At 43.7% G+C, this 72,089-nt stretch overlaps 3 protein-coding genes, 1 long non-coding RNA gene and 2 pseudogenes across 4 annotated transcripts; 4 read left to right on the forward strand and 2 right to left on the reverse strand.

Annotated features, from left to right (window-relative positions):
• Positions 1–2,419: 2,419 nt before the first annotated feature.
• On the reverse strand, positions 2,420–7,917 carry LOC139411504 (uncharacterized). Its single transcript, XR_011634605.1, has 5 exons — positions 6,503–7,917; positions 6,244–6,337; positions 5,990–6,126; positions 5,227–5,284; positions 2,420–5,129 (listed from the first exon to the last, which is right to left on the reverse strand). It is a non-coding gene; the product is annotated as an uncharacterized lncRNA (long non-coding RNA).
• Positions 7,918–8,685: 768 nt separating this feature from the next.
• Positions 8,686–10,627, forward strand: LOC139411503 (THAP domain-containing protein 11-like). Its single transcript, XM_071157965.1, has one exon. The coding sequence runs from the start codon at positions 8,779–8,781 to the stop codon at positions 9,610–9,612; it is 834 nt and encodes a 277-aa protein (XP_071014066.1). The 5' UTR covers positions 8,686–8,778; the 3' UTR covers positions 9,613–10,627.
• A 4,516-nt stretch (positions 10,628–15,143) lies between these two features.
• On the forward strand, positions 15,144–17,778 carry LOC139412187 (neuritin-like protein). The gene is made up of 3 exons (XM_071159004.1): positions 15,144–15,385; positions 16,307–16,454; positions 16,750–17,778. Exons 1-3 carry the CDS (start codon positions 15,199–15,201, stop codon positions 17,057–17,059), a joined length of 645 nt encoding a protein of 214 aa, XP_071015105.1. The 5' UTR covers positions 15,144–15,198; the 3' UTR covers positions 17,060–17,778.
• Positions 17,779–19,061: 1,283 nt separating this feature from the next.
• LOC139412188 (dynein axonemal assembly factor 1-like) lies at positions 19,062–22,594 on the reverse strand. The gene is given in 11 exon segments (XM_071159005.1): positions 19,062–19,364; positions 19,599–19,664; positions 19,879–20,561; positions 20,698–20,864; positions 21,004–21,125; positions 21,352–21,518; positions 21,702–21,720; positions 21,722–21,924; positions 22,104–22,195; positions 22,292–22,395; positions 22,460–22,594. Coding segments are annotated over 11 exon segments (2,061 nt in total).
• Positions 22,595–28,415: 5,821 nt separating this feature from the next.
• On the forward strand, positions 28,416–37,250 carry LOC139412429 (putative sodium-coupled neutral amino acid transporter 8; annotated as a pseudogene).
• A 10,155-nt stretch (positions 37,251–47,405) lies between these two features.
• On the forward strand, positions 47,406–49,930 carry LOC139412189 (cap-specific mRNA (nucleoside-2'-O-)-methyltransferase 2-like; annotated as a pseudogene).
• Positions 49,931–72,089: the final 22,159 nt, after the last annotated feature.

Consider the following 72,089-nt stretch of genomic DNA (forward strand, 5'->3'; position numbering starts at 1 on the left):
CATTCTCACATAGGTATTCCTCTTGTCCAGATGGGTTAGGGCAGTGTGCAGTGTGGTTGCGATTGCATTGTCTGTGGACCTATTTGGGCGGTAAGCAAATTGGAGTGGGTCTAGGGTGTCAGGTAGGGTGGAGGTGATATGGTCCTTGACTTGTCTCTCAAAGCACTTCATGATGACGGAAGTGAGTGCTGCGGGGCGGTAGTCGTTTAGCTCAGTTACCTTAGCTTTCTTGGAAACAAGAACAATGGTGGCCCTCTTGAAGCATGTGGGAACAGCAGACTGGGATAGGGATTGATTGAATATGTCCGTAAACACACCAGCCAGCTGTTCTGCGCATGCTCTGAGGGCGCAGCTGGGGATGCCGTCTGGGCCTGCAGCCTTGCGAGGGTTAACACGTTTAAATGTTTTACTCGCGTCGGCTGCAGTGAAGGAGAGTCCGCAGGTTTTGGTAGTGGGCCGTGTCAGTGGCACTGTATTGTCCTCAAAGCGGGCAAAAAAGTTATTTAGTCTGCCTGGGAGCAAGACATCCTGGTCCGTGACTGGGCTGGATTTCTTCCTGTAGTCCGTGATTGACTGTAGACCCTGCCACATGCCTCTTGTGTCTGAGCCGTTGAATTGCGATTCTACTTTGTCTCTATATTGACGCTTAGCTTGTTGGATTGCCTTGCGGAAGGAATAGCTACACTGTTTGTATTCGGTCATGTTTCCGGTCACCTTGCCCTGATTAAAAGCAGTGGTTTGCGCTTTCAGTTTCACGCGAATGCTGCCATCAATCCACGGTTTCTGGTTTGGGAATGTTTTAATCGTTGCTATGGGAACGACATCTTCAACGCACGTTCTAATGAACTCGCTCACCGAATCAGCGTATTCGTCAATGTTGTTGTTTGACGCAATACGAAGCATATCCCAGTCCACGTGATGGAAGCAGTCTTGGAGTGTGGAATCAGATTGGTCGGACCAGCGTTGAACAGACCTCAGCGTGGGAGCTTCTTGTTTTAGTTTCTGTCTGTAGGCAGGGAGCAGAAGAAGAAGAAGACTGGGAGGAAGTGGAGAGGACTCGGGGACAGGTATCAGAGGGAGAAGGGCAGAGAAAGAGAAGAGGTCTGAGTCAGCAGCTTCATCTAGGACCTCCTGAGATTATTATGACCCTCCTGGGAGTGACCACTGAAGGCCTTGAACAGGATGTGGCCGTGGAGACAAATGAGAGAAACATGGAGAAATGAAGAGGAACAACGTCACACCAGCCCCCAGATCCACTCAACTCATTTCAGCAGAGGCTCCTCAAAGCCATCGAGAGGGATGCAGCCCAACCTGATCCTCACATTAAGGAGGATGAAGAGACCCTCTTTGCCATGAGCCTGTTGCCAACCCTGAAGTGGCTGCCTCAGCAAAGAAAAGCAGCAATCAAGGTTCAAATTCATTAGCTGCGTTTTGATGCAGAGTTCAATGGTGTTTTTTTTTCTCTCTCCACCACACAGGTAGTGTCATAAGTATTGTGTCAGTGAAGTAAAGTAGGTCATTTTTACATTATACTCATGTACACTAATTGATATTTCAGATCAAAGGATTAACTTGAGGAAAATGTATAGCTGTTGCTGGGTTAGAAAATATCCTAAAACAGTTTGCAGTCTAAATATTTGCCTGTCATATTCATCTTTTGATTTAAAATACAAATTCCATGAGTAAACAGCAAGAATTACCAACTTTACCACACTGTGCCAATATTTATTCCACTAACTACACTATACAAGTAGTATTTAGTTATCATGAATCTCACATTTTATGGTGTTATTATGTAATGCTTGTGTGTTGTTTTTCTCTTCCCTTCCAGAGATAGTCAATTTAGCCGACCAGCTCACAGGAAGGACAGTAAGAGGAGACTTGTCTGGTTGTTGTTTTGACCTTCTCCTCCAATGGGTTTTGAGCGGGAGGTGAGGAGAGAGGGCACGAGGAAATGCAACTGAGACATTCCAACTGTCCTCAATTGAGATTTTCCAACTGTCCTTATTCTGCTTACTATCTCCTTGTTAGTAGGCTTTTTTAGTATGGAATTCATAAAGTAAATAGTTTCAATACTTAGCATTCATTATTAGTTGTACATAGATTGCATGAAACCTGACACTGGAGAATTCAGATTCTCTTGTTCTTTTACAAGACTAAAGGTGAAATGCGTGTTTACCTATATTGTGGCTACACATTCACTTTTCGTTTTTTCAGACACACACCAATACTCCTCTCTGTCCCTCAGATCTCCAGTGCCCTGCCCTTTCTCTCTTTATGGCCATGTCTGAAGTTCCTTACTACGTCTAGGCTTTGAGTAGTCCCTGTATCTGTCTGCAGCTGTGCCAAAAATACATGCTCTTTTTGTTCTCTTACAGGCTACACATTGTTATATTTTTACATGCACACACACACACAACTCTTTCAATAGTTTTATTTTTTGTAACATTTTTACAACACATACTTGTCATGTTCTTTCCTGTACTTGCCAGGTGTGTATAATACTGATGTTAATGGGAGAGGGAAGGGGTTAAGGTGTGGTCTTTACTCCCAAATTTCACTTAAATATAACTTCCAAATGAAGAGAAACAATGAGACTTGAAGTAATCTGAGGAAAAATGCAATTTTATGGACAGTGGTGGATGGTTCTTAAAATAACCTTGGTGTTAGGGGGCTCTTCAAATAGCTGTTTCACTCCGGCATATTGTCATGGGACTTCACCTGCTGGTGATGAAGTAGGTGGTCAGCTTCTCCCTCACCTGGAGTGCCTGTCTGGAGGTGTTGTTGGCACATGCCGTGGTGACATCAGGTAGGTGACCATTTGGCATGCCCATCTCCACCCGGAGCGGCTCCAGGAATGACCTCCGCATGTAGTTGTGGAGAACACACGTGGTCTTTACGCAGGCATCAACATTTGAGGGGCTGAGACCAAGCACTCGCCGATACATTCTCCACCAGGCTGCCAGAATCCCAAAGGCGCATTCAACAACTAACCTTTACCTGGATAGTCGTTTGTTAAAGATCCTTGCAGACTTTGGCAATGGCAGCTGGCGTCCAGCGCATGAGGTTGGGTCTCAAGGGAAGCCTCGACGAAGACGTGGGGACCAGGTCCCAGGTCTTCAGCCCCAGGGAGTGATGCAGGTAGTGGAATATCCAGGGTGCCATCCTGAAGTGCCTGGCCGAAGGCAGAGTCCCACCATCACTTCCCTTGCCTTAAGCACCAACATTGATGACACGGAAACAGTAGATGGCATCTACAACAGCCAAGAGTACAACTGAATATGTACCCTTGTTGTAGAATTGCGAACCCGAGGTCGGTGGAGGCTGGGTGACTACATGTTTCCCAGCAATGGAGCCAAGACAGTTGGGGAAATTCCACCTCTCCAGGAACTCGGTAGCAATGGCCCTCCAGTCTTCCTCCTTAAGGACAGGCATGTATTCACCAACCAGACAGTCCCAAATGGCTTGTGCCACAGAGGGGACAATGCCTGCCACCGTGGACCGTCCAACTCCGAAGCTGAAGCCGATGGTCCTGTAGGAATCCCCTGTCGTTAAGAATCTGAAATATAATTCTCAATAGTGTGTGTAACTTGAAATTCCACCCACATATTCTACCTACTCATATACCTACCTCATTAGTTTATTATGCTCTACTAATTAATTATATTGTAATAGTCATCAACCATCATTAAAAATGCCTTGGAGCAGTACAATTCAGTCTATGGCTGTATCAAACTGTAGCCCAGACCAACTCTACTCTTAGGGAAAAAAAAGATGCTATCTAGAACCTAAAAGGGTTCTCCGGTCCTCCCCATAGGAGAACCCTTTGAAGAAACGTTTTGGTTCCATCTATAACATTTTCCCCAAAGGGTTCTACCTGGAACCAAAAATGATTATCCTATGGGGAAAGCAGGAGGACACTTTTGGAACCCTTTTTTCTAAGAGTGTAAGTAATTCCAATAAGAATTTAATGAATTACTAACTGTCTTGAACAACAAGGGGTCCTGGAGAAGACTAGCCCACCTTCATCAGGGCAGAAGGCACCCCAACTTTATTTTCATTTGGTAACATTGCATCATTAAAAAATTATTTTAAACCAACTTTGGGAAAAGTTAGTCCTAATGAACATTCTGTGAAAGTAAATCTGTCACATATGGGCTATTAACTAGAGCCCTTTAGCTAGCTAGGTTTCACATAAAATGTATCTAATATAAATCAATTACGGTATCAAAGGCTTTAAAAATGTACTCAAATGTAGCTTACCGGAGACAAATCGCCAGGCGTTTAACTGGGCTGATGGACTCCCGGTAGTTGGTATCCATCCGGGCGATCCTGGCTCCAACCATCTGGAGCAGGTGATCGAACTGGCTTCGGTCCAGACGAAAGTAACTTCGAAATTCTTCTCCAAACAGTTGAAGATCTTGATCTCCTCTCCATGCTTTCGGGACTTCAACCATCTCTAGACCCACACAGACCTGCGCTTTCGGCAGGGCTGGTCCCTTACACCCGCCCAACAGCGCGATCAAGACCACCTTCATCACCGTTTGGTCTCATTGTTGAAAGAGCCTACTCTCTGCTATCTTGACTATTATTGCATTTCGTTCCAAAACGGCATTGGAGGGAAATTATATTATAGGCTCGCACAATTTTTAGATGTCATCGAATAAATATGTATGCTACTTGGCAAATGAATAAAATATGTAAAGAAATTATGGAATCCCACATTCTTTTTACTGGATATGTGTGCAACAAAAATTCAACATTCTACTACTTTGTCAAGTCTACGCATACAATTTGATGCATACATTCAATTTACCACACAACGTACTACATATGCCTCTGCAACGCAATGCTGCAAGGCAAACGCAGCGATCCATTGGAAATGAATGAACTTCTGGTGTACCTAAACGCAAACTCACAATCAGTGTGTTCGAAGCATATTGTTTGAAAGCTGACCGTTAGCCAAGAACCAAACGGAAGCAATCAAGGCGTTCGCCGCCTGTCGATTCCGTAGGGCCTCGTCAAACTCCTCAAGGCAAATATTTTTACAATTTGCTACCTTCCTTTGAAATCTCCTTTTCTCAGTCCGAATGTCCACAAAGGGTGTTTTCAGAGAGAAGGTGATAGAGCTAGAAAATATGAGAAAACAGCCTCATTTACATTTCTGACATTCACTACTGAAATTCAATGAGAGAGCAGAAGTTTTTCCAATTTGCAGCTCTTTACCTTGGAGAGGCAGAAGACAGGGATGAGAGGTCTTTTTCTGTTGCACTGCCACCTTCATCTGCAAACAAGGAATCCACAAACATAAAATTCTATCAGGAAGTGAATACATCCATCATCAGACTCCTAACCAACAGGCTCCGAGACGGCTTCTACCCCCAAGTCATTATACTGCTAAATATCCATAAGACAACTAAATAGTTAGTCCGTGTAACCATTAATTATCTGCATTGATCCTTTTTTGCACTGACTTTATGCACTCACAATACTATATAAAGACACACACTCTCACATAAAACCCACACACATCATGTTACTCTTATTATCTATTATGATGCCTAGTCACTTACCCTGCCTACGTGTACATACAGTATCTACTTCAAATACCTCATACTCCTGCACATTGATCTGGTACTGGTACTCCCTGTATATAGCTCCATTCTTGTGTATTTTATTCCTCGTGTTACTATTTGTATTATTATTTTTTAACTCTGCATCGTTGGGAAGGTCTCGTAAGCAAACATTTAATGGAAACGTCTACACCCATTGTATTTGCTGAAAAAAAAATAAAAAATTTAAACTTGAACCCATGAAAAGTGGGATTGTCAGTGGGTCAAAATGAGAGGAAGAGAATCTCTTCTCATATAGAGCAGATAACCAGTATGTTTAATCACACCCCGTAGCATGTTCAGAACATGCTCCAGTTATAGATGTCACACAAACTTAACCATGCGCACACACTGTACAGTGCCGACCATGACCTTACCTTCATGTTCAAGCTGCCTGTTGAATGCTGTTATGTTGAGACTCCGACATGGTCGCTTCCTGCTTAGTCCCTTCACCGTATTTGACAGGTTTACTGTGGTGGTCATGTCAGGGAGATCCAACTCAGACAGCCCTGTACTAGGAGGCACAAACAAAAACAAGGTGTGAACGCACAAACATCACCACACCAATAATGCAGAGGGCTGTGTGTCCTGAGTGCACCTCTGAGGATATCGTCCTTGTCTGTCAGCATACCTTGGGCGGTTGCTGTGAAGACTGGAGTTTGGGGAGGGAAGCTCTGGCTCCTTCCTGACTGGCCGGTCCTGAACCAGAAGGGATGTCTCCGGCTCTGACCAATCAGAGAGGAGACAGAAGAGAAACAAAAACAAAGATCACTGAACAACAGGCCATAATGTGCCCATGATGAGCATATAATAAAACATACATCTTACCGCTAGTCAATAATTAAAAAACTCTGACCCACACACTCTCACTGTGATATGACAACACTCACCTGTCTGCAGGATCCCCCTGAGTATATATCTAGATGTGATGTCATCGTCATAGAGAAGTGAGGCTGTGGCTGGTGCAGGCGTATTTATCTTCCCGACTCCCTCTGATACAGCCCACCTCTTACTGGGTGGCTCTGGCAGGGAAGACCTGGAAGTGCTCTAAGAGAAAATACAAAAATGCTGATGAACTCAACACAAGCCTTGTTTAAAACAGTTCCTCTGCCCAACACAGACAAACGGACAGAAAGACAGATCTTCAAAGTAATGCCGGGCGGACACTACACAACTTTAAAATCCTAACATCCCTGAGCCTCTCACATTAAATGACCGTCTTTCCTGTAGTTGTCTTACCAACATAGTGCTGCGCAAACAAACAAGGGGAGGTCACACACAAAAACATTCTTCACTTGGTCTTGAGGATTCTCTATACCATGCGGTCTTGACAAAGATGTGATTTCATAGCTAGAACGAGCTGTGGCTCAAAGCAGCCTCAAACGTTATCAGTCAGACATTCATGCTTGCCATACAGAGTTGAAATATCTAGCCAATACATTTTTAATTGAAATACATTGTGTGTAAAGAGCTTGTCAGAGCTGTAACGATTTGACACTTTGGCAAGTACAAACACATACTAGTAGTAATCATCGCTCCTGCTCGAGAGTACACATTCTGGGTGATGTGATACAAAGTCATCATCTCACTGGCTATTGCTGATCACCGTTCTCAAATCTTGTCATTACACATGTCACACTACAACAGCATTGCAGATTTTGTGCAGATAAAATCAAACACCTTTAAAAATATTGGGATGTCTGGGACTGCTCAAAGACAGGATCGGTAGCCCTCTGATTACATCTCTGACCCGCTCACATTAAACAAGCGTAGCTGATGGCCGCTCACCCAGAGTAGGCAAGGACATGGGGATTTTGTCTCCGATCTCAAAACCTTGTCTGGGACAGCTAAAACTGGGGCCAAAATCAGTGTACACCCAGCTTAACCTGACCTCACGAAGCTTCTTTTTGATGCTCTGTTTGAGGGACTCCTGTGGGGTAAGGGCCCCAACATCACTCCTCCTTAGTCTGATACTATGTCTGACTCTGGACCCAGGGGACTGGAACTGAGCCTGGGAGGCACTAGAGAGGACATAACACACATGGCTTATTCCATTAAAATGTTAACATTTATCTGGAGATATCACAGTTGACAAGAGAAGGCCTGTCAACCTAACAGTAGACAACCGCTAGCCAAAGCAAGTTTAGTTGATCGATAGTAGTAGGTACTGTGGGTGACACTTTTCGACAGTGTTGATTTACCTGCGGGTAATTGGGGACCTGGAGGACTCCGTTTGAATTACATTTTGCAGGAGAATTCGAGCAGACAGGTCCTCGTCTACAGAATCCATGGCATAACGTTCAGTCTGTCGAAACAGAAGAAGTCAACGTCTTATCGATATTCTGGAAATAATTGACATGCTGTCAGTTTCAATTAGTTAGCTAGCTCACTACCGGCTTAGTACTTGCTAGCTAACGTTAATGCAAATAAACACATAACTTACTACTTCTGAAAGTAAGTAAGTGGGGCAACTAACGCGTTAAAGTTAACTACGCTAACGTAACAGGTTAACCTAGCTAGCTATCCAAACTAAGCTAAAGTTAAATTTATCATACTGACTGACACAATCAAGGAATTCTGCCGAGTCGTGTTCACGATACGTTAGATTCGTGTCGCCTCTATGTGGAAAAACAACGTTTTGATGTGCTATTTTATGATAGTATCCTAAGCTTGCTAGGATACTATGAAAAATTATATATACAATAAAAAAAAACTTGCTAGCAGGTGTTTACCTTTAGCGGATGGCTCCCGCGTTTAAAATGTAAATGAAAACTCGCGAGATGAGAATTTGGGGAAGCAGAAAAGCTATTCGGGATTCATTATGGGACTTGTAGTTTATTTAAGTTCTTAGTTCTGATACACGATTGCTTGGAAAACAGTAATAATGGATATAATAGTTAAACATCTATCAACATAATACACTTATGAGATATTATACACAAATACGTCTAAAACTATATTAATTGTGCGCAACACTAAACAAAATGTCATCTTTTTGGGGCTGCCTGCTTAGGACACAAAACAGGAAGTTGTAAGCATTGTGGGACGTGTAGTTCCGCTTCGAGGCCGATGGGCTTGATAATAACGCGAGGAAGAACGAAACAAAAATAAATTAGATAAAACTTCAATAGAATAACAAGTTTATCAAATTTTCATTGGAATAAATATGCCTGGATTCACCTGCTGTGTCCCTGGCTGCTACAACAACTCTCATCGGGACAGAGAGCTGCGGTTCTACACATTTCCAAAGGATACCACGCAAAGGGAAATTTGGCTCAAGAACATCTCCCGGGCCGGGGTGAGCGGCTGTTTTAGTACCTTCCAACCCACTACTGGACACCGCGTCTGTAGCGTACACTTTCCCGGTGGCAGAAAGACCTATACAGTTCGAGTACCGACGCTCTTCCCGCTGAGAGGAGTGAATGAACGCAAGAATCGAAGGGGCAGGAACAGGAAAGCGTCTGCGGCGGCTCCTGTTACAGCCCCCAGTCCAGGTAGTATTGTCATCACAAACGTTGTTTCGACAGCCCCAGGTGCCGCTGAGACCGCTCAGAGCGATGCAGTCACCGACACAGCTGCTGCTGATGGCCCTTTCGTGGTGCAGATCGGCCCAGACGGCGAATACCTCGGACCTGTAAATCCAGCCGCGCAGGGTGACGGGTCCTGTTTTACTGCAGTCGTCTCCAGCTCCACTGACCTGGCTGGGGGCGACGATCCCCCTGCTGACGCCGCGGCCGCTGACCAGCAGCAGACTGTGCAGTACTACAGCGTTGTCAGCAACCCGCTGGACCACGCGTACTCGCTGACCACCGGGACCACCTCGGCCGAACTACTTCGGAAGCTGAACGAGCAGCGGGACATCATCGCACTCATGGAAGTGAAGATGAAGGAGATGAAGGCAACCATCCGCCAGCTGCGCGTAACCGAGGCCAAGCTACAGGAGGAGGTGCGAGAGCGGGACCGTTTGCTGTCCGCAGGAGCAGCGGTAAAGAAAATGTGACCATCATTCCCACCCAAATGATGGATAGCTAAAGACCGTCGCGACCTAAGACTTTAACGTGAGATGAAGGGGGTCCGTGGAGAGCAGAGCAAACCCTCTTTTTTACGAAAGCGATGACAATTTATTTTCAATAGAAGAGATAGCAAATTTTTGGTCTACTCATGCTATTTTTGGCTAGCTAGTTGATAGTAATAATCCCATAGTTGCCTATAAAACATTGCCCAATTTAGTCCACCCGTGTGTTTGCTAAGTGCAAGCAGCCTTTTAGGGGAGTGTAAAAACATTGGCCAATGCATTCTTGTGGATTGCCTGGCTGCAACTCTGTAGCCTACTTTTTGGGGGAATTATTAGGCCATTTTTTCTGGTTGTTGAGCTGTTTGTATGTCAGTGTCTGCAGTTGAATTCTCATTGCAGTATATTAAACACCAGCTTTTCAGCTCAGAGGCCATCCTCCAAAACAAGGTTGCTTTGTGACTCTAGCTGTGGGAAGATGTGTTGGGTATTATAAAAGTATGTGTGCTTATGAGGTGCCTATTTCCACAAGAGACCTGTTTTGATCCATGGCTCTCTGGTTGCAAGGCTTTTACACCACCTAAAGGTTCACTGTGACTGTGTGTCTCAACCTTCTCCCAAATAGTTTGATACAGTATCTGTAGTTGCCACTCACATATGAATATTATGTTAACCTCTGACTGTTGAACTTTGACCTGACAGCAATGACTGTTCTGAAACTTAAACCATAACCATTTGAAGTAAATTTAATTTTGAAATAATATATCCTGAGTTGTTTCTTTATCTGTTTAAATTGATGCATGAATGTTATTCTTGGTGCAGTGATCAAATCATGCAGTTGATGTCTATCATTTCTATTCCCCTTTTCAATTGAAACAGACTTTCTCTTAGAGAAATTCACTTACCGTGAACATCAAAGGGATCTAGAATCATGACTTAATCTTATCTTGATTATAAGAAATGTGTTGGACATTCCTAATATTTTTCATAGTCAACTTACACACAGCACTGGCACCCCCCCCCCCCCCCCCCAGACATGCCACTAGGGGTCACAGTCCCCAGGTCCAGAACAAATTCAAGTAAATGTACAGCATTATACAGAGCCATGAGTGCATGGAAATCCCTTCCATCTTATATAGCGCAAGTGAACATCAAACCTGTTTTCAAAAAACAAATAAAGCAACACCTGATGGCACAATGCCTATCTCCCATGTGACCTACTTGTTGTGTGTTTGTACTGACATTCATGTGTAACTGATAGATACACACATACACACATTACATGTTAATGTTTTTAACTGTAAATTGTAAAGTCATTTGTCTGTAATGTATTTTTCGTTAAGCGTTTTTCAGTAAGACTAGCTGTCGCCATTGGCGTCTACTAATGGGGATCCTAATAAATCAAATTAAATGACTAGCTCACATTTAAAGAATATCTGGTATGGAGAGTTCATTTTCAAAATTAAGTTTGAATCCTCTCACCAGACCTGCTGCACTATACAGAGACTGTAGATGGCACTACTCTACAGCTTGGACATCAATGTCACTGGACTTTCCCTCCCCATTCTGTCTGTCAAGTGTGCATCCCTATAGATCACCTTTTCTCTATCTTTCTCCCATGGCGGATCATGGTCCACTATCTTACCTTCCTCTGTTATATGGGACCTTATGCATTCTTACCCCTGTCCTTAGCATCAGTAAACTGTAATTTATAAGAATCTTTGCTACTTTCTATTGTATTATTTTGTTGTAGATTCTATCTATTAGTGAGTGACTTGTCTTTAGCAAACAGTCATTCAAATCCATTTATCATAGTTAAATAAAGGTTAAATAAGAACCTTCTTTTTTTTCAAAGAGCGAGATGTGATTAGCATTGCAAGGTAGGGGGCGTGGCGACAGATTTTCATGCGAATATTCTAAAATACGCATAAAAACAAAACGCGCATTTTCCCACGATAGATGTTTCCATCAAATTAATTTGTCGCTGATAAAAGGCCGTGCGTGATGACGTAATACACGTAAAAATACCCTTTGTGGTATTCAAATAAAAAAGAGAAGTTAAGTAGGTTTCCACCGCATTTTCAACTCAAATGATGGTTTTATCACAAACTATGTTGCGTTATATAGTGAGTGTGCACACTCTTGGAACGTGCGCTTTAGCGGTGTTGGTTAGAGCTCACGTATAGCCTACATAGTGAGATTATTATAATGGACGAAAGAGCGAGATTATTTTTATTTGTCAAATGGCAGCCAAACATCGATGATCATGTCACCATAACAAGACCCTCGATATTTATTGGAAAGGAGCAGCAAGCTCATCACCTTGCACTTTCACCACCCTGTGAAATTCATCATAATTTATTTAATCTGTAGTCTAATAAACTGCATGGTTTCCCAAATCGTAGTTTGAGGACTACACGTCATCGCGTGACTCCCAAATTTACTTCGATATGATGGTTATTGTATCAATATTCGCGTATAAAAGCATTTCCATCGACATATCTCGCATAATTCATTTTACCGACACAAAAAGATCCCATTATGTCTAGCGTATTGAGTTTTGTCAACATTTGGAATGTTTTCATCTGGCTCGTCATGAAATGTTTTATCCTACATGTACTTTACTAGCATAAAAAGGTTTAATGGAAACCTCCTTCATTTGTATGGATTAAAAAGCACTGGACAGTCAAAAACACTATGAGGGATGTCAAATTATAACAGTGTAGATTAAGGAAAGGAGACGAGGAGGCCAAGTAAGAGTATTGATATGCACCCTCAGTCTTCTGACCACACCACTCTGAGGCTCCACTGCTGGTTAGCAAAGGGTTTGTCAGAGGGCTAACCCCTCACATGAAAGCTCAGAGCTGTTTCCCAGGGTAGGTAACCTGTATGTGTGTATGTTTGTTAGACAGTGTGTAAATTGTGTCTGTGTGAATATTCTGTGTACATTGCATTGCTAGTTATTTTGGAGTAAAAGATCAATGATGTGTGTAAACTGGATGACTCACTATGCAGTTTGTGTATATATGTACATTTGTCATATGTTTGCCACCGAAAGAATGTACCTTTTCAGCTGACATGGGTACAGGAATTATATGTGTGACTGAGAGAGAGCGAGAGAGAGAGAGATGAATGGAGAGAGGGAGGTTCCTAATCCTAATCTAGATTTATTCTCTACCCCAGGTCCCAGTAGAGTTATGTAATGACTTAATCTAGGCCTGTCAATCAAATTTACACAACTCTCTCTCCCTTTCCCTATCCCCTCTTTCTCTCTCTCGCTTTCACCACACAGTATCTGCGTAGCGTAGCCACTCATGTCTAATCATTTCACTGTCTCTTCCTTAGTGTCTTATATAATATGAATCAAATTCCCTAAAACAATGTGCATGACTCCGCTGCCTCTCCTATCATGGTACTTTCAAGAGGAAACCCTATGTCATTAAAGAGTATTACAAGATTAAAGTATAACACTGTGTTTTGACGTGAATGTCTGTGAATTATATATTTTTTACAAAACAAACAATTCATGAAATCCTCTATCAAACAATCCCATGCCAAAGCTCTCAGTAGTCATTGCGTGACTTGTGTAAGTGACCACACTGCCATGCATCGTTCCAAGTGGATTTGCCTCTATTTGTAAGGATTTACATTCGCTTTTGTGGCACATTTCTTCCTTTGGTTATGTTAAGCCTGTTTAACCTTGTTTGCCCATGTTGATTTCATTAGCCTGTGTGTACTCTGGTGCTATATATTCTACTGTCCTTGCCTTTCATTGTTAACCATTGTTCTTCTCTATTCTCTGAACAACCATAAAAATAAAGCACATACGCTTTATCTGACCATAGTGTCCCTATTTCTTAATCTACCTAATCCGACCCTCAAATCTATATGAAGGTGCCATCCATTGAACTGTGGGAAATTAAACAGCAGTGTGACGATCGTGGCTCTCAGCTTCCTGCCATGCTGAGACCCTTATTCTGCAATCAGATAGTCAGGGATATTATAGGACCTAATCTCAATCCCTGCTTCCAGTTGTCATTCTGATGGACACACACACACACACACACACAGGGGCATAGCAGGTATCTCCAGAGGCAGTCAGATTATTCAGAAGCTAATGGTTGTATTAAACCGCAGATTACTGTTGAGATATCGCATGGAGGGTGGAGCAGGGGGCATACAGTGGGAAGGGGTTGTTAAAACTGTCTGTAACTGTCTATAATCCAAAGGCTCAACCAGGTAGGGCTGTCATTAGATGGTGGGCAGAGGGAAACTCCATATATGATCTGTGTGTGGGTAACTAATGTTGCCTGAACCCTGCCCCCCCCCCCCCCCCCCCCCCCCCTGGGAGCTGAGTGTCCCAGAGGATCCTGTGATTCTGAGCTCGTCTCTCCCAGGTGGGCTGGATTCTCTAATCCTCACTGGGATCTCATCCATCTGCTCGCTTCTTCCCAAAAATCGGATTATTTAACCCAGCACAGCCCACCTTACCGTCCTAGAAAACAAGACATAGTCCCACACAGGCAGAAACTGTGAAAATACACTGTATACAGTATATGTGTGTGGGGGTGGATAGGACAGATTTACTGAGTAATCTCAATAAACCCAGAATAAATTCTATTAATTGAGAAATAGTAACTCCAAACATCTGGAATTTATGGGTCTGTGTTAGGGAGTATTTCCCCTCTTTTGTAAGAAACTGTTCTGCAAACTAAACTCAACAAAAAAAGAAACGTCCCTTTTTCAGGACCCTGTCTTTCAAAGATAATTTGTAAAAATCCAAATAACTTCACAGATCTTCATTGTAAAGGGTTTAAACACTGTTTCCCATGCTTCTTCAATGAACCATAAACAATTAATGAACATGCACCTGTGGAACGGTCGTTAAGACACTAACAGCTTACAGACGGTAGGCAATTAAGGTCACAGTTATGAAAACTTAGGACACTAAAGAGGCCTTTCTACTAGACTTCTAATTCCATTGTCACCCTCTTTAACTGGGCTGTTGATTCGGTGATCTTGCTAAGGAAATATTCTGTCAGGACAGCTATCTGTTTATTCCGGACAGGGACACATTATTCCACTTCTGTTAGTCACGTCTGTGAAACTTGTTCAGTTTATGGCTCAGTTGTTGAATCTTGTTATGTTCATACAAATATTTGCACATGTTAAGTTTGCTAAAAATAAACTCAGTTGACAGTGAGAGAACGTTTATTTTTTTGCTGAGTTTATATAAAGCCCATATTTCTGAGGAGCTCTGCTTTTTCTTCTATCTCTCTACCAAACTATTGACACACTGCATTGTGAGTTTGTGCTATGTGCTATTTTACCTCCACTAAATTCCCTTAATACTGAGATTGGAAATGAGAATGCTCTAATCCAGTGTGCTATGATGTGACGTCCCTGGTCCGTTGCCCCCAAGCTTTCCACAGCTTGCCCTCCACCCCTCCCCTACACACACATATCCCCTGGATGCAGCACGTCGGCCCTTTGCTCTGTTAATCCTGTGAACACTCACTACGATCTGCCTGTATGCTCTGCTCTACTCTTGAGCTCTGATGATCCAACAAATGAATGACAGGACACCTCACTCTGAGAAGACGCCAAAATTCTGTCCGGGATTATAACACTGCTGTGAACGTCATCAGATCAGAGCCCATTAATTGTGTGCTGGGGCTCCACTGGACTCAGTTGGGCCAGTTGAGTATGAGGTCCCATGCCTGCACCGTGACTTTCCTCCTGCCTGTTGCTCTTTACCTCTGTAAGGATGCTTTCCCCTTATCTATTTATGTATTGTATGTCTGTGTGTCTCTGTGTGTGTTGTAGTGATGTTACTTTAGTGTGGTGAGCGCAGTTTGATGCTTCAAAAGGCAGCTTTTACCTCACTCTGCTCTTACTAGTTTCCTGTATTTTTTTCTGTTCAACTGTTTGTTAGAATATTTGAAACTGAAGGGATGGCATAAGTAGCAGAGCAGGAGTGATGGTTTGGTATGGGGTGATGGTAAGTTGGTCAGGAGAGGAGAGCAACTGTATGGGTGAACATTTATTTCTTTCTGAATCCATTCGGATATGAAGGAGAGAGGTTTTACGAAGCACTTATCCTAATGAAATACATGCTGTTCTAGCTTGTTCCGAACAGCGCAGTGTGTGTGTTTATGTGTGTGTGTGCCTCCCACTGTCGTCTCTCAGGGAGTTGTGGGACAGCTGGAGAATACTATCCCACTGAGTGCTGAGGATAGGGGCGGTACCTCCTGTAGTCTACGGAGTTGACTAAAGGCTATAAGAATGTTACGTTGAGAGAGAGAGACATAATGCATGACACCAGAGCAAGAGATTAATTTGTTGAGTTTGTTGCATTCACCCCAACCTTCCCCCTGTGGTGATGCTCATCTTCATGTTCCTTCTCCACCCTCCCTCAGGGCTAATGTGTGTGTGTGTTTGTGATTATATGGTTGTTTGTTTGTTTACCAATGTGTGTGTACATGTAGTTTACACACACACACACACACACAGAGAGGGGCATAGCAGGTATCTCCAGAGGCGGACAGGCTGCTGAATTATCTTACTCCGATGCTAAAACCCCAGACGTAAATAAACAAATTAAAAGTTATCTATTAATAGCAGTGGACAAAAGAGCTTATGTATCTACTGTAATTCACATTCATACTCTTCACTCCCTCAGATCTGGCTCCTGTGTGTTGGGCTGCTGCACTCCCTAGCTCCTGTGGCGTCATCTACAAGAGCTTTGCTCAGTGTCTCCTCACTCTGGGGGACAGTCTGGGTGACACACAGAAAGAGCAGAGCACACAGGACATTGACACAGTCTGCAGGTGAGTCTCTCTCTCCCACTCCAATTTGACACCTACTCAATCACTCCAGCTCTCTTTTTCTCCTTGCATATTCTCCCATCTCCTTAAAAACATAAGTGTTCATTTTCAGACCAAGTCATTCCTACAGAATCAGACTGTAACCCAACATGTGCTCCAACACTTGTAAACACACACACGTCCCACATCCCTCATTCACAACCTTCAGACTTCCTTGGAGTATTCCTTTCACATACTTTAAAAAAACACACTCCCTCACAAACCACTCTCTCATGTTGTCATATTTGCCCCCTTACAGATCATGGGATGCATTCCATGTGTGTGCGAATGCGGCACTTGCCGGTTGTCCTGGAGACGCAGCGGCTGTGTGGGAGTCTCTGAGGCAAGAGTCTAGGAAGACACAGTTTTCTGGAAACCTCTATGACATGTGTGCCAGCCGCACCATACTGGCACCCAATACAGTGCCCGTGCCACCCTCCCTAAGCCCACCAACATCAGACCAGACCAATCAAGAAACTCTAAAAGGGTACACGCATCACCTTGGACCCTCCTACACCACGCTTCTGCTCTCAGCATGCATCTCTCTACTGCTCCTTCTCAGGATGTAGCCCTGGCCTCCCTCAGACTGCTATAGGTTCTCTGTGAGCCTTGTGTTTTACTGGACTGAGCATAAAATTAACCAACACACACCTGGGAAAACCCCTCACTCCAAAACACACGCAAGCACACATCCTCACGCCAAAATGCATACCTCCTCCAACACGCATACACACACAGGCATGTACATGTACACACAAACACGCAAGAAAACACTCAAGCGTTATGGACTTCATTCATGGCACATAGCTCATGTAAGAAAGAAAGACGAACAAAAAATAGAAAGAACGAATCTAAGACCTTTTATAACATCTTGAGTTGTTTGGATTCAGAATCTGAGTTGTTGACCAATAGTATTAATGTAAAATTAGATATCAGACCTACAGAACCCCTACACCTGTATACACTTTCGTGTTTTTATATGAGCTATACCTGTAAAATGTATTTTACTCAGCCACCACCTGACTAAATCCCTATATTCCCCAATCATTGATTCTTGCATTGCCTGTGTGGGCACTGGGCATGGAATAGCCACCACAAACAGTGTGCCTGTGGACTTATTATGTAACGATTCATCATAATGTAAAAATGATATCAGAAGCTGCACTTCCCTTAGATACATGTTTGTTTTCATAGTTTCATGTCAGATTTCTCAGAGCAGTTGCTTTAAGGGATGCATGCATTGTTTCATTCAATTGTAAGATGTGAATTCAAACAGACACACAGCTGATTAATCCAGACAGTTAGATTTGATAATTCATGCATTAATTTGTAATAAAATATATTTACAAGGATATGTATGGTGTAGTATGTAACGTGCAATGTGTGTGTGTATCTTATGTGTGTGTGTGTGTTTGTAATCTTTGCTCTTAAATCCTTTCATAACAGAAGGTCATGAGCAGATCAATCTAATCTGTCTTTGTTCCTGCCCAGCATCCCTCGATGCACCCTGACAGCCCAGGACACACTGCACATCCTAGCCATGTGTCAGAGTAGGGGAGGGAGGAGGGGGAGAGGGAGGAGGAAACATGAAGAGATGGTGAATTATGATGTGAACATGGTCATGAACAGAAACAAAGATTTAGAGAACAGTAGACAATGCCATTTGTGCATGCGTGTGGCTATGACAAGAGAGATGATGAGACAGGTGGATATATTTTTTGTTAATCCTCTTTTTGGTACCTTTATTTAAAGACCCAATCTACTAAAATCTATTCTCTAGTCTCCCTGTGACCAGTATTTGACCTGGGCATCGGGCCATGTTTTCTTTCAGGGAGCCCTGAAATCTCACCCTCAGTCCCAGGTAGATTAAATTATACAGTTCATGTGTTTTTGCATTAGCAGGTCTGTAATAATACTACTGCTAAAACACGCAAAGACTTTGACAAAATAACTACTCTTTAATTCACATTTATGCATGATCATCATCATCATCACTACTCTATTTTCTAAACTAGTTTTTTATGTTTTATTTTCTGTAATTGGGGCGGCAGGGTAGCCTAGTGGTTAGAGTGTTGGACTAGTAACCGGAAGGTTGCAAGTTCAAACCCCCAACCTGTTGTTCTGCCCCTCGTTCTACCCACAGTTCCTAGGCTGTCATTGAAAATAAGAATTTGTTCTTAACTGACTTGCCTATTTAAATAAAGGTAAAAAAATTAAGTGCCACCTAGTGGTATATTTAAAGTATTTGTGTAACAAGCACTGAGACAAATTCCCCATACTGTACTATAACGTTTTATTTTATGAGCCCTGGCTATAATCTGCCTGGGATTATCTTGGAATGGATTTGAATGCAGTTCATGAACACTTAATTCAGAACACTGAGCCTGAGAATACAGAATATAAAGTATAACCAGTAATAGAACAGCTACGAAAAACGAACAAAAAAAACATTGTTGCGAAATAGCTCCACAGCAGCTCTCTGTGTTTACATTGTACCCGTCTTCAACAAGGCTTTCCCAGATTGAACACCTAAACCTAGTGTTGTTAATGCTATCAAAGCCTTCTGCAGGGTTAGTCCAGCTCCTCAATGAGACAACCTGGTTTGCTGGCTTCAGGGCTCTGCCTCTGTCTGGGTTCTCCCTGAGGTTCTGATATCACCAGCTCTGGGGCATCCCCCGCCTCTGGGTCCAATGCTACTAGGTGATTGGTGGGCGATTTGTTTGACGTGTTGTCACAGACCCTGAACAGTGAAGATGAGCATGGACCTGAGGTAGATGTGGTCTCTGTGGTCCACACTGTCCCACTCTGATGTATGATTGGATCTACATCGTTGTTGTCTCCTGAAACGACCTCTATCATTGGCCGGAATACTCGCTGGAAACACAGGTGGTCAATTCAGACATAACACAGCTGACCCAAATTAAATACACTCTCTGCTGATTTAAAGGCTGTGTTGACCTAATGAAATATTAGCATGTGAGTAATTTAGAGACTAATTGTGTGAATTTGGAATATGCCTGCTGACTATTGTACAATAAATGCTAAAGGTATTCTATTCTTTATTTTGGGTAATAAAAGTTACAGCCTAGTGTATGGTATGTAATGTACCTGAGAGGAGAAGATGCAGGTGCTGTCTGGATCTTCAACATCCACATCCTCCAGGTCAGGGAGATCCTGTAGAGTCAGGTGACCATTAGTCAGGGGACAAGGCTTTCGTGCTCTAAATGAAGGTTAGAGTCAAGAGCTAAATGATAAAGAGTCTGAGGCAGTCTGTGCTTTTGGATAAGACGCTGATGGAGAGGGACTAGATAACAAAACATTATTACAGTGTGATAATCACTATTATAGTGACTGGTAATGCTTGGCTGTGGTGGTCAGTCTGACTCACGTCAATACGAAGTGGTGGGCGTGGCCCCAGGTGGATGGTCTCCAGGTCCTCTGTCTCCTCTAGCTCAGTCACCATTGGTCCAGGACCGTGCTCTACAATTCTCCCAGCTGTCTGAGACTGTGGCTGGCCACATACTGACTGCTCTCTCTCTAACTTCTCTCTTTTTGGCTGCCTTCTTTGTAGTTGTTCTCTCCTTGACTGGTTTAACTCTAACAGTTCTTCCTTTAAGCTTTCTTCTGTTGCTTGCTCTCCATCTGGCTGATCTCCCTCTTGGTGCTCTCCATCTGGCTGATCTCCCTCTTGGTGCTCTCTCTCTAGCTGATCTCCCTCTTGGTGCTCTCTCTCTAGCTGATCTCCCTCTTGGTGCTCTCTCTCTAGCTGATCTCCCTCTTGGTGCTCTCTCTTTAGCTGATCTCCCTCTTGGTGCTCTCTCTCTAGCCGATCTCCCTCCGGATCCTCTCTTTCTGGTTGTTCTCTGTCTAGCTGCTTCTTCAGTGGCTGTTCATTCCCTAGCTCTTCCTTTTCTGTCTGTTCTCTCTGTGTCTGTAGGAACTCTTCATGGGCCTCCAGACTGTCCTTCACAAATGCCTGGATCCTCTCCTCCCAGCCTGGGCTCTGATTCTGCCTCTGGTTCTTTTTACTGGGGCTCTCAAGTTCTGGAGTTGTAGTGGTCTCATACTCCCCTAGAAAAGGTCAACACACCCTTATCAAACTTCTCTACGTCATGTGTGTGTAAGGAGGTTCCAAGTGTGTGTGTGTGTGTGTGTGTGTGTGTGTGTGTGTGTGTGTGTGTGTGTGTGTGTGGATATGAGTACGTACCTCTCTCTTGCAGCTCTCTGAGTCGCAGTTTCTCCATGGCTTGGTCTCTGATGGTTGCCATGGTGTCCAGACTGTCCTGGATCTTCCTTCTCTCTTGTGTTTGCCATGATTCCCTCTCCCTGCGCTCCCCCTCCGGACCCGCTGTCCCCCACGCCTTCCCACATGCCCTTCATACCGCAACCACATGACAATCATACAGCATCCAAGGACCAACATCACAGACCACACAATGACTCAAGCATGACATGTATGTATGACATGTATGTATGACATGTACGGGCAAACAGAGACAAATTGGTAATGCACCTGTCCTTTGGGAACACAGGTCGGTCATCCAGGTATGTGAGCTGTTTGAGATGTATGATCATAGTCTTCCTGTAGTATGGGATTTTCTTTATCACTTCATTTCCCATCAGGTTCAGCACGCGCTGAGGAGGAGGGAACAACAAGGGTGTAATCACACACACACACACACACACACACACACACACACACACACAGGCTTGGGTATATTATCAGCATGAAGCAAGAGTATTTGCATTTTATAGTCAGTGTGTCATGCGCATGGGCATACTAATGATTAAAGATGATATGATCTCTATTGCATACAGTACTGTTAATCTGTGTGAGCCTGTTGTGAGCATGTCTTCTCACCAGTTCAGGCATTCTCTCCAGCACAGTGAGGATGTCTGGGTCATCCAGCAGGTTGTGGGACATGTCCAGTACACTGAGGGAGAGGCACTGACTCAGATGCTCCACGTCTCCCACTGTCTGCAGCTTATTATGGGCTATCTGCAAGGTGCCCAGATCAGGCAGGCAGGCTGGGAAAATACTCACCAATCAAATAGATGGAGTCACACACACACACACACACACACACACACACACACACACACACACACACACACACACACACACACACACACACACACACACACACACACACACACACACACACACACAGAGAGAGATAGGTGCGGTACGTAGAGTGAGGACAGACTCACCAATGTTTTCGATGGTGCGGTATGTAGTTGTTGCAGACATTGAGGGTGCAGAGCTTGCTGAGTGGTTCTAAGTTCTCCAGATTGTGTATGAGGTTCTGGTGGAGGAAGAGGCAGCGTAGGTCAGTTTGGGCCTGCAGGTTCTGGATGCGCTGCAGTCCATTGCACTCCAGCCAGAGACACTTCAGCCCTGTGTACTCCTCCAGATTCTCTATGGTGGAGAAGCCTAAGAGGGGAAAATATAAAATAAATAACATAAGAATACTCAAATAACTCTAACAGTGCAGTTGTATTCCACCTACAATTCTATATAGACCACACAAAGCGTATGATTTTAATTTCTATAAATTATTCATGCAACAATATATCTAACACGTCCATAAACAACAACAATTTCAGACACACCTTTGAAGTGCAAATACAGTGTGTCATTCAATCGAGGTGTCATGTAGAGTTTATTTTGCTTGCAGTGGTCCTTCAGAAATGTCTTTGTCATTCTGAGGAACATAAAGCGTCACTAGTTAGAATGCTAGACAGAACGAACAATAATGTTAGAAGACTACTGACAGCCAATTCCTAGCTTTTAAGATTACCTTGGACCCGAGTCCTTTTCCTCTTGTTGTTGGGCTTGTATGAGTTTGTCGACTTCTGTATGTGAGGACACACAAGTGAGATAGGAGGATAACTTTAGACATGGCTAGACTCATGCGATTATTTAACATGTTGCCATGTGCTGACTATTATGCTAAATTATAGTGAACTGTCTTACCTAGTTTACTGGAAGTTGCAGAAATATTGCTGAACGCGATGTCAACATCTCCAGCTTGAAGGGTCATACTGGACTCCTCACCACTTTCTTCTTCCACCTCACCGGATTCGAGGGGTTCAGGATGCATCGGCGATAGTTTTAAGTGATTACTTCTATATACACTATTTACTTGTTTAGTTAACAGTTTGTGTTAACGTATTAGCCAGTTGTAATAACTTGTCATAAACTCCCTGTCAGCTTTTTTTCAGGTAAAGCTTTGTGTTTCCATAGCAACGATGAAACATCAAACGACGACCGCCATTCTCTCAAGATTGGTTGTGCAAGCCAGAGTCATATTTAATTTAAACTTTATTTTATCAGGGAGTCATACTGAGACCAATGTCTTTTTTTACAGATGAGCCTTGAATTACATAAATTAAAAGGAAATACATTATTTGAAAAAAACTAAGAAATTCGTCAGTATTAATGTACGGATTCGATGACGCTAAACCGCGGGGCACCGTGGTATGGCCCGTTACGTCATCGGACTAAATCGGGGAGGAGCACGCTTCTCAAATCTCAACCCATGCAGCATGGTACACCGTCCAGAAACATACAACATATCTTTTTCATCAAATAAATGTTTGAATTTTCTAACAATTTTTTATTGGGAAGGCAGATAAACCGTTATAATAAAAAGCAATCCCTTTAGCATGGGAAAACACAGAATAATAGTAATTATTACACGTGCTTAAAACCTTGTGACTAGGGGGCAGTATTTTCATTTTAGAAAAAATAACGTTCCCGTAGTAAACGGGATATTTTGTCAGGACAAGATGCTAGAATATGCATATAATTGACAGCTTAGGATAGAAAACACTCTAAAGTTTCCAAAACTGTCAAAATATTGTCTGTGAGTATAACAGAACTGATGTTGCAGGCGAACGCCTGAGAAAAATCCAATCCGGAAGTGCCTCATGTTTTGAAAGCTCTGCGTTCCAATGCGTCCCTATTGAGCAGTGAATGGGCTATCAATCAGATTACTTTTTCTCCGTATTCCCCAAGGTGTCTACAGCATTGTGACGTAGTTTTACGCATTTATGTTGAAGAATACCCGTAAGCGGCTACATTGCGCAAGTGGTCACCTGATGCTCCCAGAGTGATTCTCGTGTAAAATACAGAGGTAGCCATTATTCCAATCGGTCCTACTGAAAAACTAATTGTCCCGGTGGATATATTATCGAATAGATATTTGAAAAACACCTTGAGGATTGATTATAAACAACGTTTGCCATGTTTCTGTCAATATTATGGAGCTAATTTGGAATATTTTTCGGAGTTTTCGTGACTGCAATTTCCGGGCGATTTCTCAGCCAAATGTGAAGAACAAACGGAGCTATTTCGCCTACAAAAATAATATTTTTGGAAAAAAGGAACATTGGCTATCTAACTGGGAGTCTCGTGAGTGAAAACATCCGAAGCTCATCAAAGGTAAACGATTTAATTTGATTGCTTTTCTGATTTCCGTGACCAAGTTACCTGCTGCTAGCTGGACAAAATGCTATGCTAGGCTATCGATAAACTTACACCAATGCTTGTCTAGCTTTGGCTGTAAAGCATATTTTGAAAATCTGAGATCACAGGATGATTAACAAAAGGCTAAGCTGTGTCTCAATATATTTCACTTGTGATTTTCATGAATAGGAATATTTTCTAGGAATATTTACGTCCGTTGCGTTATGCTAATTAGTGTCAGTCGATGATTACGCTCCCTCATGCGGGATGGGGAGTCACTAGAGGTTTAATTAAGTCACTTTTGTTTGGAGCCGAATTCGCCATGGACTTTGAACGGGGCACCTGGCTCACGACCAGCCGACACAAAACACGTTTACATGGGGGTCCGGTCCCGGGCAGGATTAATCGAACCCCCTCTATGGCTCTGATATAAACTATTTTATCCGAGCCGTCTTTACGCTTAAACATTTTCATTGGTCAAAAGGACTAACATTCAATCTATTTTTCCCCGGAGCTAAAAATATGAATATTTACACAAGCATACAGCGATTCCAAAATAAAACGTGTATGTAATCAATGTAGCCTATTCTGAATAATACATGTATTGTCGACCACAAAAAGGCAGAGATCCTATACATCTATGTTTAATTCTAGTTATGTAATTCTATGCACTTATTTGAACTAACTCTTACAGTAGGCCTATGTGTAACAGTATAACTTTAGTCACCCCTACCCGGGCTCGAACCAGGGACCCTCTGCACACAGACAACAGTCACCCTCGTAGCATCGTCACCCATCGCTCCACAAAAACCGCGGCCCTTGCAGAAAAAGGGGAACAACTACTTCAAGGTCTCAAAGCGAGTGACGTCACCGATTGAAACGCTATTAGCGCGCACCCCACTAACTAGCTAGCCATTTCACATCGGTTACATATACAAGGATACGGTAGGCCAGTTGAGAACAAGTTCTCATTTACAACTGCGGCCTGGCCAAGATAAAGCAAAGCAGTGCGAAAAAAACAACACAGAGTTACACATACACCAACATACAGGCAATAACACAATAGAAAGATCTATGTACAGTGTGTGCAAATGTAGAAGAGTAGGGAGGTAAGGCAATAAATATGCCATGGAGGTGAAATAATTACAATTTAGCATTAACACTGGAGTGATAGATGTGCCGATGCTGATGTGCAAGTAGAAATACTGGGGTGCAAAAGAGCAAGAGGATAAATAACAATATGGGGATGAGGTAGTTGGGTCTGTTATTTACAGATTGTCTGTGTACAGGTACAGTAAGCTGCTCTTACAGCTGATGCTTAAAGTTAGAGAGGGAGATAAGACCCCAGCTTCAGTGATTTCTGAAATTCGTTCCAGTCATTGGCAGCAGAGAACTGGAAGGAAAGGCGGCTAAAAGAAGTGTTGGCTTTGGGGGTATACCTGCTGGAGCGAGTGCTACAGGTGGGTGTTGCTATGGTGACCAGTGAGCTGAGATAAGGCGGGGCTTTACCTAGCATAGACTTATAGATGACCTGGAGCCAGTGGGTTTGGCGACGAATATGTAGTGATGGCCAGCCAACGAGAGCATAAAGGTCGCAGTGTTGGGCAGTATATGGGGTGTTGCTGACAAAACGAATGGCACTGTGATAGCAAACTGGATGTAGTCGGAGTAGAGTATTGGAGGCTATTTTGTAAATGACATCGCCAAAGTCAAGGATCGGTAGGATAGTCAGTTTTACGAGGGTATGTTTGGCAGCCTGAGTGAAGGAGGCTTTGTTGCGAAATAGAAAGCCGATTCTAGATTTAATTTTGGATTGGAGATGCTTAATGTGAGTCTGGAAGGCGAGTTTAGTCTAACCAGACACCAGGTATTTGTAGTTGTCCACATATTCTAAGTCAGAACCGTCCAGAGTAGTGATGCTAGTCGGGCGGGAGGGTGCGGGTAGCAATCGGTTGAAGAGCATGCACTTAGTTTTACTTGCATTTAAAAGCAGCTGGAGGCCTCGGAAGGAGCGTTGTATGGCATTGAGGCTAGTTTGGAGGTTTGTTAGCACAGTGTCCAAAGAAGGGCCAGATGTATACAGAATGGTGTAGTCTGCGTAGAGGTGGATCAGAGAATCACCAGCAGCAAGAGCAACAGCACTGATGTATAAAGAGAAATTAGTCGGCCCGAGAATTGGACCCTGTGGCACCCCCATAGAGACTGCCAGAGGTCCGGACAACAGGCCCTCCGATTTGACACACTGAACTCTATCTGAGAAGTAGTTGGTGAACCAGGCGAGGCAGTCATTTGAGAAGCCAAGGCTATTGAGTCTTCCAATAAGAATGCGGTGAATGACAAGAGTCGAAAGCCTTGGCCAGGTTGATGAAGACGGCTGCACAGTACTGTCTTTTATCGATGGCGGTTATGATATCGTTTAGGATCTTGAGCGTGGCTGAGGTGCACCCATGACCAGATTGCATTCTTGAAGAAGATAACTTAGGAATGCTGCATGAGTTTAGTTCAACTGTCATACTCCATCAAAACCCAAAATGCAAGCTTGTTTCAATCCAATGTTTGTAAACAAAGTAAATGTAAACAAACACTATATAGCCTATAAACATGTTTAGAACTATAATGTTGACATCATGGATGCTCAGTCCTTGATTCCATAGCTCTGTTTTTGAATGTGACAGTGGTTACATTTCTCCAGCCCTATCCCACAGCTTTTTACTGAAATAGGGGTGGGGATGATGGTTTGTTATTGTTTGATTGCCGCTTTAAAGGTTCAATATGCAGAAATCGCTCCGCCATTTGCTTGTTGTTAAAATTCTAATAGTTTGCTTAATTTAGGACAAGCTGTATAGTGTAAAGAATCTTTGTACTGTCTAAACTGACGTGGTCTTCTTGTCTGGGTTGGCGCCCCCCCTGGGGTTGTGCCGTGGGGGTTGTGCCGTGGGGGCTGTACTCGGCCTTGTCTCAGGATGGTAAGTTGGTGGTTGAAGATATCCCTCTAGTGGTGTGGGGGCTGTGCTTTGGCAAAGTGGGTGGGGTTATCTCCTGCCTGTTTGGCCCTGTCTTGGGGTATCATCGGATGGGGCCACAGTGTCTCCTGACCCCTCCTGTCTCAGCCTCCAGTATTTATGCTGCAGTAGTTTATGTGTCGGGGGGCTAGGGTCAGTCTGTTATATCTGGAGTATTTTTCCTGTCTTATCCGGTGTCCTGTGTTAATTTAATTATGCTCTCTCTAATTCTCTCTTGTAGGACCTGAGCCCTAGGACCATGCCCCAGGACTACCTGGCATGATGACTCCTTGTTGTCCTCAGTCCACCTGGCCGTGCTGCTGCTCCAGTTTCAACTGTTCACTGTGATTGCTATTATTTGACCATGCTGGTCATTTATGAACATTTGAACATCTTGGCAATGTTCTGTTATAATCTCCACCTGGCACAGCCAGAAGAGGACTGCCCCCCCCCCCCCCCCCCCCATAGCCTGGTTCCTCCCTAGGTTTTGGCCTTTCTAGTTAGTTTTTCCTAGCCACTGTGCTTCTACACCTGCATTGCTTGCTGTTTGGGGTTTTAGGCTGGGTTTCTGTACAGCACTTTGATATATCAGCTGATGTAAGAAGGGCTACATAAATAAATGTGATTTGATTTAAACTACATTTATTGTAGGCTAAGATAGAGTCAGCAGGAACACACAACATTTGTAACAGAATCAACTCAACTTTTTTTAAACAACTGATGTCATAAGCTACATAGTGAGAGTTGTGTGAACCTTTTCAATTGAGAGGTCTATTTTAAAAGCTTAGCTTTCTATGAAGACACCTATATCAAGGCTTCCACGCTAGTGCAGTGACATGAGCAAGACAGAAGGGGGCAACACGAGCATGTGGGCACGAAGCTTCCCGCAAAGGGAGCTTGTCGCAGTGTCCGGTTCCTTTTATTTCCAGCACATGTTACCAGAGGTAAATCAAATGCATTGCTATGAAACATAAAATATCCGCCTAGGCCTACATAATTGCACCACATTGTATTATTCTCATCTGATATGAGTTGCAGTAAACATGGGAAAGTCAGTGCCTTAGCCAATAAAGTTAAATATTTACCAAATAAAGAAAAAAATAATGGACACAATAAAAGTACATAACAATAACGAGGCTATATACAGGGGTACCGGTCCCGAGTCAATGTGTGGGGGTACAGGTTAGTCGAGGTAATTTCTACATGTAGGTAGTCCGGGTGGCCAATTGATTAATTGTTCAGCAGTCTTACAGTCTATAACTTGGGTGACTGGAGTCTTTGACAATTTTTTGGGCCTTCCTCTGACATCGCCTAGTATATAGGTCCTGGATGGGAGGAAGCTTGGGCCCAGTGATATATTGGACCGTACACACTACTAGAGGTCGACCGATTAATCGGAATGGCCGATTAATTAGAGCCGATTTTAAGTTTTCACAACCATGACCATGAATCATGACCAGCCTTTCAAAGCACTTCATGGCTACCGAGTGCTACGTGACGGTAGTCATCTAGGGAGATTACATCCGGGGCAGGTCTTGTTTTGAACCAGTACTCCTGTAGTTAAGCTATATGGCACTACTTCCTCTAAAATATGCTTCCAGGGACACTACTACCTCCAATGATGGCATTAGCCAACTGTTAATCACAGTTTTTTTGTGTACCCAGAGTGAGGAGCAAGGAAGGGTTTATAATGCAGTGTTCCATCTCAGGGAGGGGTATGAGCCCAAAGTGTCACATGATGACAAGGCTGTGAACCTTACACAGAACATTAATAAGGAGGTAAGTACTTACAAAGCTTCCTCTCTGGGCCATAATCTTTCTGATGATGTCCCTTCATTTTTGCCAGTCCACTTAGAACTCTTACTGACTGTTATTGATGTCAATGATTGATTAAGCATTTTGTCCTGCTGTACCAGGAAAGGGGTAGGCGGGTGCCTGTCCTCTCATCGTCTATGTACGGCTGGCATGTAGACAATCCCCTGGAGGCTCCCGACAAGAAGAACACACGCGTGCAGATGGTGAACAAGGGGTTCTCCGATCCCGAGGGACCTGTCTCCCATTGGAGACAGAAATGGAAGAGTTGAATGAAAAATTCAAACCTTAATAAAAGATGCAAAGTGAAACTTTATGCACTGTAGGATATATATGCCAAACACACACACACACACTCATATACATTTGCATCCGGAAAGAGAGGATCTGGACAGAGATCAGCTAGAGAGCTAGCAACAAGAGGGTGAGAGGTCAGCCAGAGGGAGAACAAGCACAGCAGCAGAATAAAGTAATGATACTGCGAAATAATGGCATTTAAGCCCTTCTCCTACTTAACCAGAGTCAGATGAACTCATAGATATCATTTTTATGTCTCTGCATGCAGTATGAAGAGCAGGTAGTTTCACAAGTCAATGCTAACTAGTGTTAGCACAATGACTGGAAGTCTACCTGTACGGTATCATTGCGAAAGAAATCAACTACAGAAAAGGGAGAAGTTAGAGAGTGGTCAGTATGTGGCCAGCCAAACTCTGACAGCTGAGGTGATCATAGATCAGGGTTGGAGAGTAACTGATTACATGTAATCAGTTACATGTAATGTGATTTTTTTTAAACTGCTAATGTACTCATTTACATTATCAGCAAAAAGATTATCCCTCTCCATCAGCGTCTTATCCAAAAGCACAGACTGCCCTAGACTCATATAATTTTGATCTGGATTCTAACCTTAATTTAGAGCACTAAAGCCTTGTCCCTTGACTAAAGGTCACTTGACTCTCCACATGATCTCCCTGACTTGGAAGATGTAGATGTTGAAGCTCCAGACAGCACCTGCATCTTCTCCTATCAGGTGCATTGGATACCACACACAATGAAAGAGGAGAACCTGAGAGAATGTATTCTCTATTGTCCGACAGCCCTATGCTGCATGTTATTTGTGAGCTGCACCTGAGAGTTGACACTCTGACCTGCTCTTGATCCTAAAGTTTACATTACAAACAAGGAGGGTACTCCATCTGTCAAAACTTACAACTTGTAATTGTAAATCACAAGCTTTTACCTGCTGATCATACAATTAATTGTATTTTTGTAAGGATGGCAACAGGATACTAGATCATCCAAATAAGCCACATTAAACCATACAGTTGTCAGGTGCGCTGTCAGCATGCGTCACGCGGCCCGTTATCCTATGTGCTACTGTGATATTGTTTGCTGTTGGCACCTGTCATTCTAACGCCGAATTCCTTTGAGCATATTCTACCCTTAGTTGGCCTCTGTGTAGTCGGAGTCAACCAGAATTCTAGACGAATGTCGCTCCTCTGTTCCTATACTTGCCGCTGCCTGTCACCGTTCTTCATATAACTGGACAATGAGCTGATAACCACAAAACAGGCACCCGATACAATTGCAATTAGTCGATATAATCGACAACTATCATTAGAAATCAAGCGATATGAATCAGAGTGGGGCACGGTTCCCGTGGTTTCCATCTAGTCTAGTGGTTTCCATTTCACTGTAACACTGATGGGGAACATGGTTTGCATTTGTACCTGTTTCCTCCAGCATCTTCACAAGGTCCTTTACTGTTGTTCTGGGATTGAAGTACGCTCATCTCTAGGAGACAGAATGCGTCTCCTTCCTGAACGGTATGACGGCTGCGTGGTCCCATGGTGTTTATACTTGCGTACAATTGTTTGTACAGATGGAAGTGGTACCTTCAGGCGTTTAGAAATTGCTCCCAAGGATGAACCAGACTTGTGGAGGACAACCATTTTTTCTGAGGTCTTGACTGATTTCTTTTGATTTTTCCCATGATGTCAAGCCAAGAGGCACTTGAAGGTAGTCCTTGAAATACATCCACAGGTACACCTCCAATTGACTCAAATGATGTAAATTAGCCTATCAGAAGCTTCTAAAGCCATGACATCATTTTGTGTATGTAAACTTCCAACTTCAACTGTATCTCTGTGTGCCTGTCATCGTCATATACTACATGATGGACGAACATTCAGCCGTCGTTACCCCAGAGCACAGTGAAGGGTCTGGTGTGAGTTGGTTTGTGTGAGTGTGCGTATGTATTTATATGTGTGTTTGTGTGCACGTGTTTCTTTGGCAAGTACATTTATGAGTATACTTGTGCATATGTTGTGTGTGCTAATCTGTTATTCTCTGTCTTCTATGTTTTCTAGAATAGATTCATGGGTATCAATGTTCATCGTCGTCCCCAACATCTGTTTTGGCTTCCAGGTACAGAACAAACTTTTAACTGTTTGAAGTCTGGAGGCAGTATCTGTACTATAGGGTTATGCATTTTGCTTGTGTGTGTGTTACACTGCCACAACACCTATACTCTATTTGTGTATTATTAGAATGTACAGTATATGAATGTGTGTTGCAGTGCCATGAGGCCTGTATAGCCATCTACAGCAGCATGGAGAACAAGAAGCTCTCCCATTGGGTGATCATGTCTGTGATCTCTATGTTCTTCTGCCTGCTCATCTACACCCTTACAGATGAGCTGGCCTGTCAATCATGGAAGGATCCCTCCTTCCTTGAAGTAATCACTGATCATCCGTAAACATGAGCACTCTCATAGACATTATCCTGACAAACTTGCCCTCCAAGTTCATTGCCTGTATCCGCTATGGGTCCGCGGTCAAACGACCACCCCTCATCACTTTCAAATGCTCCCTAAAACATTTCTGTGTGCAGGCCTTTCTAATTGACCTGGCCCGGGTATCCTGGAAGGATATGGACCTCATCCCGTCAGTCGAGGATGCCTGGTCATTCTTTAAAAGTAATTTCCTCACAATCTTAGATAAGCATGCCCCGTTCAAAAAATGCAGAACTAAGAATAGATATAGCCCTATATATTCACTCCAGACCTGACTGCCCTTGACCAGCACAAAAACATCCTGTGGCGGACTGCCATAGCATCGAATAGTCCCCATGATATGCAACTGTTCAGGGAAGTCAGGAACCAATACACGCAGTCAGTCAGGAAAGCAAAGGCTAGCTTTTTCAAGCAGAAATTCGCATCCTGTAGCTCTATCTCCACCCCGGTTTTGGGACACTGTAAGGTCCATGGAGAACAAGAGCACCTCCTGCCAGCTGCTCACTACACTGAGGCTAGGTAACACGGTCACCACTGATACATCCATGATAATCCAAAATTTCAATAAGCATTTCTCAACGGCTGGCCATGCCTTCCTCCTGGCTACTCCAACCCCGGCCAACAGCCGATATCATAACCGCCATCGATAAAAGACAGTACTGTGCAGCCGTCTTCATCGACCTGGCCAAGGCTTTCGACTCTGTCAATCACTGTATTTTTATCGGCAGACTCAATAGCCTTGGTGTTTCTGACGACTGTCTCGCCTGGTTCACCAACTACTTTGCAGACAGAGTTCAGTGTGTCAAATCGGAGGGAATGTTGTCTGGCAGTCTCTATGGGGAAACCACAGGGTTCAATTCTCGGGCCGACTCTTTTCTCTGTATATATCAATGATGTCGCCCTTGTTGCGGGCGATTCCCTGATCCACCTCTACACAGACGACACCATTCTGTATACTTCTGGCCCTTCCCTGGACACTGTGCTAACTAACCTCCAAACTAGCTTCAATGCCATACAACGCTCCTTCCGTGGCCTCCAGCTGCTCTTAAACACTAGTAAAACCAAATTAATGTTTTTCAACCGTTCACTGCCCGCACCCGCCCGCCCGATTAGCATCACCACCCTGGACGGTTCCGACCTAGAATATGTGGACAACTATAAATACCTAGGTGTCTGGCTAGACTGTAAACTCTCCTTCCAGACTCATATTAAACATCTCCAATCCAAAATCAAATCTAGAATCGGCTTTCTATTTCGCAAAAAAGACTTCTTCACTCACGCCGCCAAACTTACCCTAGTAAAACTGACTATCCTACCGATCCTCGACTTTGGCGATGTCATCTACAAAATAGCTTCCAACACTCTACTCAATATCCTAGATGCAGTTGCACCCCTAAAAACTAAAAACATTTCTCATAAGACACTAGCTCCCTGGTACACAGAAAATACCCGAGCTCTGAAGCAAGCTTCCAGAAAATTGGAATGGAAATGGCGCCACACCAAACTGGAAGTCTTCCGACTAGCTTGGAAAGACAGCACCGTGCAGTATCGAAGAGCCCTTACTGCTGCTCAATCATTCTATTTTTCCAACTTAATTGAGGAAAATAAGAACAATCCGAAATTCCTTTTTGATACTGTCGCAAAGCTAACTAAAAAGCAGCATTCCCCAAGAGAGGATGGCTTTCACTTCAGCAGTGATAAATTCATGAACTTCTTTGAGGAAAAGATCATGATTATTAGAAAGCAAATTACGGACTCCTCTTTAAATCTGCGTATTCCTTCAAAGCTCAGTTGTCCTGAGTCTGCACAACTCTGCCAGGACCTAGGATAAAGAGAGACACTCAAGTGTTTTAGTACTATATCCCTTGACACAATGATGAAAATAATCATGGCCTCTAAACCTTCCAGCTGCATACTGGACCCTATTCCAACTAAACTACTGAAAGAGCTGCTTCCTGTGCTTGGCCCTCCTATGTTGAACATAATAAACGGCTCTCTATCCACCGGATGTGTACCAAACTCACTAAAAGTGGCAGTAATAAAGCCTCTCTTGAAAAAGCCAAACCTTGACCCAGAAAATATTTTAAAAACTATCGACCTATATCGAATCTTCCATTCCTCTAAAATTTTAGAAAAGGCTGTTGCGCAGCAACTCACTGCCTTCCTGAAGACAAACAATGTATACGAAATGCTTCAGTCTGGTTTTAGACCCCATCATAGCACTGAGACTGCACTTGTGAAGGTGGTAAATTACCTTTTAATGGCGTCAGACCGAGGCTCTGCATCTGTCCTCATGCTCCTAGACCTTAGTGCTGCTTTTGATACCATCGATCACCAGTTCAGTTTGTCTCTGTGAATGGTTTGTCCTCTGACAAATCAACTGTGAATTTCAGTGTTCCTCAAGGTTCCGTTTTAGGACCGCTATTGTTTTCACTATATATTTTACCCCTTGGGGATGTCATTCGAAAACATAATGTTAACCTTCACTGCTATGCGCATGACACACAGCTGTACATTTCAATGAAACATGGTGAAGCCCCAAAATTGCCCTCGCTAGAAGCATGTGTTTCAGACATAAGGAAGTGGATGGCTGCAAACGTTCTACTTTTAAACTCGGACAAAACAAAGATGCTTGTTCTAGGTCCCAAGAAACAAAGAGATCTTCTGTTGAATCTGACAATTAATCTTAATGGTTGTACAGTCGTCTCAAATAAAACTGTGAAGGACCTCGGTGTTACTCTGGACCCTGATCTCTCTTTTGAAGAACATATCAAGACTGTTTCAAGGACAGCTTTTTTCCATCTACGTAACATTACAAAAATCAGAAACTTTCTGTCCAGAAATGATGCAGAAAAATGTATCCATGCTTTTGTTTTCCGGCTACCCGGATAAAGCACTAAATAAACTTCAGTTAGTGCTAAAAACAGGCTGCTAGAATTCTTACTAGAACCAAAACATTTGATCATATTACTCCAGTGCTAGCCTCCGTACACTGGCTTCCTGTCAAGGCAAGGGCTGATTTCAAGGTTTTACTGCTAACCTACAAAGCATTACATGGGCTTGCTCCTACCTATCTCTCTGATTTGGTCCTGCCGTACATACCTACACGTACGGTCACAAGACGCAGGCCTCCTAATTGTCCCTAGAATTTCTAAGCAAACAGCTGGAGGCAGTGCTTTCTCCTATAGAGCTCCATTTTTATGGAATGGTCTGCCTACCCATGTGAGAGACGCAGACTCGGTCTCAACCTTTAAGTCTTTACTGAAGACTCATCTCTTCAGTGGGTCATATGATTGAGTGTAGTCTGGCCCAGGAGTGTGAAGGTGAACGGAAAGGTTCTGGAGAAACGAACCGCCCTTGCTGTCTCTGCCTGGCCGGTTCCCCTCTTTCCACTGGGATTCTCTGCCTCTAACCCTATTACAGGGGCTGAGTCACTGGCTTACTAGGGCTCTTTCATACCGTCCCTAGGAGGTGTGCGTCACTTGAGTGGGTTGAGTCACTGATGTGATCTTCCTGTCTGGGTTGGCGCATGGCATCTTGGCCATGTTCTGTTATAATCTTCACCCGGCACAGCCAGAAGAGGACTTGCCACCCCACATAGCCTGGATCCTCTCTAGGTTTCTCCCTAGGTTTTGGCCTTTCTAGGGAGTTTTTCCTAGCCACCGTGCTTCTACACCATCATTGCTTGCTGTTTGGGGTTTTAGGCTGGGTTTCTGTACAGCACTTTGAGATATCAGCTGATGTACGAAGGGCCATATAAATACATTTGATTTGATACTCAGCAAACTGGATGCAGTCTATCACAGTGCCATCCGTTTTGTTACCAAATCACCTTATACCACTGCGACCTGTATGCTCTAGTCGGCTGGCCCTCGCTACATATTCGTCGCCAGACCGACCACTGGCTCCAGGTCATCTATAAGTCTATGCTAGGTTAAGCTCCGCCTTATCTCAGTTCACTGGTCACGATAACAACACACGTTCCAGCAGGTATATCTCACTGATTATCCCCAAAGCCAACACCTCATTTGCCCGCCTTTCCTTCCAGTTCTAGGCTGCCAGTGACTGGAACGAATTGCAAAAATCGCTGAAGTTGGAGACTTTTATTTCCCTCACCACTGCAGCTGTATATAGTTCATCTGTAAATAGCCCACCCAATCTACCTACCTCATCCCCATACTGTTTTTATTTTATTTACTTTTCTGCTCTTTTGCACACCAGTATCTCTACTTGCACATCATCATCTGCTCATTTATCACTCCAGTGTTAATCTGCTAAATTGTAATTATTCGCTCCTATGGCCTATTTATTGCCTACCTCCTCATGCCTTTTACACACACTGTATATAGACTTTCTTTTCTCTACTGTGTCATTGACTTGTTTGTGTTATTGGCTTGTTTATTGTTTACTCCATGTGTAACTCTGTGTTGTTGTCTGTGTCACACTGCTTTGCTTTATCTTGGCCAGGTCGCAGTTGCAAATGAGAACTTGTTCTCAACTAGCCTACCTGGTTAAATAAAGGTGAAATAAAAAAATACAATGAAAAATTGGTGAAGTTGGATGGTTTTAGCGTTGAGCATGAATTCCTCAAGGAAATAAGGATGGATTTAAGGATACAAGAAAGTATTCAAACAGGACCTGATGTCCAGCTGTTGTAGGAGCTATTGTGGGAGCTGTCAGGCAAGACAGGCTGTCAGCCATATCCCTTTCTCTGTTCTCAGGCATCTTTGGCTTCCTGACATTTGGCCGTACAGTGGCGGCTGATATTCTGTCATATCCTGGAAATTATGTGGTCATGATCATTGCCAGACTGCTATTTGGAATATCAATCATCACCATCTATCCAATTATACTTCTGTTGGGAAGGTAGGGCTCCACTTGGACAGCACAAGCAGTTGTTTTTGTGTGTTACCATGTAACTGAGTCTGTGTGTAAATGTATGTTCATTGCACAGGTCTGTCATTCTGGACCTGATGTTGCAAATTCGTCGCTGTCAGCACGGTGGGGTCACACACTCGTTTGAGAACCGCTGCAGGGTGATTCTGACTGTCATCTGGATCACAGTCACCCTCCTCATCGCCATGTTCGTCCCTGACATGAGTGAGGTCATCAGTGTTATCGGAGGAATCAGTGACTTCTTTACCTTTCCTGGTATAAAACAAAGTGTGTGTGTAGGCATGTGTCTGAGGTTGTTTGTGATTCACAAGCGTTCCTGTGTTGAGCTGATCCTGTGTTTGTGTAAAACTTGTCAACTAACATTGAGATATGTGTTGCAGGGCTTTGCCTGGTATTCACTATGTAGTCAGAGCCTGTGTCGCCCAGAGTCAGGTGAGTTGAGTAGTTTGAAGTTAAGAGATCACCTGTTGGTGTTGAATTTAATCACAAACTGCCCATTAAACATAAGTTAACTGAAGGTTTGGTCCAATAAATTGCATAATATTATGTTACTATTGTAAACATTCACGAATGTCCCTGATTGCACCCATTTCTTTCTCCTTTGTCCCTCTATCTCTCTATCTCTTTCTCTCCCTGTCTGAAGGGTGGTGTGCACTGTGTGGGGTGTGATTACTGTAATTGTTGGCGCCTTCATTTTTGGACAGAGCACTACCATATGGAGATCGTCCACAGATCCATCAGAACCACCAAAATCACCAGCTCTGTCATTATCAACATTATTATGATTGTATCCGGGTTCTGTTTGAGGTTAATCATGTTTTTAAAGTTGAGGTTTATGGGAGCCAGAAGTCTAGAATAAAAATGTTTATTTGACTAGGCAAGTCAGTTAAAGAACAAATTATTATTTTCAATGACAGCAGGTTAACAGCCTGTTCAGGGGTAGAATGACAGATTTGTACCTTGCAAGATTTGAACTTGCAACCATTTTGGTTACTCGTCCAATGCTCTAACCACTAGGCTACCCTGCCACCCCAAGTAAGGCACATAACCAACTTGATTTGCTTGTATCTCAAACGTATTCAGTATGGAGAATATGACCCTTGTTTATCAGATTTGTTGTTTTCTGAAATAGTTTGAGATGTACTTCACTCATCCAAAAGCATAAAATGAATGTATCTATAGTATGTTCGGATGGGAAAGTTGATCTATGTATTTATGTATGCATGGGCATGTATGTGCATTCATAAATTATTCTTCCTTTGTGGCCATCACAACTAATCACAACAGATATGCAGCTACAGTCCAGTCAGCTTGCAGTGTGTCATGTTGCAGAGCTGTGGCAGGGGGCAGGGAGCAGTGTTTCATAGGGACAAAGGCAGGAAGACTGAATGAGTTCTTCTACAATGAGACATTGTAAATTAAGACTGCTCCTCTGAATGACAGAACATATGGAAACACTTACGTTTTCTGTCCCTTTGTACTGTATTTATTTTTTTGTTGCTCTGCTTCTCTTCTTCTCTCCCACTCTCCCTCCCCACTGACCTCCCTCTATCCCAGCTGTGAGTACTGGTATATCAGTGATGGTGCGGTGTAGATGCTGAATATGACTGTTTTAGTGTAAACCAACGTCAGACTCAGGAGTTATAGCAGAGTGTGAAGCATGTCTGTGAGTCGGTGTGTGAATGAGTTATGTGACAGAGGGGGGAAATGAGGAATGTACTGTATCTATGCATAGAGAGACATAGGCCGAAACCACAGATCAGGCTGCTGACAACACACACGCACACAGCCTTTAAACCTTATACACATTCACTACAGTGTAACATCATTACATCTGCCTATAAATTCCTTAAATTCAATAAAGTGGCACTATTTGAAGACAATTTAATAATTACTGGATACTGTTATGTAAATTAAACAGGAAGACAATGGAACAGACCGTCAATCAATGTGACAGTGGCAGCACAAGATCACGAACACACACAGCTCTGATAGCTCGCAAGCTGACGGTAGAATATGTTAATGATTACTATGGCTCAAACGGAAGGAGAGGAGATTGAAGTTTGTGCGTTTTTCCCCCCAGATCTTTACTGACAGGGAGTGACTGAGAGGGAAACACTGCTCAGATGATCAATCAGAAACACTTTTAATCCTCTTAGTCACACATCATTTGCTTTGTTATCTTGCTGTCAGACTGTGTGGGAATACTTGAAGCGTGTGTGTCTATGTGTGTGTGTTGAATTTTGTGTGATTTGAAGATTGTACGGGTGTTTCAAATATACAATTCTGTACCTAGTCGCTGACAGATTGCCCTGTGATCCAAGCACAAGCAGGCTATCATAACCTACACTGCATTGCTCTATACTGCCTGAGGTATCTAAAACACACATCAGAGCTCGATTAAAGTGCATTTTCAAAACAAGACTGTACCGCAGATGAAGAGATTGATTATACAATAGAAGGCACCATCAAGGAGCAACTCTCTGCTTCTATTTCTAGGTTTTTTTGTTTTTGAAGGCTGTATGTTAATAGGTTAATTTAGAGAAAAAATAATAACGCTGTAATCTGTGGCAGATATTGCAATTATCGTTTCACTGCTGCTCCGTCCATCATTGGTAATGAGAGGGATTGCTGTCCCTGCGGGAAGCTCATCAGTGTTTCTCGAATAGTTATGGAATAACTGGAAGCTGGGATAACAGGAAGTAAACACAAAATACATAATCTACAGTATGTGCATGAAATACAGTGAGTATACCAAACATTAGGAACACCTTCCTAATATTGAGATCCACCCCCCATCAGAACAGCCTCAATTTGTCAAGGGGTGGACTCTAAAAGGTGTCGAAAGTGTGTTGGAATGTCCTTTGGTTGGTGGACCATTGTTGATACACACGGGAAACTGTTGAGCTTGAAAAACCCAGCAGTGTTGCAGTTCTTGACACAAAAGCCTGGCATCTACTACCATACCCTGTTCAAAGGCACTTAAATGGTTCACCCTCTGAATGGCACCCATACGCAATCCATGTCTCAATTGTCTCAAGACTTAGAAATCCTTCTTTAACCTGTCTCCTCCCCTTCATCTACACTGATTTAAGTGGATTTAGCAAGTGACATCAATAAGCGATCATAGCTTTCAGCTGGATTCACCTGGTCAGTCTATTTCATGTAGAGAGCCAGTGTTCCTAATGTTTTGTATACTCAGTGTACATGTATTCACAGCAGATGAATACATACAAGCACTCATATGCACAAACACACACACACACACACAGCCTCCAGTACTTTCTGCATCCAAGCCAAAATTCTCACCTAATGGGGATGTGTGACACACACCAATAAGCCCAGCTGGGCCCCAACTACAGTACAGCACGTTGCAGACATCACACACAACCAGTGTGTACTTGAACTACTAAAAAATATTGCAGTGTTTTCAACTGGCACCCCCCCTCTCCATCATTCTCTCCCTCTATTTCTGCCTCTCTCAGGCTGTTATTCAGTAATTGAGTTGACAGTTAGAAGACACTTAAAGCTCGGTGCTTTCTAATCAGATGTAATCGGATGTTCACAATCATTGGGGGAAAGAAAACTGCCGAGCAGATGGAACGTGTGTTTGTCTCTTGCTGCCACTACATTAAAATACACCATATATACAAAAGTATGTGGACACCCCTTCAAATTTGTGGATTTGGTTATTTCAGCCACACTCTTTGCTGACAGGTATAAAACTGAAACGCTCAGGGACTTGCAACATGACACCGTCATAGGATGCCTTCTTTCCAACAAGTCAGTTCGTCAAATTTCTGCCCTGCTACAGCTGCCCCGGTCAACTGTAAGTGCTGTTATTGTGAAGTGGAAACATTTAGGAGCAACAACGGTTCAGCCGTGAAGTGGTAGGTCACACAAGCTCACAGAATGGGACAGTAAAAATCATCTGTCCTCAACACTCACTACCAAGTTCCAAACTGTCTCTGGAAGCAAATTCGGCACAATAACTGTTCGTCAGGATCTTAATGAAATGGGTTTCCATGGCCAAACAGCCGCACAAAAGCCTAAGATCATCATGTACAATGCCAAGTGTTGGATGGAGTGGTGTAAAGTTCTCCGCCATTGGACTCTGGAGACCTGTTCTCTGGAGTGATGAATTACAGTATATTTCACCAAAGCTACCTGCCCCAATGCATAGTGCCAACTGTACAGTTTGGTGGAGGAGGAATAATGGTCTGGGGCTGTTTGTCATGGTTCAGGCCCCTTAGTTCCAGTGAAGGGAAATCTTAACGCTACAGCATACAATGACATTCTAGACAATTCTGTGCTTCCAACTTTGTGGCAACAGTTTGGGGAAGGCCCTTTCCTGTTTCAGCATGGCAATGCCCCCATGCACAAAGCGTGGTCCATACAGAAATGGTAAGTCGAGATTGGTGTGGAAGAACTTCACTGGCCTGCACAGAGCTCTGACCTCAACCATATCGACCACCCTTGGGATTAATTGGAACGCTGACTGCGAGCCAGGCCTAATCACCCAAAATCAGTGCCCGACCTCACTAATGCTTTTGTGGCTGAATGGAAGCAATTTCCTGTAGCAATGTTCCATCATCTAGTGGAAAGCATTCCCAAAATAGTTGAGGCTGTTATAGCAGCAAAGGGGGACCAACTCCATATTAATGCCCATGATTTTGGAATGAGATGTTCGACGAGCAGGTATCCACATACTTTTGGCCATGTAGTGTATGACGGCATCAAAAGTTCCACCCTGTTCCCAGCATTCAGCAGCAGTGTCTCTGTTGTCGTGTGTTACAGTACCAACACACTGCTCCCTCTAACACACACACACACACAATGATAGTGACATCATGAAGAGACATCGATATCACTGACATAGACAACTACAAACACATTGTTATAGAGGAAGAATGAAACATCTCTCTAGAGAGGGAAACACAATAAAGCAAGAAAAATAGAAAGTGGCAGACAAATAACTTGTTAGCAGGTCTACTTTGGCAATAAAGGAATTTAGCACAAATAATTTTGTGTTTACTTTCCAAAATGGTCTGAATAGGAGAATGGCATCTCCAAGTGTGAAGAGAAGGCTGAGACTACCTCAAGCTAAAGCATGTCACAAATAAACAATATAATTTTGGTTAGTGAATAAACGTTTTTAAATGTACAATAATTCCAACTCTTTCGACCCCATTGTGGCATTACTGGCATAAGTGTCTCTAAAGGTAGTAATTTCTAAGATGTCTAACTCTTATCACAGTTACAGCAGTAGTAATATGGGAACATAGTGAGAGACAGAGCACAGATGTACACGCCTCAGGGCAGTATGGGTAGAATGCACACAGTTCTCATGTTGTTCTCTCAGACTAATAAACGAACCATTATCATGTCAAATTAAGGCCATTACATCACCCGCAGCTCCACTCTTCAGGCTGAGACGTTGGGGGATGGGGGTAAAGTTGTGGATTGCTGGTTTCCCAATGGTTCGGTACAGTCAGAGAAGGACATAGGTCAGACTTCACTTAATTGGTTCTGGATAAGTTCTATTTAGTGTGGGATTTCCCTAATGGCCCCATTGCCCGTGCTTAACTTGAGCCCAAGCTCACAGGAACTGTACTAGCACCTCAAATGTTCTACAGCTTGAGTTCCGACACCTTAAATATTGGCTTAAAGTTCCAGCACCTAAATACAAACAGTACCGGGACCCAAAAATAATACCGACACCTATTTCAGACCAAGTCAAGCACAGCCCATTGCCAACCAGGCAGCCTAAGGTAGTCGTTATCCAATCTTTTCAAAATGTTATGTTGCAAACATGGATTAAAACTATTGGTTTTGTGTGGGTGTTTGTCTGGATGAGGTTCACAGACTGGATTTATTGGTTATAAAATGCACAAAATACAGATGGATATGGTGGAAAAGCAAAAAGTGATAAGATGTAAGCTTAGATATAGCCTAATAATGGAGAACGACTATGACGGAAGAAGGAGAGACCTAAAATGGGAAGTGGTCGATTAGGAGGAAGACAGTGGAAGTGGATGCCAGGATTGAATCAAGCAGTGCGTTGAGCGAAATTGGTGAAGATGAATGGACAACAGTAGTGTCAAAGAATAGAACAAAAAGGAAATGATCTGAAGTTGGAGTGGAGGATAGATATTTGTGTATGTTAAGGTTGCATACAACCTTAAGTGCTATTATTCGGATTAATTGGATTTCTGTAGAACAGAGTAAGATTGCAGTAATTCTCAAAATAATCCATACAACAGAAATATTGTGCTGTGAACTTCAGAGCAGAGAGCCCGTTAAAGGAGTCCTCTCAGGGGTGACGATGAAAATTAACATTGAATACAGTGCCTTGCGAAAGTATTCGGCCCCCTTGAACTTTGCGACCTTTTGCCACATTTCAGGCTTCAAACATAAAGATATAAAACTGTATTTTTTTGTGAAGAATCAACAACAAGTGGGACACAATCATGAAGTGGAACGACATTTATTGGATATTTCAAACTTTTTTAACAAATCAAAAATTGAAAAATTGGGCATGCAAAATTATTCAGCCCCTTTACTTTCAGTGCAGCAAACTCTCTCCAGAAGTTCAGTGAGGATCTCTGAATGATTCAATGTTGACCTAAATGACTAATGATGATAAATACAATCCACCTGTGTGTAATCAAGTCTCCGTATAAATGCACCTGCACTGTGTTAGTCTCAGAGGTCCGTTAAAAGCGCAGAGAGCATCATGAAGAACAAGGAACACACCAGGCAGGTCCGAGATACTGTTGTGAAGAAGTTTAAAGCCGGATTTGGATACAAAAAGATTTCCCAAGCTTTAAACATCCCAAGGAGCACTGTGCAAGCGATAATATTGAAATGGAAGGAGTATCAGACCACTGCAAATCTACCAAGACCTGGCCGTCCCTCTAAACTTTCAGCTCATACAAGGAGAAGACTGATCAGAGATGCAGCCAAGAGGCCCATGATCACTCTGGATGAACTGCAGAGATCTACAGCTGAGGTGGGAGACTCTGTCCATAGGACAACAATCAGTCGTATATTGCACAAATCTGGCCTTTATGGAAGAGTGGCAAGAAGAAAGCCATTTCTTATAGATATCCATAAAAAGTGTAATTTAAAGTTTGCCACAAGCCACACCAAACATGTGGAAGAAGGTGCTCTGGTCAGATGAAACCAAAATTGAACTTTTTGGCAACAATGCAAAACGTTATGTTTGGCGTAAAAGCAACACAGCTGAACACACCATCCCCACTGTCAAACATGGTGGTGGCAGCATCATGGTTTGGGCCTGCTTTTCTTCAGCAGGGACAGGGAAGATGGTTAAAATTGATGGGAAGATGGATGGAGCCAAATACAGGACCATTCTGGAAGAAAACCTGATGGAGTCTGCAAAAGACCTGAGACTGGGACGGAGATTTGTCTTCCAACAAGACAATGATCCAAAACATAAAGCAAAATCTACAATGGAACGGTTCAAAAATAAACATATCCAGGTGTTAGAATGGCCAAGTCAAAGTCCAGACCTGAATCCAATCGAGAATCTGTGGAAAGAACTGAAAACTGCTGTTCACAAATGCTCTCCATCCAACCTCACTGAGCTCGAGCTGTTTTGCAAGGAGGAATGGGAAAAAAATTTAGTCTCTCGATGTGCAAAACTGATAGAGACATACCCCAAGCGACTTACAGCTGTAATCGCAGCAAAAGGTGGCGCTACAAAGTATTAACTTAAGGGGGCTGAATAATTTTGCACGCCCAATTTTTCAGTTTTTGATTTGTTAAAAAAGTTTGAAATATCCAATAAATGTCGTGATTCATGATTCATGATTGTGTCCCACTTGTTGTTGATTCTTCACAAAAAAATACAGTTTTATATCTTTATGTTTGAAGCCTGAAATGTGGCAAAAGGTCGCAAAGTTCAAGGGGGCCGAATACTTTCGCAAGGCACTGTATATGAAGAGAATTTCTGGTGTAGTTGGTGTCCGGCGCCTTACCCACTGGGTGATTGGAAAAAAAATAAGAAAGTCTGTCGTCCTGTTTTATTTATTTATAAAAAGCACCTACCTACGAATGTGAAACTTGGTTATGTAAGATTCGCTGTAAGAGCTTTCTTCCCCAAACCATTGCAGTGTAAAAATTGCAAAGAATTTGGCCAAGTTTCAAGTTTGTGCAGATGGATGGAGTATATTGAAGAATGGTGTGTAGAAGGACAATGGTGTTGCAATTGTGGTGGGGATCATGATCCCGAGTTCCTGGAGTGTCCTGTAAGGGTGAAAGAGATTGAGGTGGCAAAGGTTAGAGTGGTCAATCGAATCTCCTATGTGGAGGCAATTAAAAGAGTTGAGGTTTGGTTGGAGAAAAGGTTGGGGACTGTTGTTGGGTGAAAGTAACTCGAAGTGGACTCCTGATGACTTTTTTGTTGTTTCTACCACCCAGAGGGAATGGGCGCTTCTTCCCAAGCGCCTAGGGACAAGTACTGGGATTTTCTTTATTCCCCGGATTAGGGCACTGTTGAAAGGAGTGATAACTGGGGTGGCGTTAATGGGTATAAGGTAAGTTGGTATTGCAATTTTTCTAAGAAGTGTAATGAACTCACACTCCAGAACAGTAGGTGGAAACACAGAGCTAGATAAGAGGAATAGATGACTAGGGTGGCCTTGAATGGCCTCACACTCCAGTACAGTAGGTGGCAGTGTATGCACATCATGGTTGCAATCCGCCAATACACATTTAAAGAAGAAGAACAAAGTTAGACTATTCAAGCAGTTAACTGATTATGTGTCAGTGTATGCGGGCCGAGTTGATGGCCTTGATTATAGGTTTGAAATGAGTGGAGGAGGTGAAACATTCAGAATGGTGATCTGCTCTGATTTGGCTGCAGTGTTGAGTAGTGTAAAGAGGTCAGATAGGGGAGACTTGCTTGAGGAGATGATGTTGCTGTTAATGGGATTGGAGAGGATGGGAGTGGTGGTAAGCTTTTGCTGGGTTCTCACCCATGTGCTTGTGGAGAGTAATGAGAAGGCTGATGTGTTGGCTATTGAAAGGAGTGATTAATGTGGTAGTGTTAAGTTTGGAGGTGTAGCAATTGAAGTTGAACATTCCTGGTGTTTGTGATGCCTGCCGTTTGGTGCCACGCACACCCATTGGGGAGCATGGTGAAACAGTGGAGTCATTGTCAGTCTCTACCAGACAAAGTGATTTTAGGATATATCAGTTATCCTTTTAGAGATTTTGTGCAGAATCTACTGCGCTGTAATCAGGAGCAACGTTTATGGTCATGTTGCCCCAGTGTGTAGGAGGGAGATTCATGTGACTGAGGATTGTGAAGATTTGGTGGATGAAGTTGTTTGTCAATTGTAGGGGTGCTCATGTTGCTGGGGATCGGGAGTCTCTGGTGCTAGAGAGGCAGGTTGAGGTGGCCAGAGTCAGAGTAGTGCAGAGGGTGTCATGCTGAGGCAGTGAATAAAGTGGAGGAGGATGGGTCAAGGGTGAGGGATCCTGAGAGGATCCCAGTGAGTAGTAGATTTGTGCCAGTACAGACAGATAGGCCAATCAGTGAGTTATGCTTCAGTAAGGTTAGCTTCTTAGCATTCATAGTAATGGTTATCAACTCTACTGCAGAAATGGTAAGTAAATCACAGAAAATTTATGTTGTGGTGGCAACTGCAGAGAAGTATTTGGGTATATGAGATTTTACTTCAGAAGAGTTACAGGGTGTGTTGAGGAGCAGTGTCTCATCTTCCCAGGCTGTTGGCCTGAGGTAGGATCAGAGAGGGTTAAAGAAGTGGAATAAGGTGATGGGTTTTGATGAGTATTAAGTTAGTTGATGGGGTAATAAAAAAATACATGTTTTAATTTTTTTCTGATTCCCTTTTCAATCTAGTATCCTAAAGTGTAATGGATCTATAGTTAATTTGGGGGCGGTAATGCAACATATTGAATGCCAACCGCCGTTAAACCTCACCGAAGAAGAAGAATACAAAACAAAAAAAGTAATATATATATATATATATATATATATATATATATATATATATTCGGGGGTACATCTGTTTCAATCTCGAGACAAACCACACACAGCTGCAGGGAAGTGTCTGCTGGGAAGCCAGCTGTGCTTAGCTAAAGAGGATGTTAGCTGATTTATCATTTGCTAGGTAGGAATCAGAGTTGTGTAGTTTACGACCATGGAACAAAGTTAGTATTATTACGGCGGTAAACTTTTTAAAGTTACAAACAAAAGGTAACAACCGTAAGCGTTGTAATAGTGTGCCTGTTATGGAAGTGAGTTCAGAACGTTCGGATCAACCCTACTCTTCTTTGGCCAGAGCGTCCAGTGTGCGCTCTGAATGCTCCAAGAGTGAAACGCTCTGAATTTACAGCGTACTCTGGCACTCCAGATTGAATTTACGAACACACCCTGTTGCTTGAGATTTTTTTTAACCTTTAACTAGGCAAGGCAGTTAGGAACAAATTCTTATTTACAATGACTGCCTAGGAACAGTGGGTAAACTGCCTTATTCAGGGGCAGAACAACACATTTGTACCTTGTCAGCTCGGGGATTTGATCCACCTGTTACTGGCCCAATGCTCTAACCACTTGGCTACCTGTCGCCCCAGAAAATGATTAATGTACACTGCCAAATGTCCATTTAACATAAGGCAAGGCCTACTATTCCATCATAGTTAAATCACATTAACAACAATGTAGCTGGACACATGAATCAGTAATCAACTGCTGCCCATGCATATATAGAGTGACGGCAGTAGTTACTGGGACCGGGCATTAATGCATATAAACTAAAAAGTCAACAAATACGGGTGTAAATAAAATCCATTTACCAGATATAATCTACATTTTCAGGGCATGCATTGCATAGTGTTGTGGATGTCATCAAATCAGTTTTTTTGCTGCAGGGTGTCCAGTGGAGAGGATGAGTTGGGGAGCGAGGAGGAAAGCTGTCAGACAGCAGCCCACCGATGTGGAAGCCTTTGACCCGGAAGTGGTTGCGGAGGTCAGAGAACTCTTCAATAAAGTCAGGACATATGTCAAACCGGCAAATGGGGAGTGGTGTATCCCTGACCCCAGCGAAGCACTGAGACACCCGGCCCAGGACCACATCCTCCTGCAGACCCTGAAGACGTCACTAAATGAGGTGAAGAACCGACTTAGCGATAAGGATCTGGAAGTCTGGCACCAACATACCAATTCCACCAACCATGCCGGGAAGGTCATTGGTACTGTGCGAACCTCTGCCAATGCCGAGATCTGCACTCAGGCCTGGTGCACGTTCTATGAGATCCTGGGCACCTTCAACCTTCTGCCATAGGAGGAGTTGCAGAGCGGGGAGCTGAACACTGTTCACCTGTGTAAGGCTCCAGGGTCTTTCATTGCCGCTCTGAACCACTACCTCAAAACTAGCGAGCACACGCGCTACTGGGACTGGAGTTGGGCAGCCAACACACTCAACCCCTATCATGAGGCCAACGGAGTGGGCACCACCACCACAGACGACCGCCTCATTGCCAACACGCTGCCCTGGTGGTTCTTTGGCTCGGACAACACAAGCGTCATCATTAGCCAGAGGCACCTGCTGGAGCTGCAGGGCTTTGTTGGTAACATGCTCAGTATTGATGTGGTGACGGCGGACGGGAGCTTTGACTGCCAGGGGAACCCAGATGAGCAGGAGGCCCTGGTGGCGTCATTGCACTACTGCGAGGCTGCGGCCGCACTCTTCCTTCTGGGCCCAGGAGGCTCGTTTGTACTAAAGATGTTCACTCTGTACGAGCACTCCTCCCTCTGCCTGCTCTACCTGTTAAACTGCTGCTTCCGCTCCGTCAGCGTCTTCAAACCGGCCACCAGCAAAGCAGGGAACTCTGAGGTGTACGTCGTCTGTCTTCACTACGATGGTAGGAAGGTTGTGAGGCCCCTGCTGTCCAAGCTGACCCGTCACTTCTGGCCGGACCTGGCTGCCCGTGAAGCCCTATTCCCCAGCCAGCTCCTCCCGCAGTCGTTCCTGGCGCAACATGAGCAGGCGTGCTCCTACTTCCATGCCCTACAGACAGGGACGATTGGGGAAAACCTGAAATAGTTTGAGGGCCTCAATGAGAAGCAGAGGCAACGACTGGAAAACATCAGGGACTGCACTGCTCACGAGTACCTGCAGCGCTTCCAGGTAAGAGTGGCAAATGTGCAAAGTTAATTAAAGTAGATAGCGAAGCCTATAGCATGCTAAAAGTTTGCTGATGCCCTTTGACCATTAGTTGGACATAAAGTGCTAGGATAATAATTATCTACAATTTCAGAATAATTTGAAGAGTATAATATGAGATATTCAGTGACTGATAGCCACATCCTGGATTTCATTTTGGTGGATCTGTCATTTAGTATCAGTGAATTGTTTAATACAAACTTCTGCATAAAAATTTAAAGCCAGGCTTGAGCTGTTCTTCCTATTCCTGTGTGTAGGTGAGTTCTCTGCCGCGGGCCCGCTGGTTGTCTCGTAACAGTGGCCCCAGCGTGTTGCAGCGTTACGGGTCGGAGGCCCCTGGGCCAGAAGAGAGAGCTGCAGGCCCTGGGCTGGAAGGAGCGTGTTGGGAAGGGCCGCAACGCTGCCTGGGTGGAAGGGCACAGGGGGCATGCTGTGTGCTGGCAGGGCCGCTGGCAGAATGTCATGTGGACACCTGGTTTGTGATAGTGGGGGCGACCCTCCCTGTAGTCAGGAACTCACCATTCTGTGATGGGGGTTTGTTGAACCACCTCAATGAAGCATTGGAGCAGGCATGCCCTGCCTGGACTCTGGTCCCTCCCTGTAGCTCCTGCCCAATGGTTTGTACCACCTCCATCCTCTCTGAGGTGACAGCCCTATGTGACATCACTCCCTGCAATGGCAAGGGAAACAGAAAGTGTCTAGTTTTTGGCAGAGCATCGTGTTGGGGGGGATTGTGAAGAGCAGGCTGGGGGGTTGGAGCTGGAGTTCCGTTCGGAGCCCTCGTTACCACCTACGGCCCGCACCACTCTGCATGACGGGGAGCCACAATATCAGAGAGACCTGCTGGGCTGCGTCCTGCTCTCCCTGCACCGCATGGGACCCGGCGACGCCCTCCTCCTTCCCCTCTCCACCTTTACCCGCGTAACCGCGGCAACCGTCCATTGCCTCCACCTGTCCTTCCGCTCCATCACCTTAAGGTGTCCTTCTCCTCCAGGTGCTGTGGTGCTGGTATGTGTGGGGTTCTGTCGAGCTGCTGCTCGACTCCTTCCCCACCTCGGTGACGTGCAGGAGCGTATGGGCTGCCTGGCCATTGGGGAGGAGGACACAGACATTCTGCCTCCTGTTGGTCAGAGACAGGTACTGCAGTTTGTACTGCAGTTTTTCTTAAAGGAGAGCTGACAGAGTTCCTGTGGACCATGAACTCAGCCATCGTCCATCAACGGCTGCACCTGCTCATGGAGGCTTAGCTGGGGTCAACAGAGTGGGTGTCTCGAGTGGATTGTACCATAGCCTGGCCTGAAAACAAGCACTGACTAGCTAATTTCTCTAGCCCCTACCCCATCAGTGTTGACAGATGTGAAGGAAGTGGATGGGTGGAAGCCCCCCATAAACTTAATCCCATCTGGTCCCTTCAGATCTGTATCACAGAAGTGGGATGGGGTTGTTTTTGGACATTGCAACTTTCATTATTTAATAAGGGCACATTTGGTCCCTGTTTGGATGAAAATTAGAGGCAAGCAATGCGGTGAAGTAAATTTATTTGATATCTTTTGATTGGTGCTGTGATTATTTTTTTAAATGATTGTCAACAGTTAATCTGTTCAAATTAGGACAACATTTGGTCACATTTCCCTGGGTCCCTGATCTAATGTATTTTTAGGACAGCACAACTCATGTACTGCTGATTCAAGTTATTTGAAATAAAAAATACATTTCATATTAGTTTCACTATTTAAATAAAAACATTATCATGCAGTTTGTTAGGAGTTAAAATGCCTTTTTTGTGTAATTTTCCTGACACTGTCTAACCAGAAGTGACTAAATACAGTAGATTGTGTGACTGTCTTTTTACCTGGGGACTGCTGTGAAGGCTAGCCGTGCATACGCTGTTTCACTCTGCAGGGGTTTGAAGAAAATGTAGTCTTGCCTCTACGGCATCTATACTTAGACCCCATTTACACCTGGTGTTAAACTAAAAATGAATACCTGATTATGTAGGATCTGATAATGTCTGCGGCACAGCTGGCCTTGAAATGTCTCATACCAGTCTAACCTGCATTTCTATGTTTTCTTTGGAATGATGCATCCAGTAGAACAGCTAGCATATGTGGTCAGATACTTTATTGAAGAAAATGGTTGGACCAAAATGTTGTGCTTTGGGTTTTGGGAGCATGTTGTGCAAGTCGATGTGTCCACAAAATGTGTTTTTATACATACTTTTGTATTGGTTTTGTACATGTTTTGTTTGCCTTTGAAAAAATGATTACATTTTTTTAGATTTATGTTCTTTTGAATATTTCAAGTGATTATATTTTTTTGGTGCATGTGGTATTCCCTCAAATATTGACTTCATTGAATTCTTGCCTCGTTTTGCCTTACTTTAGTCATCTTTAGTGAACAGAAACGGAGTAGAGTTCGATTATTTCTTTTCAAGCTATTCACAACAAAGAGCCTGGAACATAGCCATTTGTGAATACCAAGAAAAGTCTTCATTAGCAGAAGCTGTCAGGACAATCCTGGTGTCTACTTCGGGAAGAGGGTTTTCAAAGGTTTACCAAAGCGAGTGTGAACTCCCAGGGGTGCTCTGTAATGAACACAAGCTGCTGAAATCAGGGTAAAGAAAGATACTGGGAGATGATTCTTCTTTCTCTTTGTTTTGCTCTGAATTTGTTTTTATAAAACCATCCAAAAGCACAATAAAGCAAACTTCTGAGCTACAGCCCTGAGCCTTGTTTATACAGTACCAATGTTATGTCAGTACATGTTATAGGTAGATGATGTTGAACACATTCAGTTTGTCATTTTCACATTCTTCCTCTATCTCTCTTACGTTCTCTCTATTCCCCCTTCTCTTTCTCAGCCTCTCCCCCCACACTCCTCCACTACAAACTCATCTCTGTTGATTTCAATAGCTGTGGAGTGGAGGGCTTCAGTGAATGTAGTGCGATCTAATGAATCGTTTTAATGGAACCATTGAATGATTCGGAGTAGAATCCCTGCTTTTGCTTCGATTAACCAAATCCACTCACCATCTGTAAGTGAGGGTAGAGATGGGGTTTGGAGAGGGGAGAGAGGAGCCGAGTCGGCAGCTTTATGTAATATTTAAACAACTAGCATCTCCCTTGGCAAAATTCACATGCCAGCGACTACTAATGAAGGACTGAGCAGATGTCTGGATGAACAGAAAAGGAGAGGGAAACAAGCCACCCCTCTGCAGGTTCACTCAGATCAGAATGTGCGTGTGAGTGTTGAGGCAACAGCAGAACAGAGAATAGTGTTTGTCTTTTTCTATGTCTGGTTTATCAGAATCTTGCTGTCTGGATGAGGCTAAATGGTGAACCCTATGATGGATGGCTAATGTTCTACAGGGTCACACACACACATTCTCACACTTTAAGCACTGACCTGGTATAAGGTCATTACCCACACATTGCCTTTGCTGAATAAATCACAGTTTGAATCACACAAACGTGTACATGCATGCACACAGACACGCAGACACACTAACAATAGCTTGGAGAGTTTCAAATGCATCAACTGAACATGGAAAAGCTATGTCTATTTGATTACATTATGTCTGTGTGACAGTGTGAGTTCACTGATTAACTTCTGTCTGTGTAATATTCTATAGATTAATTTATGTCACAGAGAGTGAAATAGTGTGTGTGGGTAAGCGAGGTAGATGACAATGAGTTATGATAGGCTTAAATTGGTGAGAAAGATAGAGATTGGTCAGGTGATTGGGCGACATTTACTGTAAATGTAATCCCTTTTCAGTGCTCCAAATTTGTTCCTCTGTCACCGCTCTGTTCAATCCCAATCTGTACACACACACACACACACACACACACACACACACACACACACACACACACACACACACACACACACACACACACACACACACACAGTTTGTTCATGATACACACATATCACAACTGCTGCTACCAGACTATTAATTACCCGTGTTAATAATGCACAATTTAAAAACTTGCCCCCCAATCCCCCCTTCCCTGATACGCACATGTGTACATATTGGAGTATAAATTGTGCCTTACTGTATTATACTTATGCTAAAAAGTTTATTCTGGTCTACTGAGCCATTTACTTTATGTTCGTATCCTTCTATTTTATTATTTCTTATTGTTGTTGCATTTTCAAGAAGGAACCTGCAAGTAAGCATTTTGTTGAACCGTGTCTACAATGTGTATCCTGTACATACGACTAATAAAATGCTAAGCTTGAAACACACACACACACACACACACACACACACAGGATCTTCTCTATGAACTCTGCCTCTTACACACTGAATGGATGAACCCCTGCCCCCTCTTCTGTGGATGGATGGTCTACACTGGTGGCATGATTCCAGTTACATTACAATCTGTGGAAAGCTTCTCCATCCATATGTCCCTCCATCCATCCAGGAGTGAATCCAAATAAAGATCAGGGATGTAATCACAACACCAGAGAGAAATGCCAAAGGTGAAGTGAATGGAGTGGAATTGCCGTCTTCTTATAATAATTATAATTAATAATTATGGGGGGAGCGTGTTGCATTGAAGATGTAGGGGCTTGTGTGGGAAATTACACTCTGCAAATCCCACCCTATGCCCCAGTGATGTTGTCCACCATGCCCCACGTCTGCCGCCCAGGTTATAGTTGTGTGTTGATGTCACCCATTGTGTGAAAGGGGGTATTTACTTTCTATGGGATGTCTCCAACCCTGGCTATAATAACAGACTGACATTGACATGTCATAGTGACAGTGTGTCAGACATAAATGGTTTACAGTGTCAGGGTTTTCGAATGATAACAGTATCAGCGTGTTTGGGTTTTTGGAATGATACATGTGCCACAGTGTGTTTCTGTTTGAAAATGATGGATTGGTGAAGGTCTAGATTTTGGGAATGATGGAGTGTGGGGATGACAGCTCCATTCTGTGGCTGGTATCCCCTGAGACAAACTATCACACTGAGACACATTGGGATGCACAGACTTGATATAAACACCAAAGAAAAGAACAGTGAAAAGCTGTTTTCTGTTGCAGCAACAACAACAGGACAGAGGCAGTCACCCTCCCCTAGATGCATGCATGTACACGTTTGTGTGATTTAAACTGTGATTTATTCCGCAAACCCTCCTTGTTCCTACACTTGCTCAGTTAAGAGAGAGAATAGATTTAAAGGAAGTAGGTAGAAAAAGAGAGAGAAGAGTGAAGAGACATAGGAAGGGAGAGAGGAAAGAGAGAGAGGGAGTAAGGAGACAGAGGAAAACGAAGGAAGATGAAAGTAGGGGAGATGCAGGAAGAGAGGGAGAGAGAGAGTTTAAAGAAGGGGAGGCGCGTGAAGAGGTTTGTGAGACGCAGTTGTTCTGCTGAGCCCATTCTGTTTTCTCCCCAGATGCTTGCTACAGGCAGAGCCTTCCGAAAGAGAACTGTGAGAGCAGCTGTGAGAGGAGCTGTGACACTGTACTGTTTGCTCTACAATAAACATGCAAATAGGAATAAATATAGAATAGAATAAAATAGAATAGAAATCAATGGCAAAGACTGGTAAAAGACTGGTAATCAAGACAGGGGGGGGGGGGGGTGTTGCCTTCCACTATGTGATTAACCAAGAGGAGCTTGTTGGGTAAATGAGGAGTAGGTGCCCCTGTTATGTCATTGATTAACGAATTAGTTCTGTCCAGCCTCACAAAGTTGCTATTCTAATAAACATATATGGGGTGAGTGGGAGAGGGGGGGTCTCCAGCCAAATCAAAGACTGACCAATCAGATGAGAAGGTGAAGGGGTGTGAGGATATGGAGGGGTCACAAATCTCTGGATGGTACGTGTTTTCCATCAATAAACAACAACAAATTAACCACTGACACCTAGTCTGGATTGGAATATCCATCTTTGTCGTTACTTGAAAATATTTCATTCTGCCCCCCAGTTAAACGGCTGGTTTTATGGATTGAGTATGTACATCATGCTAGACTGTCTATGTATTGCTGACTCCAGATGATCTATGCTTTTGTCTCTTTAAAGTGTTCTTCATCAATGCTGTCTTTCGTCATGTATTTACATTCTGTCTTTCATTTGCCGTATTGAGCAAATGAGGCCTGTGTGTGTTCGTGTTTCCTAAAGATGAAAGTGTTTACTGATTTAATTAACATTTCTCCCCTAATCTGTGCTGATGTGACGAGTTGTCTGTCTGTGTTTGTGTGTGTGTGTATGTGTTTGTGAGAGAGAGAGAAAGAGTGTGTGTGTGTGTGTGTGCACTTGAAAGTGTGCATGTGCAACTGTGTGTGTATATGTGTGACTGGGTATGTGCATGGTGGTACACAGAGCAGTCCCATAACACACACAGTGCCTTAGGTGAACTTCTGTACTGGTCGTATTTGGGAACAGAGCCTAAAATTTGGGAATGAAATTCAAACACTCTTAACAACCAAGTGGAACCTGCATAGTCTGACACTCTAATAGTCTACTGCAGTCATCCCTCTTAAGCTCTCACCCATCAACATAATGGAGATGATTTAGTGTTTGTGTATATGATTAGATGAGGAATGGTACTGGTGGGACTGGTCTGAGGTCAGTCTTCTGTATTTATGATTTCTGTGCGTTGAGCTGGAGGAACTGACGCAAACACCCCTCTCAGTTTTATTGCAGTCTCGCTCCTCCTTCTTACATGACAATTTACTGTCATAACTCAGTTTCAGTGTGTGATAAATGGATGAATGTGCAGCTTTGATGATGTGTCTGTAAATTCCACATCTTCCTTTCCCAAACCTGTGTTTCCATTTATCTTGGTAAGTGGAGGCCTTACACTCCCCTTGCAGTAAGGGTTGTGATTGTATAGGCCCCAGCCCAGCTCAGAGTGAGGGTGTGTGGGTCGGGACCATCAAGTGGCTTTTCTCTTCCTGTCACTGTAAAGTGTAAACTAATGCCATGAAGCCTCTCTCATGCATTACAGTATGGTCATTAGTGCGCTTATTGACCCCATATGAGGGGTCATTTATTCATGCTTTTAATCCTTTTAAGAGCTCCAATTGGGCTCCATTAATTGACACTACTTCAGTTTCCATGGAGACAATACTTTTTAATTTCCTTGCATTTATACACCCACTCCTTTACTTCTCGCCCTTTTCTATAAGCACACGTGACAATGAGAAATCGTTACCATTTATGCAGAGGCACCTATTTATAGAGAGGGTATTTTCTGATCCAAAAAAATGGTTTGGGGTGAGTAATCGCCTTTGATGTGAGGCCTTGCTCACACTGGCTCAGATCAAAGCGCTAAACAGGCCTATGCGTAAAGTTCCCTTTAGCCTATGCTTTATGGACTACTAATAAGCACATCACTTGTCCTAAATTCTTGAATATACACTCTGAAACGTGGTTGGTTATTTCATGACAGGAATATGACTAATCTAATGGCACAAGCCATATGACCAATAAGTATTCAGACCCCTTGACTTTTTCCACATTTTGTTACGTTACAGCCTAATTCTAAAATTGATTAAATTACACACAATATCCTATAATGATAAAGTGAAAACAGAAATGTTTGCAAATGTATTAAAAATAAAAAACAGAAATACCAAATGTACATAAGTATTCAGATCCTTTGCTATGAGACTCGAAATTGAGATCAGGTGCATCCTGTTTCCATTGATCATCCTTGAGATGTTTCTACAACTCGATTGGAGTTCACCTGTGGTAGATTCAATTGATTGGACATGATTTGGAAAGCCCAAACATTGTCAAAGACTCCAGTCACCCAAGTCATAGGCTGTTCTCTCTGCTACCGCACAGCAAGCGGTACCGGAGCACCAAGTCTAGGACCAAAAGGCTCCTTAACAGCTTGTACCCCCAAGCAATGAGACTGCTGAACAATTAATAAAATGACCACCCGGACTATTTACATTGACCCCCACTCATTATCTATGCATAGTCACCTTACCCCTGCCTACATGTACAAATTACCTCGACTAACCTGTACTCCCGCACATTCACTGTATATAGCCTCGTTATTGTTATTTTATTGTGTTACTTTTTTATAATTTTTTACTTTAGTTTATTTGGTAAATATTTTATTAACTCTTTCTTTTAGCGCTAAAATGTATCAATTGAAAGTGTGGGTTCACAGCTCCAATCCAGATGTGTTGATCATTACTGAGACGTGGTTAAGGAAGAGTGTTTTTCATACTGATGTTAACCTTTCTGGTTATAACCTTTTTTGGCAAGACAGATCTTCCAAAGGTGGGGGAGTGGCAATCTTTACCAAGGATCACCTTCAGTGCTTGGTTGTCTCCACCAAGTCTGTCCCCAAACAATTAGATTTTCTGGTTTTAAGTATTAAACTTTCAAATAGCTCTTTGTTGACTGTTGCTAGGTACTATCATCCTCCATCAGCACCGGCCTGTACCCTACCTGCCCTAAACTCTCTCCTGGCCCCTTACACTAAGTCTGAATTTGTCCTGCTAGGTGACCTAAACTGGGACATGCTTAAACCACCTGACCAAGTCCTAAATCAATGGGACTCCCTAAATCTTTCTCAGATTATTACCAATCCCACAAGGTATGACTCCAAACACCCAGAAAAGGCTACTCTTCTTGATGTTATCCTCACAAATAATCCTGATAGGTATCAGTCTGGTGTTTTCTGTAATGACCTTAGTGATCACTGTTTTACAGCCTGGGTTTGTAATGGTTGCTCAGTGAAATGACCTGTCCTGATTTGTCATAGACTGTCACGTTCTGACCTTAGTTCCTTTGTTTTGTCTTTGTTTTAGTATGGTCAGGGTGTGAGTTGGGTGGGTTGTCTATGTTCCGTTTTCTATGGTGTGTTTTTGCGTTTGGCCTGGTATGGTTCTCAATCAGAGGCAGGTGTCGTTAGTTGTCTCTGATTGAGAATCATACTTAGGTAGCCTTTTTCCACCTGTGTTGCGTGGGTGTTTATTTTCTGTTCCGTGTTTGTATTTCACCGTTCAGGACTGTTTTCGTTACGTTCTCGTGTTTTGTTGTTTTCGTTTTCCTTAAAAGGAGAATATGAATACTTACCACGCTGCACCTTGGTCCTCCTCTCTCTCTCCCAATGACGAGTGTTACATAGACGCTTCCTAAAAAACTTTAATGAGCAAGCCTTCCTTTATGAACTGGCCTCTGTAAAATGGTATAGAATCAGCTTGAAATGTCACGCTGGTATAAAGGATTTGGAGACAGGCGCAGGAATACACAATAGTGGTTTTTAAAACACCCAAAACAAACACGTATACAAAAACACTGGGCTGTACCCAAACAAAAAAGCGAGGGTAAACCTTGTTGAAGGACACAGGCCGATACCCGTAATACACAATATATAAAGCATGCAACATAACAGCTGCACCAACACATAGGTACTCACACGACCAACAAACACAGGAACAATAATCTAACAGGACAATGGTGAACAAAGGGCACACTTCTACAATTACTAATCAAAGGGAATAGGGACCAGGTGTGCGTAATGACAGTTCCGGAGGGATCCGTGACAGTACTCCCCCCCCTTGCGCTGCACTATCTGCGCAACAACACCGGCCTCGAGGGTGATCACAGGAACGAGATCACTACCTGATGCAGCTGTCGGACAGGCCAGTTGCAGCTGCGGAAGTTGCAGCGGACAGGCCAGTTGCAGCTGCCGAAGTTGCGGCGGCGCCTGACGGACCAGTCGCAGAATCGTCGGACAGGCCATTCCCGCTGTCTCCCTTAATGGTCGATTATTCTGTCACGCTGGTATAAAGGATTTGGAGACAGGCGCTGGAATACAATATAGGGTTTTTTAATACACCCAAAACAAACACATATTCAAAAACACTGGGCTGTACCCAAACAAAAGAGCGAGGGTAAACCTCGTTGAACGTCACGGGACGATACCCGTAATACACAATACATAAAGCATGCAGCATAACAGCTACACCAACGCATAGGTACTCACACGACCAACGAACATGGGAACAATAATCAAACAGGACAATGGTGAACAAAGGGCACACTTATACAATTACTAATCAAAGGGAATAGGGACCAGGTGTGCGTAATGACAGTTCCGAAGGGATCCGAGACATGATCCCCTCTGTCGAAGACGCTTGGACCTTCTTTTTTCCCCGATATTTTCAGTGGTATTGTTAACAAACCTGCCCCCATAAAGAAAATGAGAATTAATAACAGGTTCAGCCCCTGGTTTGACCGTGATCTTGCAGAGTTACTCCACCTCAAGAATTGCAGTTGGAGAAATGCTCGGCACACTCATACTCATGCTGACTGGCTCTCGTTCAGGTAAATCTGAAATAAGTGCACTCAGGTGATCCGGAAGGCCAAAGTTAGTTACTTTAAGGAGCTGTTCTTTCTCTATGGGTCTAACCCCAAGAAGTTCGGGAAAACGGTTAAATACCTGGAGAATAAACCCTCCTCCTCACAGCTGCCCGTGTCCCTTAAAGTTGATGATGTGGTCGTTCCTGACAAGAAGCACATGGCTGAGCTCTTTAATCACCACTTCATGAAGTCAGGATTCCTATTTGACTCAGCCATGCCTCCTTGCCTGTCCAACATTTCCTCATCTCCCACCCCTTCTAATGTGACTATCTCCAATGCTTCTCCCTGTTTTTTCCCTGCCCCGCAACAACGTTTCTCTCTGTAGGCAGTCACTGAGTCAGAGGTGCTAAAGGAGCTCCCGAAACTTGACCCCAAAAAACATCTGGGTCAGATGGTTTAGACCCTTTCTTCTTTAAGGTTGCTGCCCCTATCATCGCCAAGGCTCTCTCCTTACTTGGGAGGTTCCCATTGCTTGTAAGACAGCCACATTTCTGCCTTCATTTAAAGGTTGAGATCAAGCTGATCCTAACTGTTATAGGCCTATTTCTATTTGCCCTGTTTATCAAAAGTGTTGGAAAAACGTGCCAATAATCAATTGACTGGCTTTCTCTCAGAGTGCAGTGTATAAAGTCAGAAAATCTGCTGTCTCAGCAGAGCCTGTCACCAAGGGAGTACCCCAAGGCTCAATCCTACACCCCACGCTCGTCTCAATTTACATCAACAACATAGCTCAGGCACTAGGAAGTTCTCTCCTCCATTTATATGCAGATGATACAGTCTTATATTCAGCTGCCCCCTCCCTGGATTTTGTGTTAAATGTTCCACAACAAAGCTTTCTAAGTGTCCAACAAGCTTTCTCTACCCTTAACCTTGTTCTGAACACCCCCAAAACAAAGGTCATGTGGTTTGTAAGAAGAATGCCCGTCTCCTCACAGATGATTACTACCACTGAAGGTTTAGAGCGTAAGGTAGTCACCTCAAACAATTACTTGGGAGTATGGCTAGGCAGTACATTGTTCTTCTCTCAGCACATATCAAAGCTGCAGGCTAAAGTTAAATCTAGACATGGTACCCTCTATTGTAATCACTCTTTCACCCCAGCTGCCAAACTAACCCTGATTCAGAAGACCATCCTACCCATGCTAGATTATGGAGACATCATTTAAAGATCGGCAGGTTAGGGTGCTCTCGAGCGGCTAGATGTTCTTAACCATTCGGCCATCAGATTTTCCACCAATACTCCTTATAGGACACATCACTGGACTCTATACTCTATACTGTAAACTGGTCATCTCTGTATAACCGTCGCAAGACCCACTGGTTGATGCTTATTTCTAAAACCCTCTTAGGGCTCACTCCCCCGATCTGAGATATCTACTGCAGCCCTCATCCTCCACATACAACACCCATTCTGCCAGTCACATTCTGTTGAAGGTTCCCAAAGCTCACACATCCCTGGGTCGCTCGTCTTTTCAGTTCACTGCATCTAGCGACTGGAATCAATCATAGACTCAATCATAGACACTTTTACTGACAGTTGTGGCTGCTTAGCATGATGTATTGTTGTCGCTACCTTCTTGCCCTTTGTGCTGTTGTCTGTGCCCAATAATGTTTGTACCATGTTTTAGTGCTGCTACCATGTTGTGTTGCTACCATGTTGTTGTCATATGTTGCTGCCTTGCTATGTTGTTGTCTTAGGTCTCTCTTTATGTAGTGTTGTGTTGTCTCGTCGTGATGTGTGTTTTGTCCTATATGTTTTATATATATAGATATTTTTTAATCCCCGTCCCAGCAGGAGGCCTTTTGCCATTTGGTAGGCCATCATTGTATATAAGAATTTGTTCTTAACTGACTTGCCTAGTTAAATAAAGGTTAAATAAAAACAATTACAAAATCAATACACCCAGTCACTACAAAGATACAGGTGTCCTTCTTAACTCAGTTGCCGAAGAGGAAACCGCTCAGGGATTCATCATGAGGCCAATGGTGACTTTAAAACAGTTACAGAGTTTAATGGCTGGGATAGGAGAAAACAAAGGATGGATCAACTGTCACACCCTGATCTGTTTCACCTGTCTTTGTGCTTGTCTCCACCCTCCTCCAGGTGTTGCCCATCTTCCCCATGTATTCTCTGTTTGTCTGCTGCCAGTTCGTTTTGTTTTGTTAAGCCTACCAGCATTTTTCCCGTGCTCCTGTTTTTCTCTAGTTCCTGTTTTATAGTTTTCCCAGTTTTGACCGTTCTGCCAGCCCTGACCCTGAGCCTGAGCGCCGTTCTGTACCTTTCGGACTCTGCTCTGGATTACTGACCTCTGCCTGCCCTTGACCTGTCGTTTGCCTGCCCTAATGTTTAGTAAAAAAAAATGTATTACTTCAAAACTGTCTGCATCTGGGTCTTCTCCTGAGCCTTGATATCAACAACATTCTAGTTACTCCACAGTACTAACCTAATTGAAAGAATGAAAAGAAGCAAGCCTGTACAGAATAAAAATATTCAAAATCATGCATCTTGTTTGCAATAAGCCACTAAAGTAAAACTACAAAGAATATGGCAAAAATATTAACTTTATGTCCTGAATACAAGCGTTATATTTAGGGAAAATCCAGCACAACACATCACTGAGTAACATTCTTCGTATTTTCAAGCATGTTGGTGGCTGCATCATGTTATGGATATGTTTGTAATCAGTAAGGAGAAGGGATTCTTTTCAGGATAAAAACAAACGGAATGGAGCTAAGCACAGGCAAAATCCTAGAGGAAAACCTGTTTCAGTCTGCTTTCCAGCAGACACTGAGAGACAAATTTACCTTTCAGCAGGACAATAACCTGAAAGACAATGTCAAATATACACTGGAGTGACTGGCCTAGTTACAGTTTTGACCTAGTTAATCTTGTAAATCTATGTGTCACGGCTTTCTTCCTGTGAAGGAGAGGCGGACCAAAACGTAGCGTGGTTATAGTTCATGGTTCTTTAATAAGAAAACTCAAACATGAACAAACTACAAAAACAATAAACGTGAAAACCGTAACAGTCCTAACTGGTGCATAAAACACAAAGACAGGAAACAATCACCCACAAAATCCCCAAAGAATATGGCTGCCTAAATATGGTTCCCAATCAGAGACAACGATAAACACCAGCCTCTGATTGAGAACCACTCTAGGCAACCATAGACTTACCTAGACAACTTAATGGGGTTGAAAACAACCCCATTAATCTAATAAACCCCTAGACAAGACGAACACAATAAATCACCCATGTCACCCCCTGGCCTAACCAAAATAATAAAGAAAATAAAGATAACGAAGGCCAGGGCGTGACACTATAGCAAAACTTTAAAATGGCTGTCTAGCAATGACCAACAACCCACTTGACAGAGTTTGAAGAATTTTTAAAATAATAATGTGTGAATATTGTACAATCCAGGTGTCCAAAGCTCTTAGAGACTTACCCAGAAATACTCACAGCTGTAATCGCTGTCAAAGGTGATTCTACCATGTATTGACTCAAGGGTATGAATACTTATGTAAATTATATATTTATGTTTTTCATTTTCAATAAATGTCATTATGGGGCATTGTGTGTATATTTTTTTTTTAAATTCAGGCTCTAACAACAAAATGTGGAACATGTCAAGGGGTTTGAATACTTTCTGAAGGAGCGAAATTGGGGGTAAGAGAAGACTACTGTGCCCCACAGAGTTCTACGACTATCTTTTTGTTTTTATTGCATTTTTATTTTTAAAACCTTTCATAACGTTGATTGTCAGAAAACAGCACACGAAGCACACACATCCAAATCACTGTCTATCAATGCAACTATCAACACAGGACTGTATGTGATGAGGGCTTGAGCCAAAATGAGGGGCAGAAACGAGGGGCAGAATTGAGGGGCGGAAACGAGGGGCAGGAAATCCGAACAGGGGAAGCTCTCCTGATGGATGAAACACCTGAAAGTTGTCTTTCTTCATATTTGACCGTCAACAGTCCATTCATTTGGACAACGTTTTCTGAATAACATAACTATTACATATTCACCATCTGCAACACTGTAAAAACGCTTCACTAATCACCATAGGGAAAACTGGGCAGCATCCTCAAATGCTGCACCTCTGGAATTAGCTAGCTAAGCTAGCTAAGCTGCTAGCTCTGAGTTTCATGGCGGCAGTTTAATGGGGACAGTACATTTTCTATCTGAAATCGCAGAATATTAAGCACGACTGTGGGTGAATATATATGTACATACAAAGTAAACAATCTACAATTCAATAATATCTCACCCGACGATCAGGAACTTCAAATTCCATGGTGTATTTTGGACTTCTCTTTAAATTGCCACAGAAAAATTTCCTTAAAAGATTGGCGAATCGGGGTGATAGGAAGAGGAAGCTGGACTTCCGTAGATCCAAATGACATATAGATCAAGTTGAGGATGATTTGTCCAAACCGCAGAAACAAAAAACTAGAAACGCATCTCTAAATTGTAAAATTAGCAGAGATTAGACGAGAACAACGATCACGATCACGCTGAAAGCGGCATGTACCAGCTCAAGTAAGTTACAATGAAATAACGCATTTCCAGTAACAGCATGGTCAAATACAAGTTAACAAAGGTAATACCAACATAATGATGAACACTGCTGTGTAGTTTAATGTCATGATAGTGATAAAAGGGTGTTTTTAACATTGCTTAAATAGTATCCTCTTGAGTGAAATCATATTTCCCTGCGTTCTAAGAGCAGTGCATGAACTACATATATATATATCTTTATTTTATTTTTTGGGGCCTCTTGGGCCTGGGCTAAGGGGCTTTAGCCCCGGTAAGCCCTTGCAATAAACCGGCCCTGGCACTCAAACCAGTCCGCGTGCTGCACTATTGTCAATCCACCCTGTGAGTGAATCACTCCACCCCCATCTTTCAAGTCGAAAGCTGTATCACTTCGCATCAAGACAGCGAGAGAAATCAATCTAACAATTCCCTCAACCGCCGCCGACATGTCATCCACCAACGAGAGCAGGTACGATAAATAAACAACTAGATGATATTATGCTCGGTCAGAAGGAACAAACCTTCATCTATCACTTCATAAACATGTTTCGCCTATTCGAATGAACCATTAACTCGGGGACAACCAGATCATTGCCATAGCAACGGCGATCATTCCTGGTAGAGAATTTGAGATTTCAGTGAGAAAGCGCAAGAGTTATGTGGCGGCAGTAGCTCTCGTTTCTGATAACGGCCCCGGTCAAAGTGACAGGTAGATAGCCAAAACGTCCTTCCCATATGATTCAATGTGGATGGAATGAAATAGACTACAGATAGCCAGTTTGAATTCGATGAGAGCTTGCCTATATTGCACACAATAAAACCACGCTGCAGCCAAAACACTGCAGGCTATGCAGGCACAAGATTAGGCTATAAACCTATTCTCTTAGAAAAAGGGTTTCAAACGTGTTCTTCGGGTGACCCAATAGGCAGTGGTGTAAAGTACTTAAGTAAAAATACTTAAATGTACTACTTAAGTTTTTTTGTGTGTGGTATCTGTGCTTTACTATATATTTTGCCAACTTTTACACTGCTACATTCTCAAAAAAAAGAATGTAGGCAACTTTTTACTCCATACATTTTCCCTGGCACCCAATGGTACGCAATGCATTTCAAATGCTTAACAGGACAGGAAAATGGTCCAATTCACACACTTATCAAGAGAACACCCTGATCATCCCTACTGCTTCTGATCTGTCAGACTCACTAAACCCAAATGCTTCGTGTGTAAATGATGTCAGCGTTAGAGTGTGCCCCTGGCTATCCATAAATTAAAATAACAAGAAAATGATACTGTCTGGTTTGCCTAATATAAGGAATGTGAAATCATTTATACTTTTACTTTTTATACTTACGTATATTTTTGCAATTACATTTACTTTTGATACATAAGTATAAATAAAACCAAATACTTGTAGACTTTCACTCAAGTAGTATTTTACTGGGTCATTTTCTATTAAGGTATATTTACTTTTACTCAAGTATGACAATTGGGTACTTTTCCCACCACTCTCTCTTGCTGGTTCCAGGTAAAACCCTTTTGGTTCCAGGTAGAACCATTTTGGGTTCCATGTAGAACACTCTGTAGAAAGGGTTCTACCTGGAAGCCAAAATGGTTCTACTTGGAACCAAAAGGGTTCTACCTGGAACCAACAAGGGTTCTTCCAAGGGTTATCTTATGGGGACAGCTGAATAACCCTTTTAGGTTCTGGATAGCATATTTTTTTCTTACAGTGTAGGCATGGGTTTCATTTAAGTAGCTTATGGAAAGTTTTGAATAGTCTATTTGGTAACACATTATTTTAACGTTCCTTAATTAATAAATAATTGATCAATCATTACTCCCACATTTATAAACCTTTAATAATCATCAGTAAAGTATTTTTGCAGTCCCTAATCTTTAGAGAGCACTTTTTAACCCTAAACCTTACCTACCCTAACCTAACCCTAATCCTTAATAATGTGCATTTTTTTTGTAAATGCCTTATAAATAGTTGAATATGGACCGTATTAAAGTGTATCTGTCTATTTAGCATACAAACTACAGAAGCTGCTCACCCTACAAAAAACAATGCTAAAACATGCAGGATTCCGCTGCATAATTTCAAGATTCAAACTTGAAAACTCATCAGTCACTGGAGTTGTTTTCCTGCACAGCTACAGGAGGGACTAGGCTAGGGAGAGATTAGAATTCAGTGTACATGCCTCTCTAGGCTGCTCCTGAGAAGAAATACTGTATATCAGGGCTTTTCTTTGTAGCCTACATTAGGCTAGGCCTGTTTGGTATTCAAATGCTCTGAACGAGTCTGCAGTGCTGTGGTCAGTCCCACTTCCGTATTCATCACGCTAGGCCTAAAGCCATTATGTAAATATTGTCATTGGTAAGATTGCTGGTCTCAATCACTCACTCACTCAAATTGAATTGGATGAATTGCTCAAGCCATTCCACCCCCACCTCCCACCCTCCTTGACCAAGGCTATCACAAGTGCGTTAATCCCTGCTGGCTGACGGGGCCAGAGGGATGGGGGTTTACTTACGCATCCTAACCCTCCAATCAGGCTTCAGGGGCCACTTGTTGGAAGTGCATGTGTGTGCATGCACTCACACATCACCGCCCACGCATGTGTGTTGTGTTTGATGTGTGTGTAAGGGACTGCTTGCTTGCTGTGCTCCAGTGGATTTGCTTATGGAGGCTTCTCAGCCTGTGATTCATCACCATCCTGCCAAGTTACCCTGCCCAGGGCCTGAGCTAAACGCTCCACTGCAGGAGTGGGACAAAACTGCATTCACACACCCCAAATCCTTCCCTTTGCCCCTAACCCTTCACTGTTGTCTCTTTCTTTCTTTCTTTCTTTCTTTCTTTCTTTCTTTCTTTCTTTCTCCACCTCGCAGGTACACCTATGAGCAGTACAAGGAGACAGCTGATTGGCTGCTGGAGCGTACGCAGCACATGCCCAAGGTGGCCATCATCTGTGGTTCTGGACTGTGAGGGCTGGCAGACTTACTGGAGAATAGTGTAGCCTTCCCTTATAAAGACATCCCTCACTTCCCTCAGAGCACAGGTACAGTATCCACACATAACATTGAGGACTGCTTACCTCTGACACTGTGTTGTGAGTCTGTAGCTTAACATCTTCACCTCAAAGCACATGACTACATTGCATAATAAAGTTCTAAAGCCATATCATCAACATTGTATTTATTCCTCTGTTCCCCATCATGTCTTTGTGTAGGATTGTTTGTGTTACGTGTATTTTGATATTGTGGATATTGTTACGCGCATTACTTTTTGTCTATGTTCTGTGTTTTGGGCACATTTTATGTTATTTTGTGCTGTCATTTTGACCGGAATAAAAAGTGCGCCTGTTCACTACACTCTGCTCTCCTGCACCTGACTTCGCCTCCGACAACCTGTTGTGTATCCGGGAGGGAGACGAGTGGAAGACGGCTTTCAGTACCACCTCAGGGCACTATGAGTACCTTGTCATGCCGTACGGGTTGATGAATGTGCCATCAGTCTTCCAAGCCTTTGTAGACAAGATTTTCAGGGACCTGAACGGGCAGGGTGTAGTGGTGTATATTGATGACATTTTGATATACTCCGCTACACGCGCCGAGCATGTGTCCCTGGTGCACAAAGTGCTTGGTCGCCTGTTGGAGCATGACTTGTACGTCAAGGCTGAGAAATGCCTGTTCTTCCAACAGTCCGTCTCCTTCCTAGGGTATCGCATTTCCACCTCAGGGGTGTAGATGGAGAGTGACCGCATTTCAGCCGTGCGTAATTGGCCAACTCCCACCACGGTAAAGGAGGTGCAGCGGTTCTTAGGGTTTGCCAACTACTCTTGGAGGTTTATCTGGGGTTTTGGTCAGGTAGCGGCTCCCATTACCTCACTGCTGAAGGGGGGCCCGGTATGCTTGCAGTGGTCACCTGAGGGCTCTGTTTACCTCGGTTCCCGTGTTGGCCCATCCAGATCCCTCTTTGGCCTTCATAGTGGAGGTGGACGCGTCCGAGGCTGGGATAGGAGCTGTGCTCTCTCAGCGCTCGGGTACGCCACCGAAGCTCCGCCCCGGGCCTTCTTCTCAAAGAAGCTAAGCCCGGCGGAGCAAAACTATGATGTGGGGGACCGGGAGCTGTTGGCTGTCGTCAAGGCCTTGAAGGCGTGGAGACATTGGTTTGGTTCCTTTTCTCATCTGGACTGACCACCGCAGTCTGGAGTATATCCGGGCAACTCGCTAGGCAAGTTGGGTCATGTTTTTCACCCGTTTTGTGTTTACCCTTTCCTTTCCTACAGACCAGGCTCCCAGAACATGAAGGCAGACGCATTGTCCCGGCTGTATGACACAGAGGAGCGGCCCATGGATCCCACTCCCTCCTCCTGCCTGGTGGCGCCGGTATTGTGGGAGCTGGACACGGACATTGAGCAAGCGTTACGTGCAGAGCCCGCTCCCGTCCAGTGTCCCGCTGGGCGTCTGTACGTCCCGTCTGCTGTTCGTGACCGGTTGATCTATTGGGCCCACACGTCACCCTCCTCTGGTCATCCTGGGATCAGTCGGACAGTGCACTGTTTGAGCGGGAGGTACTGGTGGCCTACCTTGGCTAAGGACGTGAGGGTTTATGTTTCCTCCTGCTCGGTGTGCGCCCAGGGTACACCACTTACCCGTTCCACAGCGGCCTTGGTCGCACCTGTCGGTGGATTTTCTGACTGATCTTCCACTTCACAGGGTAACACTGCGATCCTGGTCGTTGTTGGATTATTTCCCTAAGTCCTGTCGTCTCCTCCCTCTGCCTGGTCTCCCAACGGCCCTACAGACTGTGGAGGCCTTGTTTACACACGTCTTCCGGCACTACGGGGTGCCTGAGGATATAGTGTCTGATCTGAGTCCCCAGTTCACGTCTAGGGTCTGAACGTCTGGGGGTCTCGATCAGCCTTACTTCAGGGTTTTATCCTGAGAGTAATGGGCAGGTGGAGAGAGTGAACCAGGATGTGGGCAGGTTTCTGCGGTCCTATTGCCAGGACCAGCATGGGGAGTGGGCGGCGTTCGTGTCCTGGGCCGAGATGGCACAGAACTCGCTTCGCCACTCCTCCACTAACTTCTCTCCCTTCCAATGCGTACTGGGGTACCAGACGGTTCTGGCGCCTTGACATCAGAGTCAGACCGAGGTTCCTGCTCTGGACAACTGGTTCAGGCGCTCAGAGGAGACAATGGGAAGCTGTCCGTGTTTACCTTCAGCAGGCCGTGACGCACCGAAAGGTGAACGCACATCTCCACCGCAATGAGGCCCCGGTGTTCGCACCGGGGGACCGGGTCTGGCTCTCGACCCGAAACCTGCCCCTCCGCCTGCCCTGCCGGAAGCTGGGTCCGCGGTTTGTGGGGCCATTTAAAGTCCTGAGGAGAGTGAACGAGGTTTGTTATAGGTTACAACTACCACCCAATTACTGTATTTACCCCTCGTTCCATGTGTCTCTCCTCAGGCCGGTGGTGGCTGGCCCGCTCCAGGAGACGGAGGTGCGGGAGGTTCTTCTAGACATCGGGGGGGCCCCGGCGTACTCCGTTCTCTCCATACTGGATTCGAGGCGTCGGGTGAGGGGCCTTCAGTATCTCGTGGAGTGGGAGGGGTATGGTCCGGAGGAGAGGAGCTGGGTTCCGGTCGAGGACGTGTTGGACCCTTCAATGCTGCAGGAGTTCCGCCCGGATCGCCCTGCGCCTCGCCCTCCGGGTCGTCCCTGAGGCCGGTGTCGAGGCGCAGCTGGAGCCTAACGTCAAGGAGGGGGTACTGTCACGACTTCCGCCAAAGTTGGTCCCTCTCCTTGTTCGGGCGGCGTTCAGCAGTCGAAGTCACCGGCCTTCTAGCCATCGCTGATCCACTTTTCATTTTCCATTGGTTTTGTCTTGTCTTCCGTCACACCTGGTTCCAATTCCATCAATTACATGTTGTGTATTCCCCTCATGTCCTTGTCAGTAATTGTTTCTTGTAGTGCTTATGCACGGTATGCAGGTATTTACCGGGTTTTGTTTGACCCATTTATTGTATTGTTCTGTTGATGGTGGTTTATGGATATTAAACGACACTGTTGTAAATCAGTTTTCGCTCTCCTGCGCCTGACTTCTCCGCCGCCAGTATGCACCTCACTACACCTAGACTACTCTGACCACAGGGCTGGCAGATGACATAGTTGGGACAGCAGTGAGCTGCTGAGTCCTAAGTAAAGACAGCTTATTCATGTGATGATGCTCTCTGTCACTCTAAGACACTGTAATGATTTAGTCCACTCTGACTGCTGAAGTCGTGTGTGTTTATATATACTGTATATTCTGTGTGTTGTGCAGGTGATGTACCCGGTGCGTTTGTTTGGTAAGTTAAACCAATATTGCTTCTCTGATCATGCTACATCGAAAGAGAGGGAATGGAGGAAGAATGGGAATGGGGAGATGGAGAGATGCTAGAATAAGTCTCATTAAACCAAACACGTGTTGGATGTTGTGGTGAAACTACAGAAGACAAGAAAGGTGTCATCATCAATAACAGGGATCAATAACCAAATGGAGAGAGGGAGGGAGTTAGAAGGATAGTAAGGGATTAGAGATAAATGATGAAGGGAGAAAAGGAGAGTTTTTCAGCTGCATAGAGGGGATGACTGGGGCAGGATCTACAGTAAGCAAAATTAACCTCTTGGTTTAGAATGAACTCCCTGAACACCCACCCTAAACACACACATGCCTAATGGACACACACACGTTATGCATACTCTCATCCCACATAGCTCTACCTCAACTACGGTGTTTTTTGTTTGTTTATCCATTTCAGAAATGAAATTAAAATGGTCTGAAAAGCCTCTTAAACACCTGCCAACATATTTTATGCCTCCTCCCTCCCCCATGTTCCCTATTGTGTTAAAATGTGCACATTATCTTTTATTAATATCTATCACATTCTAGCCATTTCATCCTCACTCTAATTTGCATTTAAATGCTAAATATACAGATTAAGTTTTTTTTTATGAAAAATTGAAAAAAATTACTTTCAAATGATCCATGCAGTGAGAGTGGCATGCTGAAATAATACCCTCACATTCTTATCTGCAGATGTCCTCTTTTCAATGTAATGGCCTTTCTGAAGACCGGATGGTTAAATAAAGGGAGTAGGTCTGAGGGTCACTGTACAGTATGTGTGTTTGGGTCACTGTGTGTGTTTTCCTACTCACAAAGCATGTAGAGGTCTGTAATTTTTATCATAGGTACACTTCAACTGTGAGAGACGGAATCTAAAACAAAAATCCAGAAAATCACATTATATGATTTAAGTAATTTGTTTTCATTTTATTGCATGACATAAGTATTTGATCACCTAGCAACCAGTACGAATTCTGGCTCTCACAGACCTGTTAGTTTTTCTTTAAGAAGCCCTCCTGTTCTCCACTCATTACCTGTATTAACTGCACCTGTTTGAACTCGTTACCTGTATAAAAGACACCTGTCCACACACTCAAACAGACTCCAACCTCTATACAATGGCCAAGACCAGAGAGCTGTGTAAGGACATCAGGGATAAAATTGTAGGCCTGCACAAGGCTGGGGTGGGCTACAGGACAATAGGCAAGCAGCTTGGTGAGAAGGCAACAACTGTTGGCGCAATTATTAGAAAATGGAAGAAGTTCAAGATGACGGTCAATCACCCTCTGTCTGGGGCTCCATGCAAGATCTCACCTCGTGGGGCATCAATGATCATAAGGAATGTGAGGGATCAGCCCAGAACTACACGGCAGGACCTAGTCAATGACCTGAAGAGAGCTGGGACCTCAGACTCAAAGAAAACCATTAGTAACTACACCGTCATGGATTAAAATCCGGCAGTGCACGCAAAGTCCCTCTGCTCAAGCCAGCGCATGTCCAGGCCCGTCTGAAGTTTGCCAATGACCATCTGGATGATCCAGAGGAGGAATGGGAGAAGGTAATGTGGTCTGATGAGACAAAAATAGAGCTTTTTGGTCTAAACTCCACTCGCAGTGTTTGGAGGAAGAAGGATGAGTACAACCACAAGAACACCATCCCAACCGTGAAGCATGGAGGTGGAAACATCATTCTTTGGGGATGCTTTTCTGCAAAGGGGACAGGACGACTGCACCGTATTGAGGGGAGGATGGATGGGGCCATGTATCGCGAGATCTTGGCCAACAACCTCCTTCCCTCAGTAAGAGCATTGAAGATGGGTCGTGGCTGGGTCTTCCTGCATGACAACGACCCGAAACACACAGCCAGGGCAACTAAGGAGTGGCTCCGTAAGAAGCATCTCAAGGTCCTGGAGTGGCCTTGCCAGTCTCCAGACCTGAACCCAATAGAAAATCTTTGGGGGGAGCTGAAAGTCCGTATTGCCCAGCGACAGCCCCAAAACCTGAAGGATCTGGAGAAGATCTGTATGGAGGAGTGGGCCAAAATCCCTGCTGCAGTGTGTGCAAACATGGTCAAGAACTACAGGAAACGTATGATCTCTGTAATTGCAAACAAAGGTTTCTGTACC

The sequence above is a fragment of the Oncorhynchus clarkii genome, chromosome 6, assembly GCF_045791955.1.
Source record: "Oncorhynchus clarkii lewisi isolate Uvic-CL-2024 chromosome 6, UVic_Ocla_1.0, whole genome shotgun sequence".
Taxonomy (NCBI): Eukaryota; Metazoa; Chordata; class Actinopteri; order Salmoniformes; family Salmonidae; genus Oncorhynchus; species Oncorhynchus clarkii.

Coding starts and splice junctions, on each gene's coding strand:
- LOC139412187 (XM_071159004.1), top strand. CDS start 15,199: ATGACAGGACACCTCACTCTGAGAAGACGCCAAAATTCTGTCCGGGAT. Junction 15,386..16,306: donor GCCTGTTGCTCTTTACCTCT/GTAAGGATGCTT, acceptor TCACTCCCTCAG/ATCTGGCTCCTGTGTGTTGG. Junction 16,455..16,749: donor GACATTGACACAGTCTGCAG/GTGAGTCTCTCT, acceptor GCCCCCTTACAG/ATCATGGGATGCATTCCATG.
- LOC139411503 (XM_071157965.1), top strand. CDS start 8,779: ATGCCTGGATTCACCTGCTGTGTCCCTGGCTGCTACAACAACTCTCAT.